We start from the raw sequence: 71,905 nt of genomic DNA, 5'->3' as shown, positions 1-71,905 counted from the left end.
TGAGTGTAGTAATATGTGGAAATGGATTGCAGGCTGTCATCAGGTGTTGTTTCCAAGCATGTAGGTATTCAAATATTTGAGAGTTTCCATCTGTCTAACATTGTTATTGGTTGTATGGAAATACTAGAAAGAAAAATGACCCCAAATTCCTGTACTTATTCAGTTGCCATTTGAGATAGAAGAGATTGATTAAGTATAGGGGAATGCTGAATTTACTTATATATTATGGAATGTTCAGCTCTGTACAGAATGAAAGAGGCAGGAATGGAGGGACTGGGTGCCCTAGCGGTTGAGGACAATGTTGTCCCACAGCGGTGCCAGGGTTGCTGCCCCTGGAGAGCACTGTGTGCAGTGTCCATACCAGGAGCGTCGTGGAGCACCTACTGTCCTTGGTCTTCTGCAGAGCTGTGACTGTCCTGGCTCAGGACCTCAGCTCTGCGTTACCCTGAGCCATCATCCTTTGCTAGCAGCTTCTCCTGTGCTTGTCCTCACGGTTCAGATGTGGCAGAGTAGTCAAGGCCAGGTGTAACTGGACACAAAATATTTCTGTAAATGTGTGTTGATTTCTGAAGTACTAGATGCCAAAAGAATAATGGGGTGTTTTGCTAACTGGTCAGTACTTGTTGGTTTAACAAAGATTTATTTATTTTTATTGGAAAGGCAGATTAGATTTATGGAGAGGATAGCCAGAGAAAAATCTTTCATCTGCTGATTTGCTCCCCAAGTGGCTGCAATGGCTGGAGCTGAGCCAATCCGAAGCCTGGAGCCTGGAGCCTGGAGCCTGGAGCTTCTTCCAGGTCTCCCACACGGGTTTAGGGTCCTAAGGTTTGGGCCATTGTCTCCTGCCTTCCCAGGCCACAGGCAGGGAGTTGGATGGGAAGTGGAACAGCTGGGACATGAACCAGCACCCCAATGGGATCCTGGTGCTTAGAAGGTGAGGATTTAGCCATTGAGCCATTGCACCAGCCCCTTTTTGAGTTTTTAATTTTGAATTAACGATTCTCAACTATTATAATGTAATATTTAAATTATGCACATGTGTTGAAGAAGCAGTGGGATTAATGTCACATTCAAATTGCCATTGGTAGTTTCTGTGACATACCAACTACTTTTTTTCTCTCAGCTTCCATGTTGTGGCCTCAAAGGGGAATCTCGAGTGCTTGAATGCCATCCTGATACATGGACTTAATATCACGACCAGTGACACTGCAGGTAGGTGTGGTCTCCACAGCCAGCCACCAAGGAGGATACCAACATTCTGAAGTCTCATTTTCTGAAGACCTGTTAGGGTTATTTAGTTTGAATTCACACCCCCTCACTTTGCAGTCATTCAGTTGTAGGTGTCTTGTTATAGAGAACTAATTGCCTCAAGCAGCAACCACAAGAGCAGACGGTGTTTGTGTGACACTTAGGTACCCACTCTGCTTGGCTTTGCATGTATTAACTCCTTTTCTTCACATCGGCATCATGAGGATGTGAGGAGCTGAACTGTTAGGAAACCTGCTCAAGGCACTGCAATGGGTAGGTAAGTTGAGCTCTGTGTTCTTGACCTTTTTGTTCCAACAAAGATCCTATTCTGTTTGGTCACTTTAAAAAATAGCTTTTTAGGGCCCTGCAGCATGGTCTAGCAGTTGAAGTCCTCGCCTTGAATGCGCCAGGATCCCATACGGGCACTGGTTCTAATCCCAGCAGCTTCACCTCCCATCCAGCTCTCTGCTTGTGGCCTGGGAAAGCAGTCGAGGATGGCCCAATGGTTTGAGACAATGCACCTGCGTGGGAGACCCGGAAGAAGTTCCTGGTTCCCGGCTCCAGATCGGCCATTGTGGCTCACTTGGGGAGTGAATCATCGGATGGAGGATCTTCCTCTCTGTCTCTCCTCCTCTCTGTATATCTGACCTTGTAATAAAAATAAATCTTTAAAAATAGCTTTTTAAAAGTTTTGTTGATTTTTATATGCAAGGCAGATGTTGCAGAGAAAGGAGAGATTGAGAAGGTCTTCCATCTGCCCATGCACTTCCCAAATGGCTGCCATGGCCAGAGCTTAGCTGATCAGCAGCTGAGAGCCAGACACCTCTTTGGGGTCTCCCGTGAAGTTGCAGGTCCCAAGGACTTGGGGCATCATCCACTTTAGCAGGCCATAAGCAGAGACTTGGATCAGAAGTGGAGCAGCTGGATCATAAACTGGTGCCCCTGTGGATGTCAGTGCCACAGGGTGGGGGCAGTGACCTTGCTGCAGTGTTGCTGCTCTAGCCCCAACAGTTTTATTTATTTGAAAGGCATTGTGATGGGGTGACTGGAGCATGTGAGAGAGAGAGACAACAAGAAAGCTCTTTTTCCTCCCTTGATTCATTCTTCAAATGATTGTAATGGCCGAAACCAGGAGCCATGATCTGTGTTCTCGTCTCCCACATTGGTGGTAGATGCCCAAATGCTGTGTTTCTAGGTACATCAGGAAATTTGGTTGGAATCAGAGTGGCTGGGACCAGAACAAGTACTTTGGCATCAGAGGAGGCTACCTAACCCACACTACCACAACACCAGCCCTGTTGGGCTAGCCATATCTCATCAGAACACTGAAGACCATTTATTTACTGTGATGATTTTGGGTCAAGGAGATTTCTCTTGTTGTTTTCTTGTCCTTTCTTGTTTTCTCGTCTGCGCTGGGCCTCTCTACCAGGTGACCATTGCAGTGACTGCTGCCCACCCCTTTAAAGGCAGGTGAAGCTCAGTGGCTCTTCCCCTAGGCTGTGTCCCAAGCACCCTGCTTACTGCTCCCCGTCCTTTGCTTATGCTGCAACTCAGCTACATTTTAATTTGGTTTGTTGTATAACGTTTGTCACTTAAGTTGTTCTTCCTTTTTCTTTTTCTTTTTTAAGATTTATCTGTTTTTATTACAAAGTCAGATATACAGAGAGGAGGAGAGACAGAGAGGAAGATCTTCCGTCCAATGGTTCACTCCCCAAGTGACCACAACGACCGGTGCTGTGCTGATCTGGAGCCAGGAGCCAGGAGCCGGGAACTTCCTCCAGATCTCCCACGCGGGTGCAGGGTCCCAATGCTCTGGGCCGTCCTCAACTGCTTCCCCAGGCCACAAGCAGGAAGCTGGATGGGAGGTGGAGGTGCTGGGATTAGAACCGGCGCCCATATGTGATCCCAGTGCATTCAAGGAGAGGGCCTTAGCTGCTAGGCCACGCCGCCGGGCCCGAGTTGTTCTTTCTTGAGGGCAGGAACTTTTTCTCAGTTTCTAACAGGGTTTAATGCAATTCATAACAACCATTTGCTACATTAAAAGATTTTATACTAAAAGATATTTTCTGAAAGTGTGTTTTAAGTGACTAGATTTAAAGTGTGTGTAGTTTAGAGGCATTTGTGGCCCAGATCTTATTGGGCATGCTCTTCTGCTGTGCTTCGTACTCATGGGTACCAAGATCTCAGATCTCCCCGCTGTTTTGCTGCCCATTTCGAGTGTCTGACTTGGGCCTTTTCTTAGCCCTGACCTGACAGTTTTGTGTAACCGAGCTCTGTACCATTTTGCTCACCACCAGAGGAGTCGCCACTGCCACCCCCCGCAGTGCCCACTCTGTACCATCTGTTACTTCACCGTGAATGGCACTGCTTTTGGTCACGTTCAAAGTGTAACATGTTTCTTAGGTATCTATCCTTGGTCAGTAGGACTTGGAAATCTGAAATGATCATGTCTGATTTTCTCATCACTGGAGGATGTTTAGTTGTAGTTTGAATGAGTTCTGTCTCCAGCTGGGTAGTGTTAGCGTAGAGGTGACCAGGCTTAGGAAAACTTACCCGTTTATGTGAGCTCATGTAAAACTGACAGGTGAAAGCCACTTTACTACTCTCTCTAGGATGAACAGAATGTACATTACTTCCCCTCTGGCAGAAAGATGTATTCATGAAACCGTTATGTTTTAAGAAATTTGTGAGGTTAGAGGAAAATGAAGATCATGGTAAACTGGAAGGCAACACAATCTGGTGGAACTCTCTCACCATTCAGAGAGTGATAGGTGTCCAAAACTAACAATGTATTCAGATGTGTCTGGATATAGAATTATTTCATAGGAGATTATTTGCCAGTGCTCAGAGTAAACATTTCAGACTATTTGCTAACCCCTGCTTTTTACCCAGTGCGGTATTTCTTTTAAGTCACATATTTTAGAACACATTGTTTTGAACAAATTATTTGACTTGCCAAGGCAGAATTTCATTGTGAACTTGAAGCTTTAACCGAAGCACAATTCTTGGAGAATGTTCTTTCTGTGACTTTACACTTTCATTTTTGTTTTTAAATCTCTGGTGTCCATGCTGCCTTCTTTCTTCTTCTTTTTTCCTTTTTGACGATGCTCTGTGTCATGGAGGTATTTCTTCCCTTTTCTTTCCTCATGCTCCTGTTCCTCCCGTCCCCCGCTGCCTGTTCCAGTGTTTACCTGCGTGTCCCTTACTCCACGGACACAGTGGTGGACCAGACAGGTTCCTGCTTTCTGTGGATTTGCATGATGAAGGTTCTGGTCATATTCATTGCATTGGTGTGCACAATATCTGACACGAAACTGTCAAAGCAGGTGAAGCCATCTTAGCAAACTGTAAGCCTGCTGACAAATTAAGTGTCCTGTGAACTAATTTTGAAAAAAAAAGAAAGTATATCTTCATGAGAAATCGTGTAATGCTAATAATGCTTCACAGATATCTTCCTTTACTTATTTTCTAGGGAGAAATGCTCTTCACCTGGCTGCTAAGTGTGGCCATGTGTTATGCCTGCAGAAGCTCCTCCAGGTAGTAGAAGTGGTTGATGCTGTTTCTTTGTTGACTAAATCATTGATGTATCTTTTTGTGATTTGAAATCAAAGAAAATGCTTGGCTAACTTTTTAAATTTTATTTCATGATGAATTTCTCACTACAAATATGCATTTTTATTTTAAAATTCTAACAGTACAGCAGTGTATTGAATTTTTGTTTTGTCTTTTAATTGTGCAAATTTTATTTTTGATAATTTTTACACAGGGTCAAGGCTAGAGGTAGCTCAGTTAGACCTTATTTTCACGTTCTATTTTTTCCTTCCTGTATCTGGGGGGAGGGGAGAAATAGGGGGAAAAACCATATCTACCCTCCCAACCATCCTAGGGTCCCTTATGTTGGGCATGCTCTGAGGGTCCTGTTCAAGTGTTTTTGATAGTTCAGCAGTTCTGAATTGGGGCCACTCACTCCTACCACTCCAATCACGATGAAATCTCTCCAGAATCCACTGGCTGACATAGTCCACCTTAGTATCTCTGTTTGCTCAGATTTTCACTGCCAATATGTGGCTGGGGCATATGATTGATTTGTTCTGTCCTCCTTCCTGTTGTGGTACAAGATGTCCTCTGCAGGTTCCTATGGTCTGCCATATCCATGTGCACCTGCTCTATCTAAGTCATTGAGGAGGCCCAGTTCTGACACATGCATGCCACAGTCAGACCATGGAACCTGCAATTTCCTCCATGACTGGAATTCTGAAACCAGCAGTTCAGTTGGAGGGATTGCCAAAGAAACTTCATCTGAAGTGATCCCAGACCTGATTCTTGTGTGTGCATGCATGTCAATACAGGGTCTGGTACAGTCTGTCGCCCAAATCGGCCTATGTGCACAATGTCAGTTGTAATTGCTGGGTCAGTTGTCTCCAGCCCTATCTTCTGTGCAAACTAATGGGTGTTGCAGTCCAGCCCAATCCTGCCCATCGCACACTTAACACCTAGGCAAACTAGTGGGAGTTGTAGCCTAGTGGTTCTGCACTTTAGCTTGATAGAGTTTTACACATCAGCCAGCATCTGCTAGCTGATGCTGCAGCAAAGCCCAGCCTACCCTCACCCACTCTGGCTTATACATGTACCAGTAGGTACAGTCCACCCAGCCTGCCTTGTCTCTGATCCAGCTTACATGCAAGCCAACAGGTGTTGTAGCCCTACCTGGTGTGCTCCCAATCCCAATTCTCACTCTCATCAGTGGGAATAGTGGCCCAGCTGGGGAGCTCCCTACAGCCCCCTAATGGGTTTGCCTGTTCTCCCCCGGGTCTCATGTGTGCTGGTGGGGTGCTGTGACCCAGTCTGGCATGGCCTGCCTCACCTTGGTATTTGCCAGTGGGTGCTATAGCCTGACCTGGCCCAACCCACTCCCAGTTCCAGCTCACGCTGGTGGGAACTACAGCCTAGCTAGCCCAGCCAGCCCCTAGCCCTAGCCCTAATGTGAACTTGCTGGTGTTGTGACCTGACCAGGCATGATGACCCATAACATTCTGGCTGTCAAATTTGCCAGCAGATGATATGAACTGGCCCAGCCTGGCTTGCCCTAGACCTGAGCCAGGGCAAGCCTGTGGGTTCTGTAACCTGACCTGGTCTAGGTTGCTCCCCTTCCTGGTTCTTGCACTTACCTGCAGGGACTGTATACTAACAGAAGAATTTGCCAAACTTCTCCACCAGCACTTTTCCCAATGATAGATCTCATGCCCACCTGTAGGTTCATGGGCTACCCCTACTTAATCTACCTCCTGTCCTAGCCAGAACAGTGGTCTTTCCTGACCAGCCATCATCCAGTCCAGTTTTTAACTGTTGGGTGCTAAAGCCCAGCCAAGCCTAATGCACACCCAGACACAGCTCACAAATGGCTCAGCAGGAACGGAGACCTAACCCAGCCCATTCTATACCCACCCTGGTTCTCACAAGCACCAGTGGATGCTGGAGTCTAGCCTAGTCTTGCATGTCCCAGACCCAGTCCACACCCATGCTGAGGGACACTGCAGCCATGTCCAGAACAGACCGCAAACCCCACTCCATCCCCTGCACTCCCCAGTGGGACCCATAACCCAGCCATGGCGTTCCCTTAGTTCCCCAACCAGGCCTGATCCCAGCCACAGATCTTGCATGTGTCAGTGGTGCTCTGACCTAGCTTAGCCTAGTTTCTCCCCTGTCTTGGCCTTTGCCTGCAGATGCTGTAGCCTGGCCTGGCCTGGCCCAGCCAACCCCCAGGCGTAACTGTCGTTGGCAGGTGCTACAACCTGGCCCTGCTCAGTCTGCTCTCATTCCTGGCTCATGCAGACCAGTAGCTATGGCAACCTAGCCCAGTATGACCTGCACTCCATCCTGTTTTCTGCAGTTGCCAGTAGACTATGGTTTGCTTGGCCCTGCCTGGCCACCACCTTCCAAAACTAACTCACACACTTGCTGACAGATGGAGCTACCCTGCCCAGCATCCAGGCCTGGCCCGTGTGCTCATCAGCAGGAGCTATGACTCATTAGGGGAGGTTCCCAGGTTCCCCTATTCATGCCACTCCCAGACCCAGATCTCACGCGTACCAGCAGGTGCTTGACCCTTACATGGCATGGCCTGCCCCATTTGTCCCAGCCTTTGTATGAGCTGGTGCGGCCTGGCTCACCCCACAGGGTGCTCATGTGGGTGCTGCTGCTAGGACCTGCCCTGCTTGTTCCCAGCCCCGGCATTGGTGAGCATCTGTGAGTTCCATGGTCACACCTAACTCAGCCCATCACCATCCTAACATCTCTAACTCAGAACTTGTAGTTGCATAGGGTTAGGCCCACATATCCCCCACAGAATCCACCCTTGGGCCTGGTTCTCTTGCGTGCTAGTTGGTGTCATGGCCTAGTCTAATGTGACCCATCCCCTGATCTGACACTTCATTGTCAGGCACTGGGATCTAGCCCTGCTAGACAGGCCCCCAGTCATAGCCTTCGTGTGCACTGGCAAGTGGTGGTCAGCCATGTTCCATGCTAACAAGCCCAACCCAGGACACCCATGTGGGCTGGTGCATCAGTCTGACCCATAAAGATCTTCAGGTCTCTCCCCTCCAAAGAACCAGGTCTCAGTCCTTTCTCTTATCTGCCAGTACAGTGGCCCTGTTGTTGAGTGTCCCTCAGCATTCATTCCTCACTTACACGTATAGTGGCCTTATCCATGGATGTCCCTAGGCAGTAATTCCATAGTCCCAATATCCCAGAGCTCGCTATTGGGTGGCCAGCTGACAAATCCCGGCACTAATTGGCGGTCTGGCAGCCCACGAGCCCTCCACCCACCCAGCAGCGGTGGACAGGGAGCCAAGATTGCCAGCAAGAAGCCTGGCCCGACACGGGTTCCCCCAGCCACAGCCACTACTCAGTTGTATGAACTCTGGCTGAAATAAGCTTTCACAGTCCAGTTATATATTTGTCATTAAGTTTCACAGCAGAAGCATGTGTTTTTCCAATTCAGTATTTTGTTTTGAATTTTTCTGAAAAAAAAAAAAAAGACTTGAAACAATAACATTTTATGTAGTTCATGCTATTATAATGTACCATATGTTTCCTGTTTGGTAAAAACACTGTTACATTTATAGTTATATAATGTGTTTTGTGTTTCTTGTCAAAATTGTTCCTGGATTGTCTAAAAACAATTAGTTGTTTTTTGAAGATGAATAGCTTGTCATTTGAGTGTGCCTTTTGAGGTTTAAATTTAAACTTCTCTGGATGAGCAATTTTGTGTTTTTCCACAGTGCAATTGTCCCACTGAACATGTTGACCTGCAGGGAAGAATGCACTTCATGATGCAGGTAAGATTATTATTACTATTGTTTTTTTAAAATATTTGTTTTTATTGGAAAGTCAGATTTTACAGAGAGAAAGATCTTCTGTGTGCTGGTTCACCCCCAAGTGGCCACAATGACCAAAACTGAGCTGATCAGGAGTCAGGAGCTGGAAGCTTCTTTCAGGTCTGCCATGCAGGTGCAGAGTCCCAAGCCTTTGGGTCGTTCTCTACTGCTTTCCCAGGCCACAAGCAGGGAGCTCGGTGGGAAGTGGAGTAGCAAGGACAAAAATTGGCACTCATACGGGATCCTGGTGCACGCAAGGCAAGGATTTAGCTGCTGGGCTACCATGTTGGGCCTCTATTGTTTCTTTTAAAGATTTTTTTTAAAAAGATTTATTCATTTTATTACAGTCAGATATACACAGAGGAGGAGAGACAGAGAGAAAGATCCTCCGTCCGATGATTCACTCCCCAAGTGAGCCGCAGTGGTTAGATGCGCGCCGAAGCCAGGAACCTGGAACCTCTTCCAGGTCTCCCACACTGGTACAGTGTCCCAATGCATTGGGCCGTCCTCGACTGCTTTCCCAGGCCACAAGCAGGGAGCTGGATGGGAAGTGGAGCTGCCGGGATTAGAATCGGCGCCCATATGTGATCCCAGGGCTTTCAAGGCGAGGACTTTAGCCGCCACGCCGCCGGGCCTGTCTTTTAAAGATTTCTTTATGCTCAATCAGTGCCCTGGATTTGGGGAACACAGCTCTCCTGAATAATTGCTTTGTCCTAGGCTCTGATTTTGTAGGCAGCACTGAGCTTGTCGCCCCCTGCTGGCCGATAAGTCTAAGTACCTCCTGGGGTTATTTTGGGTGGAGTTGGTGGTGTGCCTTTTACAGGTTGTTTTTTTCTGTGGAGCCTGTGCAGTGCTCTAAGATGGAGGTATTTTTGACCCCAGGGCAGTTCTTGGGCGACTCAGCTGACCTCCCTTCAGTGTAACAGTGTCTGGTACCGTGACTCTGTTACCTGAGAGTTGCTGAGTTAGCGCATGCGCGGTTTGCCACTTCTCTTTTTTTTTAATTTTATTTATTTATTTATTTATTTATTTTGCCACTTCTCCTCTTGCAGCTTATCAGTGTTGGGAGCATTTGCCTCAGTGTCCAAGATGGTGCCCGTAGGGGCACCAGCAAAGATCAGTGGGCTGTGGGCCGTCAGCTCCAGGGACCACACAGACCCCACAGGCTGCAAGGCTGTTGCTGTGGGCTCAGCTCAGCACAGTTAGCCAGCAACACGCCCACTCTGGATCTCCACTCGGGGTCCACACTTGCTGCCCTGCTACCCGAGATGGCACCAGGCGGAGAACTGCGGCTGCTGGCTTTCAGTTCCAGGGACCACACCGACCCTGCAGAGAGCAAAGCTGGTGCTCTCCTCTCCCCTTGGATCAGTTCCATGTGAAGTGCCAGAAAGGGGCCTGTGTGCCACCCTGTCAACTCTGCGTTCCGCCTCTCCACACAAGATGGAACCCTGAGTCCCGGACTCTCTCCTCCTGCAGCTGGTCCCAGTCACTCAGCTTGTCTGTCCACTCCCAGACCACACTCGCTTTCCTAGCTCCCCATGCGGGCCCAGGCTCTCACCTGGCGGTCATAACATCTGTGTGGAGGCCACTGCTGGGTGTCTGGTTGGCACTGGAAACAGATCGCTGGATCCTGGTTCACCGGACTCTTTTAAAGATTTATATTTTTATTTGAAAGAGTTAAGAGAGAAAGAGACAGAGGGAAACACTGCATTCTCTGGTTCACTCCCTAGATAGCTGGGGCTGGGACAGGCCAATGCCAGGAGTCTGCAGCTTCTGGGTCTGCCATGTGGTTGCAGGACCCCAGGCATCTGGGCTCTCTTCCTGGTCTTCCCAGGCCATTATCAGGAAGTTGGGTCGTAAGTGGAGCAGCCCAGACACAAACCAGTACCCACATGGGATGCTGGAATTGCAGACACAGCTTTTACCCGCTGTACCACAACGCTGGCAGAAAAGCTTTTGTTTGCCACCTGCTTGTCAAAATATCTAGGCATTGACTTAATACCTAAGTTCTAAATATGTTTATGTTCACGTAATTCATGAGGAACTAATGTTAAAAACTACTCGCATGTTCTGATTTGAAGTTTATTAGACTGTGTCTCCTTCAGTCAGCCAGTATTTACAGGCCATTTTGTTGAATCTTGAAAGCACACGGGCGAATAAACCGTAGTTTTGTTAACACAGAGCATCAGGTACTCCTGTGCCTCTGTATGTGTGTATGTTTGTGTGTGTGTTTATGTCTACCTGTGTATGGTCAGGAATTATAGGAGATATGAGAAAGAGGAAGACATGTCATAATATTTCTAATCATATTCCTAATCGCTCTGATTCTTATTCTCTCATTTAGAAAATGAAACTAATAACACTACTGGAGTAAGCACAAATTAAACCATCAATATTGGCTATCATTTATTAACTTCTTAAAAATTGTAGTGTTGTTTTTTGTATAGGGTTGTTAGTGTTGAATATTATATCCACTCTAATGTACTCTGTTTAAGAAAATATACCGATGGTTTCACAGATTTTATTAGATATTTATTTGAATTTTGTCTTCATTATTGTTTAGGTGTCTCTTACTTAAGAAGATACTTCAAATAAAAAAAAAAAACATTTAAGTGCTTCTGGAAGGTCCCATAGCATGATCTCTTACCTGACTCCTCAAGTATAAACTCCCACAGTTGACCAGAAAGCCTAGGAAGGAAACTGTTCATGTGTGGGTTAGCATGCTATGCATTGAACATGTCTTCTCCTTGCCTTGCTTCGCATTTTTTCCCCACATTTTTATACCTTAATCTTCTTGGAGCTTTTTTTTGGTATATTTTATGCTCTTATAATAGCTTAATGTATCAGCAAATTTTCTTCTCTTTTCCTGTTACATAGGATGGTGTCATGGGTCCCATATGACCTCCATCCTTCGCCCCCACTGCTCCTCTGTCCTCTGGGGTCTCTGTGCATGACTTGGTAGAAGCAGATTTGTGTGCTGTGCTCCAGCTGGCAGCTGGAGAGCAGGTGTCCAGGCTCTAAGACCCATGCATGGAGATGCTTACAAGTCTGTACTCATAGCCCATTGTTCAGAACCAGGCTGACTGATGGTGCCTATCTGTAACGAGGCTCAGAAACTAGGTGAGGAGGCATGGCCCAGCTACTACTCAGTAGAAGAAGGAACAGTTTGCTGAAAATTTGTGTTTTTTTTTCACTGCAATCTCTCCAACCCCTCTGGCCTTGCAGTTATTTCTGTAGCAGCCCCTGCTTCCTACACATAGAGCCCTCCTCCCCATTCCTAAGAGAAAAGATGCACAGATCAATCCCATTCCTGCATCTGGATCAAATTACTAATATTTCTGGGCGGGTGCAGTTCTCTGTTTTTGGCTGATGTAGCTCTCCATGGCACAGCAATCTGTAAATTCTGATGATGTCTGCTGCTCACAGTGTGTGGTGATGGAACAAGCCCAGGATAGGTGAGGTGGAAACACACAGCCCCACAAGTGAGTGTACCCTGTCAGCACCTGCTCTGCCTTGCACAGGGCTAGACTTCACGCTCGGGTCCTGGGGTTGGCACGTTCTGGATACCAGCACCTTCCTGCTCTTGTTTTGAATGGAGATCCTGTCTCTGCCATTTGTGACATCGCTGTCGCTTCACATGGCTATAAGTGAGTTGGGCATCCATGGAGGCAACTTAAGGACCAGAACAGTCCTGCGTTTCAGGGAACTGAGCATCTGTGAGTTTGCAGAGTTCTGGCCGCTCACGGCCTTGCTGGATTTCTGGTGTGTTTATTGGCAGTCTTCAATATGCCAGAAACCATTTTAAAGTTGTTTTGTAGATGTGTGGTTCTTCACCTTTCTTTATTTCTCCCTTATTTTCATGGCCAGTACTTCTAAGACTTTTGAGATACCAGGCTTCACCAGGAATTTAATGTCCTTGACTAATCTCTATTCCAGGACTGGTTCTTCCCTTTTTCCTAGTGGGAAGGTTTGACTGGATCTTGTTCCTTGTGGAAAATTTTTCCCCAAAGATTTTTTTTTTTAAGATTTTATTATTATTGGAAAGCTGGATATACAGAGAGGAGGAGAGACAGAGAGGAAGATCTTCCATCCGATGATTCACTCCCCAAGTGAGCTGCAACGGGCTGGTACGCGCCAATCCGATGCCGGGACCAGGAACCTCTTCTGGGTCCCCCACGCGGGTGCAGTGTCCCAAAGCTTTGGGCCATCCTCGACTGCTTTCCCAGGCCACAAGCAGGGAGCTGGATGGGAAGTGCAGCTGCCGGGACTAGAACCGGCGCCCAAATGGGATCCCAGGGCTTTCAAGGCGAGGACTTTAGCCGCTAGGCCACGCCGCCGGGCCCTTCCCCAAAGATTTGTTTATTTATTTGTTTGTTGGAAAGTCAGATATACAGAGAGGTAGAGACAGTGGAAGATTTTCCATCTGTTGATTCATTCCCCAAGTGGCTGCAATGGCTGGAGCTGAGCTGATCCAAAGCCAGGATCCTGGAGCTTCTTCTGCCAGGTCTCCCACATGGGTGCAGAGTCCCAAGACACTGGGCTGTCCTTGACTGCTTTCCCAGGCCACAAGTAGGGAACTGGAAGGGAAGTGTGGCTGCTGGGATTAGAGCCTGCGCTCATATGGGATGCATATGCAAGGTGCATGCAAGGCGAGGACTTTAGCCAGTAGGCCACCGTGCCAGGCCCCTTTTGGGGGAAGGTTTGTGAGACAAACTGTGAGCAAAAAGTTTCCCACATGTTGCAGGCAGCAGTTGGCCTCATCATACCTATAAGGACCCAGATTCCTGGCTTCTCCCTCCATCCCTCCATCTCTGTTCAGGGTTAGCTAACCCCAACCTGAGCTTATCCATCCTCTCCTTTACTGAATGCTAAGAACAGTTAACAGCTACTGATACGTGCTCATATGTGGGCTCTTTTCTATTGCTTGGCCAGAAAGACTTCAGACTCTCATGGTGTATCTGTCAGCTTAGCAGAGCTGATATCTCTTCCAACCATCTGGAGTAGCAGGATACTCTGCGTTTTTCTAGTCTCAACTAATTGGACTCACCATCTGCTTCCCAAGCATTGAAACGCTGCTGTGGACATTAGGTCCTGGTTGTGGTGGCGACACTGCCGACTGCAGGTTCTGTCTGAGTCAGAACTGAGACCAGCTCCGTGCCAGACAGACCCTGTGGTAGCACTGACCATGACAACAGTCCTGAGTGTGTGCTTTGATTTCACAGCCCTGATGGTCAGAAGTGCCAGTGCTCCACAGGGACTTTCAGGGACTCAGCTCTCCGCTGTTTGGCAGCGCTGCTGTGTCCTAGGTCCTTGCCTTCAGCACCAAGAGCAGGCTGATAGTAGGTTCCTCTGTGTTGCAGCTTGCAGGAAGGGGAAAGCTGGCAGCAGAAGGTACAAGCCTGCTTTGGAAGCCTGGAAGTGGCACATATCCGTCGGCTGAATTCCGCTGAGGGCTCTAGGTTGCCCAGTCAGGCCGAGCTACACAGGGCTCTTGGAGTTGTTTCCCTGCGCCAGCCAGTTTGGTGAGCAGCCAGAAGTCTGCACCACGCCCTGCAGAGCTGATTGTGTGTGTTCAGTATATGACAATTCTGGCATTTGTCATGCTTCGTGGTTTTTTTCATTCCTGCTTGTAATTGGACCTGGGTAGTGGTTAAGTTTAGAGTTTCTGAATTAATGTATTCAGGTTTAATTCATCTTTTATTGTTAAATTTGGAGTTACATAAAAATATTTACTGCAGAATGACAAGGAGAGAGTGACGAGGAGACAAGGAGATTGACAAGGAGGGAGGAAGAGACAGAAAAAAATTTGCCATCTTCTGGCTTGTTCCCCCAGTGGCTACAGTCGTCTGGGTGGGCTAGTCAGAAGCCAGGAGCCCAGAACTCTATCTGGGGATCCCCTGTGAGTGGCAGGGCCTAAGTACTTGGGCTGTCTTCTAGTTTTTTCCCAGGTGCGTCATCGGGGTTCTAGCCTGAAAGAACGGTCCCTCCATTACGGGGTGCTGGTATTGCAGGTGGCAAATTGACCTGCTTCTCCACAAACTGGTCACACAGTTTTTCCAATATAGGTATGAACCCTGGTGTTAACCGAAAAGAGTAGTATTCGTTTTTTTTGAACCTGGGTGTGGTATGCATTTAGTTTATGTTTTATATGGACTTTACCTAGCCTGAAGGTAATTTTATACTGGATAAAATATGAATAATATTATATCTTTAGGTATAACGTATGTGTAATGCTCATGAAACAGTCCCAAGTTATTAAAAGTCTTGCCTGTGACATGTTGGTATTAATAATGTTTCAGATTTTATAGCATTTTGGGTTTCAAATTAGAGGTGTTCAATCTGTGCCACACTTAGGGAAAGTAGAAAAGTGGTATTTGTATTTCCTGTGAACTTTTTTTTTAGTTTTAAAAAGTACATTGGTAGTGTTTTTATGTTCAACTTCTAAAAGGAATCTAATGCCACACTGAACTTTTTAAAGGATATTTACCCAATAAGTATGATTTCAATCCCTCAGATCTCCTCAGGCACCTGGAATCCTGGGATGGCGGGGGGTTCCAAGAACCGGGTTTCCATTTGCTTGTTTGTCCTTCAGTTTTGATGTGCCGGGGGGACTGTAACCTGGCTGAGGCTGCCTGCATTCTTCTTACTTTCTATACTTCTTCTATTTGAATTTGGCTTTCTTTCTTTCTTTTTTTTTTTGTTTTTGGAGGTCATGTTGTCCAAGCCTAACGTTAGGATAGGCATGGCCTAAGCGTCCACTTTCCCCACTGTTGTGCCAACTTGGTCGTCAGTGAACTCGGCTGCTCCAGTCACAGCGCTTGTTTCTGTCACGCCACCCAATGATGGTGTTAGTTACTGCCCTGCTGCAGTTTGGTGCCGTCTTTACGCTAAACCACAATGTCTGCTTTACTCTTCCTGGGATCTTTATCTTTGATTGTGATAGCTTGGACAACTTGGCTGTACTCGAAGAGTATCTGCTGTAAGTCATTGCTGAGACACGCACTGTGCTCTCAACTTGGGCCAGATCCCAACTCCTTCCTTCAGATGGGGTGGCTGTCTGTGAGCCCTTCACCTGCCTGGCTCAACCCTGGTTCCTCCAGCTGCCTCACTGCTGCCTGAGTATGGCTAGCCCTGGCAATAGCCTGCCTGATGTGATTTGATCACAAAGTTTTGCAAAATGACTCCGTTAGTATCATTAAAGTCAGAAACTGCCATCTCAGCTCTTGTGGGGATTATGAATCATATGAGTCATATTTTAAAAATTCACAGGAATGGGCCCAGTGTGGTACCCTAGTGGCTAAAGTCCTCGCCTTGAACGCGCCAGGATCCCATATGGGAGCCAGGTCTTTTGTTTGTTTCTTTTTTTCAGCAATAGTATGTGCATTTTAATTTTATTTATTTATTTATTTGTTTATTTATTGTTTTTAAATAATCTTACTTAGTTGATTAGGGTGCAAAGGGTCAGGGGCTACAGGAAAGTGGTTAATACCATTATTTCCACACTAATATCATCACTTTTTTTCCCTGTATCTGGGGTCAGGGAAGAAACAAAGGGAAAAGCCACACCTAGCCTGCCACCCATCCCAGGTCCCCAATGGGAGGCACACTCCGAGGGTCCTGCTCAAGCAGTTTCTGTAGCTCAGCAGTTCTGGGTTGCTGCCAATCTCACTGTTCCAATCACGATGACATCTATTCAGAGTCCACTGGCTGACATAGTCTCTTCATGATTGGGATTCTGAGATCAGCAGTTCAGTTGGAGGGATCTCCAAAGAAATTTCATCTGAGGTGATTCCAGACTCTTATGTGTGAATTTGCCAGTACAGGGTCCAGCACAGTCTATCACCCCAATCAGCTTATGCACATGGTGGTCATTGCAATTGCTGCATCAATTCTGTTTCCAGACCTGTCTTTCATGTGAACTGATGGGTGTTGTAGTTCCAGCCTGATCCTGCCCACTTCATACGGGCCCTCATGCAAACCAGTGGGAGCTGCAGCCTATTTGGGGCAACTCCCCATAACCCCCACCAGGCCTGACCCTATTCTGGTTCCCATGTTTGTCACTCTGTACCACAGACTTGTTCAGTCTGTTTCACATCCCACTTAGCTCTCCTACATATCAATGGGCATTGAATCCTAGCTCAAACCAACCAACCCTACTATCTGCCCACACACATGCTGGCAGGTGCCTTTCTGTCTAGCCACCCCGTCCCTGCCTGGTTTTCGTGCTCTCCAGTGGAAGTGGTAACCCAAGAGGGAGCTGCCCACTATCTCCTTACTAGGCCACTCCCACTTCTGGATTATGCCCTCTCCAAGTGGTTCTGGAGTTTAACTTGAGAGATTAAGGCCCCAGTGCCAGCCTCTGTCAGCTGATGCTGCGGCCAAGTCCAGCCAACCTTCACCCACTCTAATTGTGGATTGCACCAGTCAGAACAGTCAGCCCAACCTGGCCCTTCCCTGATTTGGTTCACATGAGGCCCACAGGTGTTGTAGCCCTGCTTGATCTGGTCTGCCCCCATCCCAACTCACGCTTTCTGGTGGGAGTGATTGTCCAGAAAGGGAGCCCACATTCCTCCTGCTGGCTCCACCCCCTCCCTCCCTGGTTCTCACGTGTGCTGTTTGGGTGCTGCGTTCACATCTGGTACGGCTCACCTCACCTTGGCATTCCTTAATGTGCACTGATTTGGTTCGCAACCTAACCTGGCCTGACCCACACTCTATTCTGGTGCTTGGGATTCACCAGAGGGTGATATGAATGGGTTCAGCCTGGTCTGACCTCCTACCTATGCCGTATGTATGCCGGCAGGTATCTTTTCTCTGGCCTGGTCTGGGTTGCTCTCTATCATCATTCTTGCGCTCACCTGTAGGGACTATGTCCTGACAGAGGAGTTTCCCAAGCTCCTCCATCAGAATCTCTCCCTGTGTCAGATCTTGTGCGTACTGGTAGGTCCATGGGCCAGCCCTCACTGCTGGCCTTCAGTCCATTCCACTTCTTACTGTTGGATGTTTCAGTCCAGCCAAGGCTAAAGTCCACACCTTGAACATGCCCAGATCCCATATGGGAGCTGGTTCTAATCCCGGTGGCTCCACTTCTCATCCAGCTGCTTGCTTGTAGCCTAGGAAAACAGTCAAGGATGGTCTAAGGACTTGGGACCCTGCATCCTTGTGGGAGACCTGTAAGAAGCCCCTGGCTTCGGATCGACTTAGCACTGTCCATTGCAGCCACTTGGGGAGTATGATCAGCGATGGAAGATCTCCTTTTCTGTCTCCCCTCTTTGTATATCTGACTTTCCAATAAAAATAAGAAAAATAAACCTGTAAAAAATTTCACTGTGAATCATTCACATGATTATACTGTGAATAATCATGTGAATGATTCTTCTAAAATCTGCAAAGATTTTAACTGCAAAGATCAAGACAGTAGTAGTCATAGTTAGAAATTTGTTGTAATAAGAAATTTTTATTTATATTATTCATGTTCTCTCTTACAATGGCAGTGTCTTCTTGTCTTCCGCACCATTTTCTTTGTCCCAATAAATTATAAAAATTCATAAACTGATTGAATATATTTTAAGATGGAAAGTTGATGTTATGAACAAATGCTGAACTGGTTGTGAAGGAGGTGGCTCGGCGTGTTAGAAATGGAATAGTTCATACCTTCTGTTGACCTAGTAAAGCACCCTGTGTTGTACCAACACATCAATCATTAGTCATTTTTGTTGTTTCTCAAAGCTATGGCCGACAGCTGCTTGGTGACCACGGGGCCTCTGTGAATGCCAAAGACATAGTGAGTCAAATTAAATTTATCCTGATTTCTTTGCATGCATTGTAAAACTATTTTGTTGCATTTGTTGCCTTGATGATGTTTTATTTCTCTTGTTCCTTAGGATGGGCGGACCCCGCTTGTCCTGGCTACTCAAATGTGTGGACCAGCTATATGTCAACTGCTAATCGATAGAGGAGCAAATGTTAACTCCAGAGACAAACAGAACAGGTGACTGCTTCCTTCCTGTCTGCTGCTGTGCCCTTCCTCCCCAGTCTTGGTTCTCCTTCCTGAATTTACTCCCCTTACCAATTAGGATCCATTTCTCATATTTTTCCATCTGTTAGAAAGCAGGGAGAGGAAAATAGGGGATGATGAGAGCAAATGCTGAATGAAAGCTGGTAATTAGTTTGTTTGACCATTTTGTCATCCAAATTTAAGAGGAATTGCATCAGTTATTTTTAAATTAGATTTATTTGTTTACTTAAAAGGCAAAGCTACTGAGTGATGAAGAGACAGAGGGATTTTTCTGTCCACTGCTTCACTTGCCAAATGGCTGCAATGCCAGAGCTGTTCTAGGCTGAAGGCAGGAGCTCCATCCGGGTCTCCAGCATGGGTGCACAGGCCGTCCTCTGCTCTTTTCCCAGACACGTTAGTAGGGAGCTGGATCACAAGGAGAGTAACAGTGGCTTGAACCAGTGCCCATGTGGGACTGGCATTGCGTGTTGTGTCTTAACCCTAGGGGCACAAAACTGGCTCCTATTTTAAGTTTTAAAGAAAATAGTTAATGAAATGAATATAAATAAGATTTAAAAATCATATCCAGGAGCTGAAACGGTGGCGCAGTGAGTGAAGCTGCTGCCTGCAGTGCTAGCATGTCATGTGGATGCCAGTTCCAGTCCCGACTATTCTTGGTTCTTCCAATCTTCCTGCTAACACACCTGGGAAAGCAGCAGAAGATGGCCTAAGTACCGGGACATCTGCCTCCCCTGTGGAACTCCTGGATGAAGCTCCTGGCTCCTGGCTCCTGGCTTCAGCCTGGCGCAGCCTTGCACTTGTGGCCGTTTGGGGAGTGGACCAAAAAATGAAAGATACCTGTTCCTGTTTCTCCTTCTCCCTCTGCCATCTGCCTGATAGATACATAGATAGATAGATAGATAGATAGATAGATAGATAGATAGATAAGCAATAAGACACTATTTTAAATCACATTTGTTTTCTGCTACTTCATTTGTGCATCTTTGAGATGAAAGTGATTTCTGGGTGTTTTGGAACCTCACTTGTCCATGTGATTCACTCTTTCTTTGTTTTTTGATTTTTTTTTTTTTTTTTTTTTACTGGAAAGACAGATTTACAGAGAGGAGACAAAGAGAAAGATCTGCTGTCTGCTGGTTCACTCCCCACGGCAGCTGGAGCTGAGCCGATCCAAAGCCAGGGGCCAGGTCTCCCATACCGATACAGGTTCCCAAGGCTTTGGGCCGTCCTCGACTGCTTTCCCAGGCCACAAGCAGGGAACTGGATGGGAAGTGGAGCTGCCGGGATTAGAACCAGCGCCCATATGGGATTCTGGTGAATGCAAGGCAAGGATTTAGCCCCTGAGCCATTGCACTGGGCCCTGTGTGACATATTCTTCAAGTGTTTCATTTCCTTATACTGCCCGGACTCAGTGCTGCCTCCTCTGAAACAAAGCCCATTCTATGTCCTGCATTCCCTCAATGTATTCTCACTCCTGAATCCAATGTTATTTCAGTCGATAGACTCTGGTGATTTGTATCTGCTTTCCTCTTGTTTTTCTTCAGAGCTAGTTTATCATGCTGTTTACTCCAGTATAGTTCTGATGTTTATGATCACATTTCTGACATCAAATATCTTAAGTTATTCCCCCACATTTAGATGAAGTATTGTGGAGGTTAAAATTGAAATTTCTGCGATTTTGTAGAAGATAACAGTAAAACTGATGCTTTCTTTCCTGAGAATGTGTCTTGTTTGTAGTTTGTTGGAAGTGGATAAGTAAACTTTAGATGTCAGATTATATAGTTCTCAGTATTTTTATTGCCTGGTCATCTCAAAAAAGGGAATTCTTGAACATCTCAAATATTGATGTGATTTTTTATCTTTATTTTTTTATAACTTTTATTTTTTATAATGATTACATGGTGGATCAGGGTGGGAAAGATTGAGTTTTAGGGAAAATGGGTGTACTCATTGCTTCCAAATTTGCTATTTCGGGCCCGGTGCCATGGCCTAGCAGCTAAAGTCCTTGCCTTGATGCCCCGGGATCCCATATGGGTGCCGGTTCTAATCCCGGCAGCTCCACTTCCCATCCAGCTCCCTGCTTGTGGCCTGGGAAAGCAGTCGAGGACGGCCCAAAGCCTTGGGACCCTACACCCATGTGGGAGACCCGGAAGAAGTTCCTGGTTCCCGGCTTCGGATCAACGCAGCACTGGGCGTTGCACTCACTAGAGGAGTGAATCATCGGACGGAGGATCTTCCTCTCTGTCTCTCCTCTGTGTATATCTGACTTTGTAATAAAAAAATAAATAAATCTTAAAAAAAATTTGCTATTTCTTCTTGTTCCTGGGGCAAGTGGGGAAACACAGGGGGAAACCACTCATGCCTTTCCACACGTCCTAGTACCCAGGGATGAGGAGCTGCCACCTCATGTCAACCCAGAGTCTCAGTGTGTACATATTCTGAGGGCTCTGTCCAAGTGGTTTGGATAATTTTGAAATGCTGCCGACACCACCGATCGAGGATAATGTCACTCTCCCAGTGTTCATTGGCTCCATTCACCAAGATTTTTTTTTGCATTTTTTTAAAGATTTATTTATTTTTATTGGAAAGTCAGATATACAGAGAGGAGGAGAAACAGAGAGGAAGATCTTCCATCCAATGATTCACTCCCCAAGTGATATGCAACGGCCGGTGCATGCTGATCCGAAGCCAAGAGCCAAGGACTTCTTCCAGGTCTCCCATGCGGGTGCAAAGTCCCAAGGCTTTTTGGGCCGTCCTCGACTGCTTTCCCAGGCCACAAAGAGGGAGCTGGATGGGAAGTGGAGCTACCGGGACTAGAACCAGCGCCTATATGGGATCCCAGCGCGTTGAAGGCGAGGACTTTAGCAGCTAGGCCACGCCACCGGGCCCTCACCAAGATTTTTTGCTGTCATCGTTTGGGGTTGTCATCCAGTTGGTTCTGTTCTTCTGCTACAGCACCAAATGAGTTGCCATATTCTCCTTTCACAACAGGGCCTGTGTCTACTGCTAATGTCATTACGAAATGTGTTTTTGTATTATTTTTTTGTTCGGAGATTAATATGGTTTGATCCAAGTATGATTAAGAAACCTTACTTTCAAAATCCCAGAGAGGGATGATTTGATTGAGTCACACAGATAGTTCCTTTTTTCCCCCTAGAGATCTGTTTTATTTATCTGAAAGGCAGAGTTACAGAGAGAGAGGAAGAGACACAGAGACCATCGATGCATTGGCTTACTCTCCAAATGACTATGGCAGTCCGAGCTGGGGTCTGCCTGAGCCAGGAGCCTGGGGACTCCTTCTGGGTTTCTCACATGCGTGGCAGTGGCCATCCTCAGCTGCTTTCTTAAGCTTATTAGCAGGGAACTCACTTAGACGTGGGTGGCTGGAAGTGGAGCTTGTGCTCTTGTGGGGTGCTGGCATTGCAGCTGGTGGATTGTCGCTCTGCACCGTAACACCAGCCCCTCTGTTCAAGGCAATTTCGTTCCTGTTGCTTCGAAATCCACCCCCAAAAGCTGTCAGATAGGGCAGGATGTGTTGCGTAGACTAGATATCTTAATTTTTGACACTGTTTCTTTAGGGTTCTTTTTTTTTTTTAAGTGAAAGATACTTTATCAAACGTGAGAAATTATTATCACAGTTAAGCAGATTAGTTTTAAGCTTGTACTCAAGGGACAAGAACAATATCAGGAGATTTTCTGTTGTAGAAAAAGCAAAGATCATAGTTTTAAGGATAGAGTAACTTTTTTATTGGTAATAAAATTGGGGTCAAATATTCACATGGATCTTAGACTTTGAGAAACCTAAATGCATCTCACTTGTATCCACATAGCTGTTTGTTCCATCAACTGTTGACTAAAATAGAGATCATGGATTATAATTGTGAAACTAGGACATTTTGATGCAATACAGAACTTACATGGGTAGGGTTCTTTGTCTTTAACATTTGTTTCACTTATGTTTTCATACATGTGATGAAGTTAGAATACAAGATAAAAATATGAAGTAAAATCTTCAACAAATATAACTTCCTAGAGTGGTATTGCTATTTAAGAATGAAGCCTTTGGTAAAAAAAAAAATTCTGAATTGTTTTCTTTTTTTTTTTTCATGATTTTGTGTTATTTTGTTTTCACTTTTAAGAACTGCTCTCATGCTAGGCTGTGAGTATGGTTGCAAAGATGCAGTGGACGTCTTGATTAAGAATGGAGCTGACATCAGCTTGCTGGATGCCCTGGGCCATGACAGTGCATACTATGCAAGAATTGGTGACAATCTGGACATTCTGACCTTATTGAAGACGGCATCAGAAAATACCCACAAAGGTACCAGCAGTGTCATGTGACAACAGTCCAGGGTAATAAAGACAGGTTTCTGAAGACTTAGATAGCAGAACTGGAGTCTGGGGAGCAAGGCATTCCTTCCCGATAAGCAGGATTAGCTGATCTGCCTTAGTGCTGTGGACTTGGCTCTGCTGTAGTCTGCAGGATTCCCAACAGTGTGCTGCATGGTAGGGTCCATCAGAAACTGCATGGAGAAGGAGAATTAAAAGATAATTGTAGTGTACATGATTTTTGAAATATGTTCATAACTTTTCCACAATATGCACATCTGGGAACTTTTTGAAGAGCCCTAGTTTATCTAGTGAGCCCTGACACTGCAGAGTGATTTAAACACTGAGGAGGATGAATCAATGGAAGGCTTTTTTTTTTTTTTTTTTTTTTTTTGGTAAAACTTTTGTTTGATAAGGAGTAGGGAAACTCGTAACTTATCAAACTTTAAAAAGCCTTATTGAGGTAGGCGTTGTGGTGTAGCATGTCACTGAGTTCTTGCTTGGTTCACTTGTGTTCCATGTCAGAATGCCATGGATCCGGCACAGCCTCCACTTGAGACCCAAATTCCTGGTGATACATCAGAGGTGCAACAGATGGTGGCTGGTTCCTGCCAGCCTTGTGGGAGACCAAAATTCAGTTCCAGGCTTCTGGTTTCCTCCTGGTCCAGCTCCAGCCATTGTGGGCTTTGGGGAATGAACCAGGAGATGGGATCTCTGTCTCTTTCTGTACCTCTCTGTCCCTCTCCTCCGCCATTTGTTCCTCTTTCTTTCTATGCATTTGAAATAAATACTTCCCACTTACATTTATCAAACACTCATAGCAAATGTTATTCTGTTTCTTAAAAACAAGTTATAGGGCCTGGTGTGGTAGCCTAGTATTTAAAGTCATAACCTTGCATGTGCCCCGGGATCCCATATGGGCACCGGTTCTGATCCCAGCAGCTCCGCTTCCCATCCAGCTCCCTGCTTGTGGCCTGGGAAAGCAGTCGAGGACGGCCCAAAAAGTCTTGGGACCCTGCACCCGCGTGAAAGACCCGGAAGAAGTCCCAGGCTCCTGGCTTCGGATCAGCTCAGCTCCAGCCATTATGGCCACTTGGGGAGTGAATTAAAGGACAGAAGATCTCCTTCTCTGTTTTTCCTCCTCTCTGTATATCTGACTTTTCAATAAAAATTAAATAACTTTTTTTAAAGCAAGTTGGAAAATTAAGTAGAGTGAGTAAGTTTAAATCATTATTCCTGCCACTAAGAGCTCCTGTGAACATTGTGAAGATTATCCATTCATTTTTCCATATATAATATTTATTTATTTATAAAGATTTATTTATTTTTATTACAAAGTCAGATACACAGAGAGGAGGAGAGACAGAGAGGAAGATCTTCCGTCCGATGATTCACTTCTCAAGTGACTGCAACAGCCGGTGCTGCAAGGATTCGAAGCCGGGAACCTGGAACTTCCTTCAGGTCTCCCACACGGGCACAGGATCCCAAAGCTTTGGGCCAACCTCGACTGCTTTCCCAGGCCACAAGCAGGGAGCTGGATGGGAAGTGGAGCTGCCGGGATTAGAACCAGCGCCCATATGGGATCCTTGAATTTATCTTAATTTTTGTTTTGAAGAGGCAGGAAAAGAGGCACACAAGAGACAGGAGAGAGAGAGAGAGAACAAATTCCCATTCACTGTTTCAGTTCCTGAATGCCCACAATGATTGTTCCATTGAGAGTTACAATCCAAGAATGCCATGTTAGAAAATCCCCAGTTATTTGAGACATCACTCCTGACTCTTGAGGGTTAAGTTAGTTTTTTAGTTAGATTGCGGGGCCAGAACCAGACATGAAACCTAGCTACTCTAATATGGAGGCAGTTGTCCAGCCTGTTAGGTTAAGAATAAGCTCCTTGAGATGTATTTCATATTAACTCAGTTGTGTACTTTAGGGGATGGGCAACTCAGAGTTAACTACTTTCTCATCATTTTTTCTGTTTTTTTTTTTTTTTTTTTTTTTTTTTTTTTCTTTTAAATCTTCAGGGAGAGAACATTGGAAGAAGGGACCACCTGTACAACAGGTAGATCTTAATTAAAAAATTATATGTGAGGTTTAAAGATTTATTTATTTTATTACAAAGCCAAATATACAGAGAGGAGGAGAGACAGAGAGGAAGGTCTTCCGTCCGATGATTCACTCCCCAAGTGACCGCAACGACCAGTGCTGCGCCGATCTGAAGCCAGGAATCAGGGACTTCTTCCGGGTCTCCCACATGGGTGCAGGGTCCCAAAGCATTGGGCTGTCCTTGACTGCTTTCCCAGGCCACAAGCAGGGAGCTGGATGGGAAGTGGAGCTGCCGGGATTAGAACCGGCGCCCATATGGGATCCCGGGGCGTCAAGGCGAGGACCTTAGCTGCTAGGCCACGCCGCCGGGCCCTATATGTGAGGTTTAATAATCGTCCCTAGGGGTGGCCAGCTAATGCTTATTTATAACTGTATTGAGTGCCAATACTCCAGTTATACCCTATGGAACCCTGGATATTACGATCATGAGATCCTATCAATTGAGACAATGATCTTAACTATAATGCAGTCTCCTAACTGGAGGCTTGAGTATCCAGCCCTTTCAAGTAGGAGATAGCACACCTCATTGAGATACTGAAATGATGAGTTGTAACGTGGATGATCATAGACACTTCCCCTTACAGTCTCTTATTAATTAACTGGAATGTTTACTTTTGTGGGAGAATGTTTCCAATGCAGTAAGAAATTAAGGAAATACAAGTCAAACCTGATTATACATCACCTTTTTTTTTTAATTTTAGCCTTTTTTCCCCCTGTTTTTATTTGGAGACCTTAAGAATTTAATACATACAATAATTCACAGCCTGTACTAACTTTATTAACAAATCACTGGATAACTCTGGTTTTGTGTGTCAGTTTGAATAACTGTCTGTGCTTTTCACTGTTCACTCTCAGTTAAAGTATGAGGGTTGGCTTTCAGCACTCCGGCTCCAATGCCAGTGCAGGTAGCATTCCTCCACTGCTGGCTGTTTCCTTCCAGGCTGTCAGCTTCTCTCTAGTGAGAGGAACCTGGGCACTTGCAAACCCCGAAGGAGAGTAAGCAGGTACCTTCTGATCATCATACTACATCTGATCACCTGTCACCTGATTCAAAAATTTCGTCAAAACTTGTTTTCCTTTTCAGTTGATAACAGTGAATGCATTCACACATGGGTCATGTCTGTTGATATTTTTTGTGTTCCATCCGGGACAGTTGTCCCACCTGGTCATTTTTCACATAGAATGGAGTGGAGTGAAGGCAGATGTGTGCTGTGATGTGTATGCCAGCCATTTCCCTTGAATTGCATAGAATCTGAGTGTTAACATGGGAACGATACTCTGCTCAGCGCTTTAGCATTTATCCAATAGCACAAGGAGTTAACGTTTTTCTGTGAGCTCCTGTGTTTCCAATATTTGTTGAATAAACATAGTGACTATCTGCTATAAATTGGATTTTTTCTTCATGGTGCTAAAAGATATGTAATCTCTGTTTTCAAGAAGCCTACTGTGTAATTTTTTTTAATTGCATTTCATTTTATGACATCATTTCATAGGCTCTGAGGTTCACCCAATCCCTCCCCATGCCCTTCCCACATGGTGGATTACTCTACCTTATTGCAATATTACAGTTCGAATCCAGTATTGTTTCTTTCATTGCAACCATGTACCATGCATAGAGTCCAGCATCTTATTGTCCAGATCAATTCAACAGTTTCTTGGCGAGACTGTCTCTGGTCTGAAGGCAGAGCTGGCAGAATATCATTCCGACCAATTAAAAGCCACAGCATAACATCAACAACAGTTTCCAACACTATGGGTTTAATTGACATGGTATTGAGAGACTGATATGTTAGAAAATGCAGGTTCTTAACCACATCCTGTGACTACTTCATTAACATTTCAACTTTAGTTTATATGCAACTGGCTTCTAGCCACCTTAAAATGGTTATAGGATACTATTCAGCTGTCTCGTGTCTGTTTTCATTTTTGTATTTAGCAGTTTATTGTGTTGAAGCAAAATTTTTACTGAACTTGGCAAGTTTAAAAGACCAGTTTGGTTGGTCATTCAGTAAATATTGAACATCTACAGCATTCTAACTGCTCCTTCTGAGTGCCAGATGTTGTAGTGGGAAATATCCCTGCCCTCGCAGAGCTCCCAGTAGATGAGAGAGAGGTCTGTATATCTGAAGACAAAATAGAATTAAGTGATGAGGCGGGCTAAAGACGGGGGTGCTCTGTGGGAGCAGACTCATACACTGAGGGAAGGTGGACGTGTGTTTAGCATCTCTGTGAGTCATCAAGGAGGACAGTGTGGCAGAAGTGTGTGCCTGGGGACAGAGAAGAAGCAAGGGCTATGGATATCTGTTCACCAGTGCCTAGAGGTAACAGGCACTATGATGTGTACCAATAACCATATAACTAACCATATAACCAAAAACCAATAACCATAGCAGGGACAGGGGCTGGGCCTCCAGCCAGCTGTGCATGGTTCCATGGAACCAGATCTGCAGGAGAGTTTATTTGTGGCTTGCACATCAGGAGGCAGATGGGAAAGGATGGGTTGATGTGGTCTGGGCTGGGTTGGCTGGAACATGAGGCAGTTGGTAAGCACTCTGAAGGGAAAGCTTGAGTGTATGAGTTAGGCTAGAAGACATCAGAGCCCACTGGAAAAGCAGAGTGACTACAGATGTTGTTGGGCACAATTATAGATAGAGAATACATTTTTAAAATTGGCCCGTCCTGATTGTAGCTCCTTTTTCATCAAAATGCCTTAATATAACGTGATAAAGTCAGAAAAAAATAATAAGAAGAAGGTTTCAATAAAATCAAGAAGTAGTACCGACTGCATACAAAATCGTCTTGGACCTAGGTTCCGTTTTGAGTTTGTAAGTGGAAATACTGCCACCTTGTGTTGTACACAGCTATTTTTAATATTGGATACGTTAAACTGCTGAGTGTATTGTTGCTGAGAAAACAGACTTACCTGCCAACTTACATTTCCCAAAGCGCAATTTGACACTTTTGCAAGGTGGAGTAAATGCAACATCAAATCAAAGGCAGCATTGAAACATTTAGGTAAAATGGAAAAAGGAACTTGAGAGTTCTTCCCCCTAGGCATGAATTCTGGTGGTATTGGTGGGATGGGGAGAAGTCAGGGAACAAGAAATGGAGAAAGGGTGACATGTGTTGGGGAAAGTAAGGTGTCTTATGATTTGTGAATCCTAGTGTTTTTTTAGCTTAGTCCCTTCTGAAGGAATTGAATTTTGTTACCAATGTTTGGGCCAGCTGTAGTTAAGTTATATGGCATTAGAGAGTATTCTAGAAAGTCTTGTTAACTATGTACAAGAGAAAGCAAATAATTTTATTTAAGCCTTTGTTGATTAAATTTATCTGTTTTATGATGCAAACCATGTTTGTATTCATATTGGGAAATTAAATGAAAATTAGGTAATGAAGGTCAAAGTGATGGTCATTAATATGGATAAAATAACATCTGAACTTTTCCTTAAAATCTTCCTAAATTTGATTAGGGAAAATGATTTGGCTAAATTAGACACACTTTTTTATTTCTTATTTTGATGAACATTTTGAAAATAATTATGCCGATTATGTCAGAAGAGAATCCATCCATACTTATTTTAGTTTGTGATTGCAACACAATGAAATTACAAATGGAATGGATATTTCTGTATAATGAAAGAATTTTACTTGTGCTTTTTCAGTTATTCTGTAGTGTTGACAAGATGAACTTTAGCTTTTTTTTTTTTAAAGAATTATTCATTTTATTACAGTCAGATATACACAGAGGAGGAGAGACAGAGAGAAAGATCTTCCGTCTGATGATTCACTCCCCAAGTGAGCTGCAACGGGCAGATGCGCGCAGACCCGAAGCCAGGAACCCGGAACCTCCTCCGCGTCTCCCACGCGGGTGCAGTGTCCCAATGCATTGGGCAGTCCTCAACTGCTTTCCCAGGCCACAAGCAGGGAGCTGGATGGGAAGTGGAGCTGCCGGGATTAGAACCGGCGCCCATATGGGATCCCGGGGCGATCAAGGCGGGGACTTTAGCCGTTAGGCCACAGTGCCGGGCCTGAACTTTAGCTTTTTTAAAAAAAGTTTATTTGAAAGACAGAAGCAGGGTTTCCATTCAGTTGGTTACTTTTTTTTTTTTTTTAATTTTTATTACAAAGTCAGATATACAGAGAGGAGAGACAGAGAGGAAGATCTTCCATCCGATGATTCACTCCCCAAGCGAGCGCACCGGCTGGTGCTGTGCCGATCCGAAGCCAGGAAGCAGGAACCTCTTCCAGGTCTCCCACACAGGTGCAGGGTCCCAAAGCTATGGGACATCCTCGACTGCTTTCCCAGGCCACAAGCAGGGAGCTGGATGTGAAGTTGAGCTTCCGGGATTAGAACCGGCGCCTATATGGGATCCCGGTTCATTCAAGGTGAGGACTTTAGCTGCTGGGCCACGCCGCCGGGCCCCAATTGGTTACTTTTTATATACCTCCATGTTGAAGACTAAAGCCAGAATTGGGGACCCAGTTTGGGTCTCCCACATGGGTGGTGCTTGGTCTGCCAACCCTTCCTCCCAGGGTTTGTTTTAGCAGGGAGCTGACTTAGGTTCAAAGCTGGACATTCAGTGCAGGCACCCTGAATGCAGGACCTATGGATTCATGTGGGACATGAATGTCTTCATTGCTAGGCCCACTGCCTGTCCCTAACTGTAACCTGAAAACAGCAGCCATTTCTGATGAACAAAACATCAGCATGGGTTCATAACCTTTGGGAGAGCTAGAATGGCAAGCTTTGTTTTCAGGTACTGATTTTTTTTTAATTTATTTGGAAACATGACAGTTGATCCCAGGTGTATACTTTTACTTATCAGATATCATCAGATAGTTATTTTCATGTTACTGACTTGTGAATGTTAAGTCATTCGAGTGTCAGTGAAATTATTGTATTTTTATACTTACATTTGTTTTTTGTGTCTATAAATAATAGTTTGCTGATTTTAAGAATTTCTTTCCTAAGTGTAAAGATTACCCTACAATATGTTATCTTTATTACTTAAGGACTTGGAGATTGAAAATGAAGATTTGAAAGAAAGGTTGAGAAAAATTCAGCAAGAGCAAAGAATCCTTGTAGACAAAGTCAATGGTCTGCAGTTACAAGTGAATGAGGTAAATAATTTGTACAACAAAAGGACTTTCAGCACAGGTGAGCCTCATCCCTGAGAAGTTGCTCAGAATCCCAGAAGCTGGGTGCTGAAGGAGGTAGGAGCAGATCACAGACCTCAGGGGGGAGTCATGTCTTCCTAGTGACCAAGGCTGTTCCAGGAACCTGCATTTTAAATATAAAGTCATGGAACAAACTAGCAGATCAGGGCAGAGGAATGGACATGCCGGGAGGAGCTCCATGAGGGCTATCCTCCTAAAGGCTTCTTCTTCCTGGAGCTAGAATGGACAGGAGCTAGAAGGTGTCAGGGGACATTTGAGAAAGCAGGGTTGGGGACAGAATCTACAGTAGTGGTGTGATCTGTAAGATATTCTGTGTTGAAAGAACTGAAAAGCTAGAAAAAGTGCATCAGTTATTGCTTTCAGAAGGAAAGGAGGCAATGCGTGACAGTGTAATGATTTCACTTTTTATTTATTTATTTATTTATTTTTAATTGGAAGTCAGATTTACAGAGAGGAGGAGAGACAGAAAGATCTTCCATCTGTTGGTTCACTTCCCAAGTGGCTGCAACAGCTGGAGCTGAGCCAATCCGAAGCCAGGAGCCAGGAACCTCCTTTAGGTCTTCTACTTGGGTGCAGGGTCCAAAGACTTTGGGCCATCCTCAACTGCTTTCCCAGACCACAAGCAGGGAGCTTGAAGGGAAGTGTGGAATAGCCGGGATACGAATTGGCGCCCATATTGGTTCCTGGTGCATGCAAAACAGTAGGATTTTAGCCACTAGGCTACTATGCTGGGCCCAATTGTATAACCTTTTTTTTTTAAGATTGATTTTGTTTTTGTTGGAAAGTTAGATATACATAGAGGAAGAAAGACAGAGAGGAAGATCTTCTGTCCATTGATTCACTCCCCAAATGGCTGCAGTGGCTAGAGCTGTGCTGATCTGAAGCCAGGAGCCTGAAGCCTCTTCCAGGTCTCCAAGCAGGTTCAGGGTCCCAAGGCTTCAGGGTCCTCGATCACTTTCCCAGGTCACACACAGGTTGCTGTATGGGAACCCGATCTGCCAGGGTTAGAATCGGTGCCCGTAATGAGATCCCAGTGCATGCAAGGCGAGGACTTTAGTCACTAGGCTACCATGCCAGACCCTTGTTTCACTTTTTAAATGTACATTTCATCATGCCCATGATTTGTCATAGGTAAATGTTTTGGGTAATACTTCCTTTTCAAGAGTACAAAGTGGGGCCCGGCGGTGTGGCCTAGCAGCTAAAGTCCTCGCCTTGAAAGCCCCAGGATCCCATTTGGGCGCCGGTTCTAATCCCGGCAGCTCCACTTCCCATCCAGCTCCCTGGGAAAGCAGTCGAGGATGGCCCAAAGCTTTGGGATCCTGTGCCCGTGTGGGAGACCTGAAGGAAATTCCAGGTTCCCGGCTTCGGATTGGCGCAGCACCGGCTGTTGCAGCTCACTTGGGGAGTGAATCATCAGATGGAAGATCTTCCTCTCTGTCTCTCCTCCTCTGTGTATATCTGGCTGTAATAAAATGAATAAATCTTTAAAAAAAAAAGAGTACAAAGCGTGCAATAGTGCAATTGTGACCTTATGATTCTATTTTTCTTTATTGCTTCACTCTCTGCTTGTTTTACATTTTCTTGAAGCTGAATCTATTCAAAAGCAAATTTGTGAATCTTTAAAAAAGATTTGTTTACTTTGTTTGAAGGGCAAGGTGATATCTAGAGAAGAGGAGAAACAGAAAGATGTTTCATCCACTGGTTAGTTACCCAAATGGCTCCACCAGCCAGTTCTGGACTAGGCCAGAGGCAGGAACCTGGAACTCCATCCAGCTCATCCGTGAGGGTGGCAGGGATCCAAGCATTTGGATAATATGACAAATTCATCCAATTGTGGCAAAGGAAGAAAAGGGCATAGAACATTTGCAAATCATATAGGAAGAAAATAGTTATTGATAATTTTTAAGAACGAGGAAGGTTTTGTTTTCAAACAACTGTACAGATTTGCATATACCTAGCGGATACAGGCAGGGCAAGATAGCTCATTGTGGAGCCCTGCCTCGTCAGTTTTGAAAGCAGGGTCTTTGTAGAAAGAACATGCTGACAGACAGCAGATTTTATCAGGCTTAAGGAGACAGCCACCAGTATCGTCAGAATGCAAATGAGCCTTCAACCTAGATTTTGAAGAATGAGGACAGAATAAAGACATTTTAAGACTTCCACCCTCTAAGAGGTTTCCCCTCTAGCCCCTTGGGAAAAAGAACTGCTTAAGAATACACTTCTGGCAAGACATGAAACAGCACAGGGGAAAGGTATGGGCTAATTCTTGGTCATGGGAAAGCATAGACATGGATGCAAGATGTGTGAATAAAAAGAAAAAAACCTGTTCGCTAAAAAATTAGGTACCGCTTTGGATGGGGTAATTCCTGGCTAAAATAAAAGTAAGTGGCTTAATAGAACTTGAAATCTCAGTGTGGGGCTAGCAGTGGAGAAAGTCAAGTGACATATAAAGCAGATCCTCTGAAAAGGCTTCTGAATTTGGGAGTGTTTAAAAATCTGTTTAAGAAATAATTCTTATACGCCCTGTATTCTGCCTTTTAGCCTCAATTGCTCCACTCTACTCTCCTCCTTTAAGGAAAATGAAGAAGTTTGATAGCTGAAGAGCTGTTTCTCTCTCTCTCTCTCTCTCTCTCTCTCTCTCTCTCTTTTTAAGATTTATTTATTTATTTTTTTACTACAAAGATATACAGAGAGGAGGAGAGACAGAGAGGAAGGTCTTCCATCCGATGATTCACTCCCCAAGTGACCGCAACGACCAGTGCTGCGCCGATCTGAAGCCAGGAATCAGGGACTTCTTCCGGGTCTCCCACATGGGTGCAGGGTCCCAAAGCATTGGGCTGTCCTTGACTGCTTTCCCAGGCCACAAGCAGGGAGCTGGATGGGAAGTGGAGCTGCCGGGATTAGAACCGGCGCCCAAATGGGATCCCGGGGCGTTCAAGATGAAGACTTTAGCTGTTAGGCCACGTCGCCGGGCCCTAAGCTGGCTCTCTCTTTTTTTTTTTTAATTATTTATTATTTTTACTTCATTAATTACATTGTATTATGTGACACAGTTACATAGGTACTTGGGTTCTCCCCACCCCTCCCCAAACCCTCCCACCATGGTGGATTCCTCCATCTTGTTGCATAACCACAGCTCAAGTTCAGTTGAGATTCCCCCATTGCAAGCATATACCAAACATAGAGTCCAGCATCTTATTGTCCAGTCAGGTTCAACGGCTTCTTAGGTATACCCTCTCTGGTCTGAAGACAGAGCCAGCAGAGTATCATCCCAGTCAATTGAAAGCTCCAACATACCATCAGCAAAAATTTACATCACTATGGAATTAATTGACATAGTAATGTGTAACCAACATGTTAAAAGTAAATGCGAGTTCCCAGCCACCTTCTGTGACCACCTCACCTACACTTCAATTTTAGTTTATACACAACATATAACATTCATAACATAACATGTTATACATAACATTATATCATCTTAAATTAAGGCAAACATAAGCTGTCTCTTTTTGAGTGAGGTCCCTGAGTGTAGTGAAATGAGTAGAACATTCAGGACACACAGGACTAAATAAACCACTGGTGCTGTGAGTGTTAGACCCTCCCAGTCTCTCCTTGCCTGGTTACTGAACACCCTGGGGAGCTCCTCCCCAGCCAGGCACGAGTTTGGAGGGCTTCTCAAAGGATTCTCAGAGCCTGTGAGGGAAATTCTTTAATGAATTGAGGTATTACCTTGCAGTTAAGTTCTTAAATGGAGGCAGACACTAGGATGCCAGGTAACTGAGTACCTCTGCTGGGCAAGATGGACACTCCGCACACGGGAGAAACTCGGAAGAAATGGATCATGCATTAAAAGGACTTGGTGGTGGGGGTGGGGCGTGTTTCCTAAGGATGACGCGTTGATCAGGGTCCTGTTTATGAGGCCATGTCACACACCAGTGTTCCTGGGTTCAGTACCCAACTTGAGCACCTGATCCTGGCATCCTATCAATGGTGAGCCAGGGAGGTAGCAGTGACGGCTGTAGTACTTAGGTTCCGACCTGTGTGAGAGACCTGGATGAGTTCCTGGTTACTGATTTTGGTTCCAGCCAATTATTTTGGGCACGAAGGGTGTTAACCAGGGGATGGAAGATTTCTGTCAGTTTGTTTCCACATCTCAAAAAACAAAACAGCAAAAATCAACCTAGACTTGCCTGATATTTTTTTAAGATTTATTTATTTTTATTGCAAAGTCAGATATACAGAGAGGAGGAGAGACAGAGAGAAAGATCTTCCGTCCTATGATTTACTCCCCAAGTGAGCCGCAATGGCCGGTGCTGTGCCGATCCAAATCCCGGAACCAGGAACCTCTTCCAGGTCTCCCATGCAGGTGCAGGGTCCCAAAGCTTTGGCCATCCTCGGCTGCTTTCCCAGGCCACAAGCAGGGAGCTGGATGGGAAGTGGAGCTGCCGGGATTAGAACCAGTGCCCAAATGGGATCCTGGTGCATTCAAGGTGAGGACTTTAGCTGCTAACCCACAGTGCCAGGCCCACCTGCTGTTTTTTAATGAGACAAGAGGATATCATTATCTATGAATTAAGAACAGGGTGTTTTAGAAAAGAAACATTCTTTATAGCAAAACTAAAGCTGATAAAGTGTCTTCTTGGTGTTGGGAAAGATAATGGCTTGAAAAATAGAAAACAGTAGGGATACTGGACAGCAGGAAGTCCAGTGTCTAAGTCATTGTTGCTGAGAGACCAGAGGGAAGAAAGTCATCCTTGGGGTAACTCAACATTTCCCTGAACTGAAAGATGTTTTCAGTTTCTGAGACCAACAGTGGGTGAAGTGAGGGTTGTTCTGAGGCATCATTGTGAAACTTCAAGGTACTGAGGCCAAAGAAGACCTTACAAAGCACCCCAAACACACACACACACACACACACACACACACACACACACACACACACACACACTTTCTCTCAAGTGCTGTGTTTGACATTCAGAAATCAGAATACTTTGAATCTCTGTCTGAAACCTTTGAATAAGAAGATGGTGCAGCAACACCTTCAGAATTTGGAAGAAAAAAATGGTCACTGGAATTTGATAGCCAGCCAAGTACCCTGTCGGATGAGGAAATAGATCATTTCAGATGTGCCGGGTGAATTCTAAGTCCTCTGTTGCTTTGAATTGAGTTGCCCTTAAACTTGGCAGCTTAAGCAGACGCCTGTTAGCTCGTACACGTTCCCTGAGATCAGGAGGCTGGAAGTGCATTAGTCCTGTGGTTCTGGCACAAGAGGCTGGCTTGGCTGTGGTCGAGCCCTGGGACTGTGCTGGCTGAGGGAAGAAGGGTTGCCTCCAGGTGCCTGATGCAACCTTTGTTCAAAGACTAATGCCAGTGCCACTGGGGGTTCTCTGGGGTTCTGAACAACAATAGCATTTTAGTGTAACATAAAAATGTTTTTCTTTTATATGTGCAGGAATAGTGACACAGATGAGCAGTCATTTATTTAAAATACTCCCGTTGCAAGCACTGGGATCCCATCTGGGCACTGGCTTGTCTCCTGGCTATTCCACTTCCTATCCAGCTCCCTTCTTGTGACTTGGGAGCGCAGAGAAAGATGGCCCAAAGCCTTGGGACCCTGCACTCATGTGGGAGACCTGAAAGAAGCTCCTCCTTTCTGGCTTCAGATGGGCTCAGCTTTACCTGTTGCTGCCACTTGAGGAGTGAACCAGTGGATGGAAGATCTTTGTCTGTCTCTCCTCTCTGTAAATCTACCTTCCATTAAGATAAATCTTTTAGTAAAATGCTAGGATAACTAGGACATTGTATATGCATTTGTATATATGTTTTACCAAAAAGAAGTTAAAACAGAAGAATGCAATTAGTAATCACTTGCCTGTATTATACTAAGAAAGGACAGAACTGTTTCCTGGCATTCTGGGAGAGAAGCAGCAGGGTTCTGAGTGAGGAATGGACAGGTGGCGGGCTAGGAGGAGCAGCTAGGAACGGAGGTCAGAAGTGCTTCTGAGCTGGGCAGCAGGAAGAGCAAGGAGCAGTTCGCACAGCAAGTTGGTGGAGCATAGGTACTTTAACACACTCCTGAGCTGCTGTTATGAGCAGGTGTTTGACAAGCTCATGTCTTTTCAAGTAAGGTTTCAGGGATTAAAATACCTTTCTTCTTTTTAAATTTAGGAAGTGATGGTTGCTGATGATCTGGAAAGAGAGGTAAAATGATGAATATTACTCTAAAGGGATAAGCGTGTTTTGTAAATCGAGAGTAATAATGTGGGTGAGGCATACACATAGATAGATGTAGTGAGCTGGAAATGATGTGACCCCTTGTGGTGATCCACTTCCTGCTTCACAATCAGAACTCCCCCTGCTTTGTCTGGGACCTAGGAAGAAGCTAGATGGCAGGATGAATACTGAGCGCCAGGTGGAGCTTATGTAGGTGGCGTCACATCCGCGGAGGCACTCTCTCTTTCTCCTCCCACAGACCACAGTGTGAAGGGACTGTTGGCCCCTCTCTGTCTTTTCTCCCCAATTTTGCCTGGTTTCCAATTTTGTGGTCACTGCCCACTCATGACAGGCATTTCTCTGTGCAGGGCAGTCCATGCTCCTTGTCTGTGTGTGATCACTTTCTTTATCAATGTTGTGTACCTTATTTGTATCAGCCCTGAGAAGGCTTAATTCTGTATGACAAGGGCCTGAAACAAAACCATCACACACATCCCTGTTGTCATTGAGGTGTCTTGAATGAGATGGAGGCCAGGATTCTCTCTGTGGTCATTGCTTGAAGGGAAAAAGCGAAGCCTACATGTGACAGTAGAGGAGATATGAGTGCAGTGGTTTTGTATTTATTGCCTCTGAATGTGCATTTCTGTGAAACATGTCACTGAAAAATGGAAAACTGACTGCAAAGAAAATGTCTGAGTATACTGACTTAACACAGACAGTAGAGGCTTGAATTTTCCAAGTGTTTCATTGCCTGTTTCATTACTCACAGTTAAACTCTGCGAGGCTGGAAGTCAGTAATTCTCACCTCCACAGTGCTTCCAGTTTACATTTTGTAACACATACTTTAACCCAGTTGCAAGCACTACGTGATTTTACTCTGTATTTGCTCCTTTCTATTTCAGAGAGAAAAGCTGAAGTCCCTCTCGGCAGCCAAAGAAAAGCAACATGAGGAAAGCTTAAGAACTATTGAGACTCGGAAAAATAGATTTAAATATTTTGAGGTATAGAAAAATTATTTCCTCTAATTCATCCTGAGTAGTGCTAAAGGGTTTGGCTTCAGACTTGAGCTGTTCTTTGTAGTGTGACTGGGGCAACTTCTGGAAGGTCCTGAGCTTGTTCTCCTCGGGCAGAATTGGGGGTGCTTGGGGTGGAGGGGATGCGATGACTGGGGATTGGCCCCTTTCTCCACTGAGTTGCGGAAGTCAAGTGAGATCCTTTCAGTTGGCCATATGTAATGGACATTTAGTTTTCTTCCTGGGTCTCTTCCCCTGAGTTCTTGGTTGTCCAAACTTACTTTTTCACAGTTTGTGTTTTTACATATAGATTGGCACTGGTGTTGGTAGGAAGGATGATAAAGTATCATAAATGAGCAATGGTCCATTGACATTCATTGCAGAAAGGACTGTGTATATATGGATAGTCAGGACACTGGTGAGAGAAGTGTATGTCAAGAGCATATACTCACTTTGGGTTGGGGCCATTACAGAGGATTTTTAAAATTTTTAACTCTTTGTTGAGCAGTAACATCCTTTAGGAGGGAACCATAGTCAAAGCAGGTGAGTTTCTAGAGCTGGGCGCATGCAGATCTAGAAACCAGGCATCACCAGCCCACGAAGTCCTCCTCACCTGCTGCTTGTCCCCTGTCCCTCCTTTACTGTTAGCTGCAGGACTGTACACTGTGTGTCACCACTGAGGATACCGAGGCATGTTCCTGATTCAGCATGGGTCTTTTTAGCCTGGTGGGAGAGAGTGTCTCAGAAGTATGTCAAACAGTAAGAGCCTTGGGGTGTTTGTACTGCCTTAACCAAGTGCCAGAGACAGGATAATTATAAACAACCAGCAATTTGTTTCTCAGGGTTTTGGCCATTGAACAGTCACAGGTGAAAGTGCTGGTGTTTGGGCCTTTTTGCTGTGTCCTCAAGAAGTGGAAGGGGGGGGGGTACAAACTGTTGGGGCTCATTACCTGCCCCTCTTTGCATGAATGTGGATGCAGTGGTGATTTGACAACAGGCCCCATGTCTTAACAATGGTACTTGAGTAAATTGCTTTGGGTGATATGAACATTTTGGTACTACTAATTCTTCTAGTCCGTGAATGTGGCAGATTGTTACATTTTTTGATAGGTTTCTGTTCCTTCCTTCCTTCTGTCTGTCCATCCATTTTTATTACAAAGTCAGATTTGCAGAGAGAAGGAGAGATAGAAAGATCTTCCATCTGCTGGTTCACACCCCAAGTGACCGCAACGGGCAGAACTGAGCCAACCTGAGACCAGGAGCCAGGAGCTTCTTCTGGGTCTCCCATACAGGTGCAGGGACCTTGACAATGTGCTGGCCTTGACAGCTTTCCCAGGCCACAAACCAGCATCCATATGGGAGCCTGGTGCACCAAGACGGCAGCTTCGTCTACTAGGCCACTGTGCAGGACCTGTTAATCTTCTATTTCATTTATCAGTGGTTTGTAATTTTCATTGTAGGGATCTTTCTCATCTCTTGCTGAGTTAATCCCAAGAACAGACGGGCTTGCTTGCTTGCTTGCTTCCTTCCTTCCTTTATTTATTTATTTTTGGTAGCTATTGTGTATGTGATTGCTTTTCTGAGTTCCTTCACAGCCAGACTATTACTGGTTTATAGGAACTTACATTGGTTTTGTATTCCACGATTTTGCAGAATTCCTTTTTCAGTTCTAGTAGTCTTTTGGTTTAGTCTCATAGTTTGCCTTCTATTAAGGGTCATGCCATCTGCAAATAGGGATAAATGACTTCTTCCTTTCCCATTTGTGTTCCTTTGAATTCTTTTTCTCGACTATTGGCCATGACAATACTTTCAGGGCTGTATTGAGAATAAGTGGTGACAGTGAACTTCCTTATCTGATTCCTGGTCTTTAGTGAAAAGGCTTCTAGAAACTGGCTATGGGCTTGACATAATATTGTGTTTATTATATTGTGGTAAGTTACTTATATATGACTTTTTTTTAACTTTAAAAATTATCAGTGGGATTCCTCAAGTACTTTCTCTGTTTCTGTTGTGTTGCTTCTATAACTTTTATCTTTTGTTTTGTACATACAATCCAGCTCCCGGCTTGTGGCCTGGGAAAGTAGTCAAGGACAGCCCAAAGCCTTGGGACCCTGCACCCGCGTGGGGGGGTCTTCATATAAACAGGGAAAAGCATTGTCTCTAAAATTAAGTGGATAAGTCAGATTTTCATGATCGAAGTAGGTCTTGCCTTCTTGTGTTTAATTATAAAAGGAAAAGGTGGTGTTTCTGGTTCCCTGTATAATATTTATGATGACAGTGTGTTAAGTCAGTGAGTAGAATTGCAGTGTTGTCTTTGCTAGTAAACCTCTGTTCTGCAGCAATGATCTTTTAACTCTTCATATTTGTCCATATAAACGGGCAGCCAGTTATAGATAATCAAAATGTTTTAACTTTGCAATCTATTTTCCTTGCAATTAAGTACATATTCTGTGTTTTAGAAATTCATATCAAAATGAAGAAAGCTTTCAAGGGAGAGTATGGTCCCATTTTCTTACTTTTTTTTTTATCTACTCCTTCCCCTTTCTTTCCAGTAGATTCAGAGTTTTATTTTTGACACCCTCTCTGTACTACATAACTGATAAATATTTTGTTTTTTTTTTTCATACCATACCTTCATTTGTAGGCAGGGTGAGAGACTTGGCCAGTATGATGTCTAAGATCTCTTTAAGATGGCAGATTCTTTATTTTTAATGGTTAATTTGTTTATATGGAAAGATTTACAGCAACAGGCGGGGAGGACAGAAAGAAAGCTCTACTGACCACTCCCTAGGTCTACTGACCACTCGCTAGGTGGCTGCAATGGCTAGGCCAAATCCAGGAGCCAAGAGCTTCATTTAGATCGGTCACTTTGATGACAGGAGCCCATGACTTAGGGGTGCTTCTGCTGCTTTTCCCAGGCCATTAACAGGGAGCTGGGTTGAGATGAAGCATCTGGGACGTGAATTGGTGCCAAAAGGGGATGCCAGTGTTGTAGGCAACAGCTTTGCCCGCTCACCACAACACTGGCCCCAAGATGGAGAATTCTAAGAAGCTAAATCAGCTGACAAGTATTCTAAAAGATTAGATAGATATTAGACCAGATTAGATAAATATTAGATAAGATATTATAACAAGTAAGGGACTGTGGTACTAGCATTCCATAAATGCCAGTTGGTCTACTCTGTTTCTGATCCAGTTCTTTGCTTACGACCTGGGAAAGCAGTGGAGGGTGGCCCAAGTCCTTGGGCCTCTGAACCCAGGTGGGAGGCTCGGAAAAGGCTCTTGGCTCCTGTTTTTGGATTGGCTCAGCTGTGGCCATTGTGACCATTTGGGGAGTAAACCAGTAGATGGAAGACTTGTCTGTCTCTTCTCTGTAAATCTGTATTTCAAATAAAAAACAAAGAAACCTTAAAAAAAAAAAAAATACGGGTTGTGAATCTGTGTAAGTAACTTTTTGGTAAAATATGGTAGTCTTACTCTAAAATTAATTGCTAAAGTGGAAGACAATTTAACAGGAAACCATACCTGGGAAATGATTTCTTGTCATTTTTAAAATATATATATCTTAAGTAAGGCAGCTAAGATTAAAGTAACACTGAAACCTATTAATAAAATGTATTTATAGTACATGATCTTTTGTCAAAAATCAGAGGCTGTTGGGGCTGACATTGTGGCATAATGGGGATATTGTTGTGCTGGCATCTTATTTGCTTGCTGGCTGAAGTCCAGCTGCTTCACTTCCAATCCTGTTCCCAGCTAATGTGCCTTGGAAAGCAGTGCGCTAAGGGTAACCCAACTCCCCAGGCCCTTGCACACACAGTGGAGACTTGGCAGAAGCTCCTGGCTCCTGGCTTGTATGTGTTTGGCCCAGCTCTGCCCCTTTATGGCCGTTTGGGTAGATGGAAGATTTCTCTGTCTCTTTTCTGTCTGTAATTCTGACTTTCAAATAAATAAAACCTTAAAAAAATCAGTATCTGTACAGGGTATATACGGAAAGTAAATATAAGTAAATTGAATCTTTGCTAATTCTATAATCTAGCACTTGAACTGTTATACCAAGAGGTTTAATGGTACTGTATTTTTCTTGGTCACTGTTTAGTAGAGGGGACAGTATGTCAGTCACATGTAATACTCAGGTGACATGTGACGTACTAGTGTATCTTGTTTCAGACAAGGAAACTTGTTTCTTGTTTGAGTTGTCCAGTGTTCTCTTTATAAGTTCTTACTAGCTCGATTTGTGTGATTTTTTTTTGAAAGATTTATTTATTTTCATTGGAAAGGCAGATTTATGGAGAAGAGAAACAGAAAGATCTTCCACCTACTAATTCACTCCCCTCATGGCTGCAATGGCTGGAGCTTAGCCGATTCGGGAGCCTCTTCTGGGCCTCCCATGTTGGCACAGGGTCCTAAGGCTTTGGGCCATCTTCCACTGCTTTCCTTTACCAAAAGCAGGGAGCTGGGTGGGAAGTGGAGTAGCTGTGACCTGAACTGGCACCCAAATGGGCCTAGCCAATTTTGCCATTGCCTTGGTATTATTGTAATTGGACAATCAGATTTAATGGTGAGGGCACTCAAAAGTCATATCTCGGGCCAGGCTTGGTAGCCTAGTGGCTAAAGTCCTTGCCTTGAACGTGCCAGGATCCCATATGGTCACTGGTGCTAATCCCGGTTATTCCACTTCCCATCCAGCTCCCTGATTGTGGACTAGGAAAGCAGTTGAGGATGGCCCAAAGCCTTGGGACCCTGCACCTGTGTGGGAGACCTGGAAGAAGTTCCAAGTTCCTGGCTCCTGGCTTTGGATCGGTGCAGCACCAGCTATTGATCTTCCTCTTTCTTCTCCTCTCTGTATATCTGACTTTGCAATTTAAAAAAGTCATATTTCTTATTGGAAGATAAATACTGTGTGATGTGATTTAAATATTTAAATTATTTGAATATTTAAAGTTGAAGTCCTTGTGTTTACTTCAGGGTTTCTGTGGATGTTCCTAGCACAGGGTGTGCCTGCCATAAGCAATAGGACGAGTGCATACTTATATTTTGTTTCGGTCTTTGCCCATCTGGTGTAGGTAGATGTATTGAACTGGATAGGAAAGAAAATAGAGTCCCGAGGCCACAGGTTTTTTTTTTTCTTTGATCTGACAGAAAGTGTTCTCAGCTTGTTAAGAAAATTATGGCAAGAACTGTTTTTTGTTGCCACAAAAATCAGTGTTTTTCCCCCATCTTGGCAGCCTGAAAATGCTCTGACTACTGGTGATGTTAAAAGTTGTTCTGAAAGTTTGGTAAGTGTGGAGGGCATCTCCTTCAGATTTTTGTAACTGGTATCTTTTTCCCCTTTCCAGTGTCCTCCCTCAGGCATGGCAGCCTACGTGCAAAGCAGATCCATGTTAAGACCTCGGGAGCTATCTTCCCCCAACCAAAGCTCATACTCGGAAAATGAAATTTTAAAGAAAGAATTGGAAGCAATGCGAACTTTTTGTGATTCAGCAAAGCAAGACCGACTCAAGCTGCGAAATGAGCTGGCTCACAAGGTGGCTGAATGCAAAGCTCCGGCACTGGAATGTGAGCGGGTCAAGGAGGACTCAGATGGGCAGATCAAGCAGCTGGAAGATGCATTAAAGGACGTGCAGAAGAGGATGTATGAGTCAGAAGGTAAAGTTAAACAAATGCAGACCCATTTTCTGGCCCTGAAAGAGCACTTAACAAATGAGGCAGCTCCTGGGAGCCTCAGGCTCACCGAGGAACTGAAGGAGCAGCTGAAAGACATGAAGGCCAAATACGGAGGTGCTGCAGCAGAAGTAGGGACGTTAAGAGATCAGATCCGACAAAACAAGATGCTGGTGGAAGAGCGGAAGAGGGGTGAGAGCAAGCTGATAGAAGAAAATAAACGATTGCAAAAGAACGTGAGTCTGTGTGAAATGGACCGAGAGAAGAAAGGGAGGAAGGTGTTAGAGATGGAGTGGCAATTAAAAGAATTATCAGCAGAGTTGGCCCTTTCTATTCCAAAAGAAAAATTTGAAAGCATGAAAAGCCTGTTATCCAGTGAAGTGAATGAGAAAGCCAAAAAGCTAGTGGAGACACAAAGAGAATATGAAAAGTCAGTCAGTGAAATCAAGCAGTTAAAGAGGGAACTCGAGGATGCGAAGGCCAAACTTGCTCTGCAGATCAGACCAATGCAGCACGAGCAGCTCAAGAGCAGCCTTGAGCAGAAGTCAGGAGAGCTTGGGAAGAAGCTCACCGAATCCACCGTGAAAAACGAGACTTTACAAAAGGAATTGGAAAAAGTCTGTGTGGATAATAAACTCCTCAACCAGCAAGTACACAATCTCAATATGGAAATCAAAACTCACTATGTCCCTTTAACAGTAAACCAAGAACTGATGTGGATATTGAGGATTTGAATAGAAAGCTTTTAGACATAACACAAAAATACAGAGAAGAAGTTGGTAGCAGAGAAATTGCAGCTGGAAAATGACAGTTTACGTGAGAATGTTAGCCATTTGGAAACCGAGTACGTGCCTCCTGAGCAACATGAGAAGGAGCTAATGGCTCTGAAATCCAGTATTGCTGAACTTCAAAAAGAGCTGTCTGAACTTCATAAAAAATGTGATGAAGGTCAAGAGAAAATACATGCGCTTCTGTCTGAAAACACTCACTTGAAAAAGACTCTGGGTACCCAGTATGTGCCAGCTAAGACCCATGAAGAGATGAAAATGGCATTGAATAACACTTTAGATAAAACTAAGAGAGAATTATTGGATGTGAAGAAAAAATTGGAACAGTCAAATCAAGAATTTTTAAAAATGAGAGGCGAGAATGAAGTATTAAAGAGAAACCTGGAGAACACCCAGAACCGCATTAAGGCTGAGTGCATCCGCCTAGAAGAGCACGAGGCGCAGGTGAGCGCTCTGCATGAGAGCGTGCAGAAGGCACAGGCTGACAGGGCAGAAATGATGGCTGATTATGGAAAAGGTCAGGAGGAGATCGCCACGCTGCATGCTGAAATTCAAGCCCAGAAAAAGGAGCTGGACACGATACAGGAGTGCATTCAGCTCAAATACGCTCCCATCATCAGCTTTGAAGAGTGTGAGCGCAAATTCAAAGCCACTGAGAAAGAGCTGAAAGAACAGTTATCAGAGCAGACACGGAAGTCTAGAATCAAAGAGGAAGAGACTAGGAAAACCAAAGAGGAGAATGACAAGTTGAAGAAGGATATCTTGGCTCTTCAGAAAGATTTACAGAATAAGCGTATTTTGATTGAGAATTCTCAAGAAAAGGAAAGAGCTTTCAGCAAAAAAGCTGACGAGCTCAGCAAGCAGGTCAATGACCTGTCACAGAAATACGCAGAGGTCAAGAAGGAGAATGAGCAGCTGGTAGAAACCAGTGCCAAACAGACCTCTGAGATGCTTGCAGTGCACAGTCTTCTGCAGAAACAGCACATCCCTGTGGAACAGGTGGAGGCTCTGAAGAGCAGCCTGAACAGCACAATAGAACATCGAGAGCAGGAACTGAAGAAGAAGAAGAAATGCCTCGAGGAAGAGCAGCAGACAGTGGCCACACTGCACCAACTACTGGAGAACCAAAAGAACTCTTCTGTGGCCCTGGCAGAGAGCACTTGCAGGTGAAGGGAACGTTGGAGGAGGAGGTTGGGCTCATTCGGGCTCGTCTGAGAGCAAAGGAAGAGGAGAGCCAAAGCAGAACTGAAGAAGTCTCCAAACTCCAGACTGAGGTTCAGAGGGCTCAACAGGTGATCAGACAGCTGGAAGCCAGAGAGGTAGTTGATTTGTCCAAGTATAACACAATGAAAAGAGACTTGGAGGAAGTCTATGAGGAGAGGTTGCGTGGGAAGAAGAAGGAGCTTTCCCCAAAAGAGCAGAAGGAATTTGTGCATTTCAACATTGAGCAGGAACTCCAGGATCAGAAGGAGCGATGCCATGGGTCCCTAACAACGGTCACTGAGCTACAGAGAAGAATACAAGACTCTGCTAAACAGCTTGAAGCCAAAGATGACAAGGTAAGCATAAAACAAGTCCATGGCCGCTTAGCAGAGATGCCAGTCCGGGCCTGCCAGGGTAGGGGAATGGGACTCCCTCATCACATCCCATAGATAGGTTCACTGTACTACCAAAACAGGCCACCTGTCCAGTTGACCACTGTTATGCAAAGAATTCTGAATTTTTTAAGGGAATTCACAATGTTAAAAGCAGTTTTGTTTCTGCTGCTGCAGTTAGAGCCGCTAAGAACTGCAGGCAGATGGGGAGACAAGGGTTTAGTTGCTTCATTGGGGATCCAGTGATTTATGGCTTGTAAGGAATGGGGTTGGAGGAGAGGAGCTAAAACCTGTTTCTTTGTTGCAAGGAACCCTCACCCCAGGGAGCGTGCATCCTAGACTTGGTCTTGGCTCATTTGTCTCCACAGACTGAGCCGAGGTCCATCATTCTGCAGACCAGTCTCCTGGACCATGGCTGTCCTGTCCTGTCTTTTCACTAGGTTGAATCCTCACACACTTTATTCTCTCACCTGCTGCCTTCTTGGAGCAATCCAACCTGAGTGCACGGTTCTTGCAAAGTTCCTGGTTTCCCTCCCTCCCTCCTTTCCTCTTCATTTCCTCCTGCTTTCCTCCCTCCCTGCTTTACCATCCATTGGAAATGTTTATCCCAGTGTTCACATTATGTGGTTAATCTTCAGCCATCTTTTTAGAGCAGGGTGTGCAACTTCTTCCTTCCTGTCTTCCATACTCATGGGGCAATTTGCAGAAAAAGTACTCAGGAGGCTTGAAACTGGTATTTGCAGCAAATTGGTCAAATGTAGATGTGGGGTGACTGTTGTTGTGTGTCAGTTTGAGAAGCAGTTATTAATGCTTCCTGCCAGGTAGCTGGGTGAGTGAGAACACCCGCAGCCCTACTCAGTGAAAGTCCCCAACTCTGGCACATCAAGAGTTCCAGTGTTGAAAAACTTGTTGGGAAGGTAGTTATGAGTATACTAATACCTACTTTACAGTAGTTGATTATTGGCCTTGCAGCTGCCTATTCATTGAGCCCATGCTAGGTACTAGGTGTAAATTTATCACTGAGTTTGATTTTTCTTAATTCTGAAAAATTTTTCAGCCTTCACTAATGAAAATGTTGTGATTCGGGCCCGGCGGCGTGGCCTAGCAGCTAAAGTCCTCACCTTAAACGCACCGGGATCCCATATGGACGCCGGTTCTAATCCCGGCAGCTCCACTTCCCATCCAGCTCCCTGCTTGTGGCCTGGGAAAGCAGTTGAGGACGGCCCAAAAAGCGTTGGGACCCTGCACCCGCGTGGGAGACCTGGAAGAGGTTTCTGGTTCCCAGCATTGATTGGATCGGCTCACACCGGCTCGTTGCGGCTCACTTGGGGAGTGAATCATCGGATGGAAGATCTTCCTCTCTGTCTCTCCTCCTCTTTGTATATCCGGCTTTCCAATAATAATAAATCTTTAAAAAAAAGTTGTGATTCAGAAAAGTCAAAGGGAATTAGCCAGGCTCGCACAAGCCAGCTCTCTCTGACATCAAAGCCAGTGCTGCTTCTACTAATCTCAGCCTCCCGATCAGTTTCTCTTTACCACACAAAGTAGTGTTTCCCATGAATACAACAGGGCATGTAGGGGATGCAGGGGATCCCATATCTTATGGCCTGATAATTCTCTGAAAGACTGCATTTACTTCTTCCTAGGTGTTTCTTTCTTTTTTTTTGGCAATCTTTTTTTTTTTTTTTTAAAGATTTATTTATTTTATTGGAAAGTCAGATATACAGAGAGGAGGAGAGACAGGAAGATCTTCCGTCTGATGATTCACTCCCCAAGTGAGTGCAATAGCCGGTGCTGCTCCGATCCAAAGCCAGGAACCAGGAACTTCTTCCAGGTCTCCCACGCAGGTGCAGGGTCCCAAAGCATTGGGCCATCCTCAACTGCTTTCCCAGGCCACAAGCAGGGAGCTGGATGGGAAGTGGAGCTGCCGGGATTAGCACCAGTGCCCATATGGGATCCCGGGGCATTCAAGGCAAGGACTTTAGCTGCTAGGCCACGCCGCCAGGCCCTTTTTTGACAATCTTGACATAATTAGTGTAAAAAGGTTCAAGCGCTACAGGAAGATGGGCAAGACAATTAGTTCCGTATTTTTTGCTTAATATATCTGAGGTAAAAGGGGATTTTAAGGGAGAAGCTCCACCAGTCTCCCACCCACCCAGGTCCTGGATGTGGGGTATGCTCCGAGGGTCTTGATCAAGTGGTTTTGATAGTTCAACAGTTCTGAATTGCTGCCAGTCTCATCACTTCAAGCACGATGAGGTCGTTAAAGAATCCACTGATTGACATAGTCCATCATGGAGTCTCCATTTGCCCAGTTTTTCACTGCCAACATATAGCTGAGGTGGTTGATTGACTTGTTTTGTCCTCTGTGTTTTGATGGTTAGGGTTCTGAGTCCGGAAGCTCAATTGGGGAGATCCCCAAAGAAGCTTTGTCTGAGGTGTTCCCAGACCAGATTCTTGTATGTAGTAGCAAGTACAGGGCCCCGCACAGTCCATTGACCCGATCAGCTGGTGGTTGCAATTGCTGGGTTGGTTCTGTTTCCATCCCTGTCTTCCACTGGAATCAATGGGTGCCGCAGTCCAGCTTGGTTCTGCCCAGCACACACTGGGCCCTCACATAAACCAGTGGGAGCTGCAGCTTAGTTGGAGCAACCCACAATAACCCCCACCAGGCCTGCCCCCTGCCCTGGTTTGCCAGTATGTGTAGCAGACTAGTCCAGTCTGTTCCACATCCCCTTCTGCTCTCATACATGTCAGTGGGTATTAAAACCTTGTTCCATCTAACCAGCTCCACTATCCAGCCTTCGCGGATGTTGTTGGGTGTCTCTCAAGCCACCCCAGCCCCTGTCCTAGTTTTCTTGCCCTTCTGTGGGGGGTGGTAACCCAAGAGGGAGGAGCCCACTATTTTCCTCCCAGGACATTCCCACTTCCGGATTATGCACTCTCCAGGTGTTTCCGTGGTTTAACTTGACAGAACTAGTCCCCAGTGCCAGCTTCTGCCAGCTGGTGCGGTGGCTAAGCCCCAACAACCCTCACCCACTCTAATTGTGGATTGCACCAGTAGTTAGGAATAGTTCTCTGGAAGACTGCATTTACTTCTTTCTAGGTGTTCCTTTGCAGTTGCGTAAAACATCATGATGTTGAAACCATTGAACTTGCATGTGGTGGTCTCATCCATGTTACTGTGACACTGATGTTCACAGGCGAAACAATGGGCTAATGACACATTTCTGGGAGTGCCGTCCTTTGTTAAGTGATATATGGTTGCATTTCATAAGAGTGAATTGGGGTAGTGCTTCAGCTGCTTACATTCTGCATGGTGGTACCTGGGCTTCGTTCCTGGCAGTGTTCCCAGTTCCAGCTTTTGACTAATGTACATCCTCAGTAGGCAGCAAGTGTTGACTTGAGGACTTCGGCCCAGGTCCATGGATTGAGTTCTGGGCATTTCTGGAATGAACTGGTTAGATGAGGCCTGTATGCAAGTCTGTCTCTAAATAAGTGAATGTTAAAGTCTTTTTTTTTTTTTTAAAGAAAACTAATTTCACACTGATACTTTAGGATTTGTATATTTTTAAAATTTTAAAAATTAATTTATTAATTAATTATGATACAGTTCCATAGGTTCCTGGTATTTCCCTTATCCCAGCCCCAATTCCCTCCCCCCACCTAGTTCCTCTATATCATTACTAATGTGTAGTTCTTTATACACAGTCATATGGCCATCATTGTGGGCATGGACAATGGCAGAGTCCAGCATCTTATTGTCAAGATATAGTAAACAGTTTCATTATAAGTCCATCTTTGTCTGGAAGTAGAGATGCATATTACATTGTATCCTCACTTCTGGATAAATTAGTCTCTATTTCATAGCTGCTATACATCCCTAATACAAAATCAACAATAGAAAGAAAAATAGACATTTACAATGCCATGATGTTAAATAACATGTTACTAGATATGATAGTCTCCATTACACAGCTATTATATATCCCCTTAAATGAAAAGCCAAAAAACAAAATCAACATCAGGAAGAAAAATGAAATTAACAGCACCAAGAAGTTAAATAACATACTACTAAATGATTAACGTGTAGCTAAAGAAATGAAAAGAACCTTCTTGAAGAAAATGATGCTACTGTATCATCTATGAGTCACTGAATGATTTAATCAGAAGAAAGTGTTTTGAAGAGATGAAACTAACAGAAAACATCAAAACCCATGCAATATGGTTTCCACCGATTTTTGTTGGTGAGATGTGTCTCTTCTAGACAACAAATAGATGGGTTTTGTTTTTTAATCCAGTCTACTAATCTGTGACGTTTGATTGAGCTTAAGCCATTTATATTCAGGGTTAATATGAATGGGTGGTACTTTGGTCCTGTCATTTTAGGAATGGGTTGTTCATTGGTTTAGTCTTCTGTTGTCTTTTTACTGGGATGTTCTTCCCCTTTGCCTTTGGTTTTGCTGGGTCCTATTCCTCTTCTCTGTCAAGAGAACATTTTAAGTATCATTTGTAGGGCAGGTTTGAAAGAGGCAAATTCTTGTAACTTCTTCACTGTGGAAGAATTTTATTTCATTTTCAAAGACAAAGGAAAGCTTTGCTGGATAAGTTATCCTAGGCCGACAATTTTTTTCTTTTAGAATCTGGAATATATCACTCCATTCTCTTCTTGCCTGTAGAGTTTCCTGTGAGTTTAATTGGCATTGCTTTATATGTCAATTGATTTTTTTCACGTGCACATTTAAGGATCTTTTCCTTATGTTCAGTTGAAGAGAGCTTGATGATCATGTATCTTGGTGAAGATCGCTTTTGATCAAGCCTGTTGGGAGTTCTGTGCCCCTCCTGGATCTTGTTTCCCAATTCTCTCTCTAGATTAGGGAAATTTTCGTGTATTATTTCATTAAATATATTTGTAATACCAGTTTGTCTTTCTGCACCTTCTGGGACTCCCGTAACTCTTATAATGGGCCTCTTAATAGCATCTTTCAATTCTTGAATACTTTTTTTGTCCTGGTCCAGGTCTGCTTCCAGCTTTTTGTTTGCTTTCCCCTGATGACAGGAAAAATCTTCCTTCTGAGATTCTTTCTTCTGCTTGCTTCATTCTATTTTGGAGACTCTCCATTGTACTTTTAATTTGCTCTACTATGTTCTTTATTTTTGATATATCAGCCTTGATTTTCTTTATTGCTGCTGTTGCTTGTGTAAAATATTCCTTCAATCTTTGAACTCTTGTATGAGCTTCTCATTGTTGATCAGAAGCTTTAAAATGAGTTTTCTGAATTCTGTGTGCCCCCATTTTCTCGATGTCTTCCTCAGTTAACTCTGAGGTTGGCATAGGGTTTTGCTCCTTTGCAGGGGAGTTTTCAGTAATATTCATTGTGCCTTTGTCTCTTCTTTTACTCTTGGTCATTGTAATTCTGGTTATCAGAGTCTTCTTCTTGGGACAGATTTCTAAGCTGTGTCACCCACAGGTCTACAATGCAATTTTACTTATTGCAGTTGGTACACAACTTTTTGCTTGCAGCCAATTGTGCCACTCCCTCCAGCAAGTTCCAGGTTTGGGTTCTTATGTTAGATTTCCACAAAGAACTTTGTAGCCCCAACTCTTGGCTTACCAGTCTCTACCTCCTGTAATAACGTGCTGAGGCTGCACTGTTGTCTATACAACCTTTCTCCCGCTTCCAGTTGCAGCAGGTCCCAGGATTAGGGAGACACCAGGTGTCCTATATAACTAGGTTGGTGGTGGCACTGATGTTGCGAGAACCTATGGGATGTTAGGTCTGGGTGCCATATGGACCTATTTTGACCTGTACGGTGCCACAGTTGGTATTATTTTCCTATGGGACCAGTGCTTTATCCATGGATCTCAATGAATTCTTGTGAGCTCAGCACATACATAGTTCACTGTTATTCCCTGCAGTCCTAAAGCTTTTGCCACAGTGTACAAAATGGTGCCTGACATACCACTACTAGAGTTCTTGATCTGCTGGCCGTCAGGTCTGAGGGCTACCCACACCTGTCTTGGGTGGAACCTGTAGAATGCTGTGTTGCTGCAGTTAACAGTCAAAAACGAATTCACTCCCCGCTCAGCGTATGCTCAGTCCTTTCTCTTGCCTTTGCCTTGTTAGGCAAAATGGCGCCCAATTTGGCTCTAGGGGGCTGAATGGGCTGAAATCCCTGTTCTAACACTGCCCTTTTGGGATCTGCTGCTCTGTCTCTGCTCCTGGTCAAATCAAATGGAACAGCAGGACGGACAGTTCTTCATCTGGGTTCACCTCCCAAGCTCCCAGTGAAAGTCCCTTCCCACCTTGTTGCTGGTGGAGTTCTGGCTGCTGGTGGAGTTCAGATTGCTGTGCTGGAGTATCAGTCACTGCAACACCACACTGCTGTGCCTGCTGCTTTCCTGTGTCTGTCAGTCTCCAGGTACCCCTCTGCTGTTGTTCTGTCCTTTCCTATTTCCTAGAATGTGTCCTCTCTGTTTCATCCTGATTAAATGTTTCTGCGTCCGTTTAAACGTGTCCTTATGCTATTCCGCCATCTTGATTCTCTATTTATTAATTCTTGATATTTCTTTTGCAAGGTGTATACTGAGATGAGTTTAGAAGTAGAATTATATTGTATATACTGAACATCTTGGCAGTATTTATACCTCACTTTTTAATTATAAAGATGAAGTTTCTGCTTCAGAAAAGAAATTATTTCTGTGCAAAGATGTTCATCATGATTGGATAAGTTGATTTGTATTTCTCTCACTATCTTTTCCTCTTTTAAAAAGATAACTGAACTGCTGACTGATGTAGAAACGCTGAAACAGGCACTCAACAGCCTTTCCCAACTCACCTACGTGAGCGACAGTGCCACCAAGAGGCAGAGCCAGCTCATCGACAGTCTGTAGTACCAAATGAAGTCGCTGAGGTAGCAGTTGGCCATGAGTACCCAGAGGCGTCTCCTGGTGGCTCCTGGGGGCAAGTGTGTGTCAGGCTGCTTGAACGATCCAGATCTACACACGGAGTCATTTTTGCTAAAAGTTGCTGATAAACTGCTTTTTTGATCAGATTTATTTGGTGCACACTGTATGCCAGAAACTACATTCCTGACTCTGACTGCTGGTGAATGCCTGGCAGGTAACAATGAGGACTCACACAGCTGGTCTCCTGCCATCTCCGTGGGGGACCATGCTCCCAGCCTGAACTGCCCTGGTACCTTGCTGCTATCAGGCATCTGCAGAATGAGCTAGCCAATGCAAGCGTTTAACTGTCTTTCTGTGTCCCGTTGCCTGTCGAATGGAAAAAGCAAATTTTATATTTAAAAAATGAAATTATTATAGTGGGTTCTAAGTGATAAAGGTTTTTTCTTAGTTCATTTTTATTGTTACAATACCACCATCTAGGAGGTTTAGAGTGAACTGAAATATTCGATGTATGTTTCTGGAGGCTGGAGAGCCACGATCAAGGGGCCACATCCTTCAAGAGGGGCTTCCTGCTGATGATCATATGGCAGGAGGAAGTGAGACAGAGCCAAAGCCATCCTCCGCTGGGACCCCAAGTCTGAGCTGGGGCAGAGCCAGCTGTGCTCCACTGGGACACCATTCCTGACCCGGGGCAGAGCCAAAGCGGTCCTCCGCTGGGACCTCAGTCCAGAGCCGTGGCAGAGCCAAAGCCATCCTCCACTAGGACCCCGTGCCTGAGCCATGAGGATTAAACCTCTCCACACTGGGAACTAAGACTCCAACACATGGACTCAAGGGACGCAGTCCTACCTGAACAGGTTCAGGAAAGAGAACTGGGATTGTAGGATTTGTTTTTGAAGGGGAGAGGAGTGCTGGTGTGAATTTGTAAAATAAGTGGTGTTTTCCTAAGTAAAGGGAGGGTCTTCCTGGATAAAGCAAAAAGCAAATGGAAGCCCAGGGTAAACTTTCTGGCTTGCCTGTGAATAGGAACTGGTGTGTGCACATGCGTTTCAAAATGCTTTTGCCCCAGAATAAATATGTTTCAATACCATAGTCCCTGAGGTTTTTTGAGGTATGCTTATATCTGAGGCCATACTGAGGATGCCATTGATTGCTCTGATTCTCCCCTGAGGTTTTTAAGCCCAAAGTGATGTGAGGAAGGAGCTCCCTCAGCCTCAGAAGCTTGAGCTAAGCACGGTGTAGCTGTGGGCTAAGGAGCTGGGGAGCTGTGTCCCTGACCCACAGCCGAGGAAATGTGTGTCTACTCAGGCATTGCCTTGCATGTGAGAAGGCAAGAGTATCCAGTCACCTAGGGTGAGTGGCATTGCCTTTACTCAGTGTGTCCCCACACGCTCACTGGTAAAGGGCATGCTGTTGTTATGTGGGGCCCCTGCATCTGGCAGATTCTGGGTGGATTGTTACCAAAAAGCAGCAGATGCACTTTCCTAGTAATACTGCCCTGTGATGTCAGGCCTAAGGGCAGCACCGTCATTGGCTGTCTTTGGGAACATGAATGCTGATACTCTCTTCTGTCCACATTTCTAGGATGCCGACAGACAGCACCAAGAAGTCATTGCAATTTGCCGGACACACCTTCTTAGTGCTGCGCAGGTGAGAAACTGCTTCTTCTTTAGAAATGGTACCATAGATGATAATTTAAAATAACTACCCCATATGGTTATTTAAAACCATATTGAAGAGCAGTTGTGTTTCTTTTCATCATGGTTGCTTATATCCCAGAAAAATGTACAAATCTGTAGGTGGTCCAGCATAAGTTCATAGTTGTCTTACCAGCCTTCACTGAGTACAGACAGTTTGTCAACACATAGTGGCAGCACATGCTGCGGTGTCCTTGCTGGCAGTAATGCCTGAGCTATCCGCATGATGGTCCTGGTAGTCACCCCTTCACCTCCACCTCCATGCTCCGGACCTTGTGGAACATCATTGCAGTGATCATCACAAGGCTGTCAGCCAAGAGAAGAGCATGGAGAGAAGTTTCTCGGTAGTTTAGGACTAATCTAAACGCAGAAAGGACTAGAGAAGTATACAAATGACATGCATATAGTTGTGATCTTTAAAGAAAAGTGTTTCTTTTAGGAGATACTAATGTCTAAGTCAGCCTTGGGTCAGTAAAGCACAGATTATGCCCTTCTTGCAGGTATCCTGAGAAGGCTGTTTGAAAAACATCACACTAAGAAGATGTTTAATGTGGGACCTTGGGGAAGGGCACGGACAACCCAGAACCTATGGAACTAAATCATAAAATACGTTAAGATAAAAATTAATGTGAAGCATCGTTGTTCTTAATGATTTATGAAAACCAGGTGAGAAGTGTCTCCAGAGTTCTCAGAGTATTTCTGTAAGGAAGATGAGCAAATCCATGTGTGCTGATGGTAAACCACAGCGCGGTAAGAAGAACCGTTTGGCTTGGGTGACACAGTTTAAATAAAAACACGAAAGAGAGATGGAAGGCAAGGAAAAAAATATAAAGAAATTTTCAAAGATAGCTTTTAACAGAGAACTCAATACAACATAATAAACAGAAATCTGAAAGTTAATAGGCTGGCATTTTCTATAAGCAATGGAGATAAAACCAGTCAGCATGAATGAATTAGAAGATGATAAGGTTCAGTAGCTACGAAGTAGGCTGGAAGTTTAGTTTATTGCAGTCCTGAGAGAGGCCTACTGGTTAACTGTGGAACAGGATGATTGGGAAGGAAAAAGGAAAGTGCAGATAACTGTAGTAGGACAGATGAGGAGGTCATCGTGTGGGCCACCGAAAGAGGCAACCACCCGACAAGCCTTTCTACTTGCACAGTAAGCACTGCTGAAATTCGAAATGATTTTCAAGTGAATCATAATGAATCGTAACAAAAGCAATTGGCCTTGGAAATAATCTTGTCTCCTGGCATCATAAAGTTACCTAAGACAATCAGATAGGCCAGCTGTGGTGAATGCTGGAAATTTAAACACGCTAATGTTAAAGCAACAAATTTGGAAGCCAAAGTTCCATAAACAGGAAATGTTGTGCTGAACCCTATTCTTGTACTCCAGTAAAAACAAAACACAAATGAAGCGGGTTTGGAAGCCTATCATATTAAGTTCCCTTTAATCATTCTCTTACTGTTTTTTTTTTTTTTTTAAATTTAGGGTTTTTTTTTTGAAATCTGTGTGGCGGGAGCAGGTATTTACCGTAAATTTGAAATGCCTGTATCCTGTGTTATGGTGGGTGGATTCTATTCCTGACTCGAGCTTTTTGTCACTGTTGACCTGAGGAGGCAGCAGGTAATTGCCCCAATAATTGTTTCCTGCCAATCCTATGGGAGACCTAGAATTCAGTTCCTGTCTCCTGGCTTCCACTCCAACCCAGCTTTGATCACAGCAGGCACTTGGGAATGAACCAGGTGATGGACGTTCACAACTATTCTGTCTTCTCTGCCTGTCAGATTAAAACATGTATATATTAAAATGTGTTATATATTTAAAAATATATATATATGCACGTGGTTAATATTCATGTCAGAAGACAACTGTGTGCATGTAGAGTGTAAGATGTATTGCAATAGAAGGAAATTCCATAGGATTTTGTGCAATTAAAAATTGAACCTGGCTTTTGACCCAGCAAGGTTTTTCTTGGGATTCTGTCCAACAAGTTGGGACTATCTCAAATGCTCTTCATTAGGGCAAGAAGACGCACATTTTAAACATCCCTAGAATATGATACTAATAATTAAGTGCCTGTGGGAAGTGTTTTGTAAAAGCACATTGCAAAGTGATAATGACATGTGGTTCTGTTTATGTAAACTATGTGGCTATGGGGATTTGTTTTTCTTCAGTCACTCTTTTGAATGAAAACCAAAGCTTGAGCAGCAACAGAAAAAGTCCTTGTTTACTTGCTAATCACTTAGGCTGCTGGGACCATTACTAAAACGAAAGGGGGCAGAGTGTCCATCTATTTCCTGTTAACTGAAATTAAGAGCAGTCGTGGCGTGCATGATTTATGAATTGACTTTCTTAGTCACTGTGACAGATATAGTCATGCTGTGTGACAAAGCCTTGTCTGTAACGTTCTCACTCTCTCCCCTTTCTCATGTCTCTCCAGGGTCACATGGATGAGGATGTTCAGGCGGCCTTACTTCAGATCAGACAGATGCGGCAGGGGCTCGTGTGCTAGCAGCCGGCTATGAGCAGCCAACATCTGCCTTTCCCTTTGGTGCTGAATGTTCTGGGTGCAGCTCCGCGGCCTGGGCTGGAGTAGTTAAAATAAAAAGTATTTGTTCCATTTGTTGGTCCTTTTCATGAAATACATATGTTACTGAGGTTTTCATCCATTAAAATCTTACATTTGAGTCGGTCCTGTATAAAAACTAAAACTGAAATGTCAATGAGCTAATCATAGGTTGTGGTTAGGACTTTTTTTTTTCTTTGTTTTTGTTTTTTTGTAACATACTGGTTACTCACAACCATGTCAACTCCAAAATGTTGCAAACTGCTATTGATGTTATATTGAGACTCTTAATTGAATGGGATGATATTCTACCAGCTCTAACCTTGGACCAGAAATGGTCTCCCCAAGAAACTGTTCAACTCATCTGGACAACAAGTAGCTGGACTCTATACTTGGTGTATGTTTGCAAGGAAAGAATCTTGATTGAATTTGAACTGTAATACTGCATCAAGGTGGGGGAATCCACCAGGGGGGAGGGAGGGGGAGGAATGGGGGGATTCCCAGAGCCTATGAAACTGTCACATAATGCAAAATAATCAATAAAATATATATATAAACCTTACATTTGTGTATACTAATAGTAGAGTGAAGCCAGTAGTTTATCAGGTTGGTTCTCAAGAATGCATGATTACATTTGTTTAAGTCTTTGAGCTTCCTTGTTATCCCTGAGCCATCAGAGTGGGTCCATATGAAGAGGGATTTGGCTCAAGTCATTTTAAAGATTTCTTTCAGAAGAGTTGGTTCAGTGGGTGCCACTTTTAAGGGGATCAAAAAGCCTTTCAGATCCGCAGTGGAGCCATGAGACCTGCTGGAGTTTCAAGGACGGCCTTGTGACCTGGCTGGACAGGTTCCATCTTTGTGGCCAATTAGTGAGTGCCTTTGAGTTCTTATGCTCTTGACTTTGATACCTTTTTAAATACGTTTTTTTCATAAGTGATTCTCAGTGCTAAATTATATTTGAGTTTAAAAACAACCAAGAGTGGGCCCGGCAGCGTGGCCTAGTGGCTAAAGTCCTCGCCTTGAAAGCCCCGGGATCCCATATGGGCGCCGGTTCTAATCCTGGCAGCTCCACTTCCCATCCAGCTCCCTACTTGTGGCCTGGGAAAGCAGTCGAGGACGGCCCAATGCATTGGGACCCTGCACCTACACGGGAGACCCGGAAGAGGTTCCAGGTTCCCAGCTTCGGATCGGCGCACACCAGCCCGTTGCGGCTCACTTGGGGAGTGAGTCATCAGACAGAAGATCTTCCTCTCTGTCTCTCCTCCTCTCTGTATATCTGACTTTGTAATAAAAAATAAATAAATCTTTTAAAAACAAACAACCAAGGGTGTAATGTATCAGGAATTTATAATAAAATGGCTTTAAAATCTGTAAAAGGATTTAAAATTTTACTTGGGGAGCTTCTGGAAGGCAAAGGAAACAGTTAATAAAGTAAGGCAGGAACCAACAGAATGGGAGAAAATCTTTGCACACAGCAGATAGGGAACTGAGATCAAATATCTATGAAGAGCTACAGAAACTCAGCAATGACACACATACCACACACACACACACACACCAACCCTCTTAAGAGATGGACAAAGGACATGAAGAGATAGTTCTCAAAAAATGAAATTCAAAAGGTTAATAGACACATGAAAAAAAAATGTTCAGGTTCCCTAGCGATTAGGGAAACATAAATAAAAAGTACATTGAGGTTCTACCAGAGAGGATGGCCTACATACAGAAATCAGCCAGCATGTTGGCAAGGATGTGGTAGAAAAGGCTACCTAACTTGCTGTTAAAGGCAATGTAAACCAGTATAGCCACTCTGAACGTCAGTATAGAGAGATCTTAGACAACAGAGAATTGATCTACCATTTGACCAAGCCATCCCACTCCTGGGGATGTATCTAGAGGAAGTGAAATCTGCCTTTGAGAAACTTACTTGTAATCCTATTTTTATAGCAACACAAGTCACAGTAGTAAAGACATGGAATCAACCCAGGGGCCTACAATGCAGGATTGGATAAGAAATGGTGGGTACATCTATTCAATGGAACAATACTCAGCCAGAAAGAGGAATGAGATCTTGTTGTTTGCAACAAAATGGTCCCAATTGGAAAGAATTATGCTTAGTGAATTAAACCGATCCCAAAGTATAAATATCATGTTCTCTCTAATGTAGGACAGCCAATATGAAAAGTATGTGTGTGTGTATATATATATATATGTATACACACATATACATTATACATACACACATATATGTGTTACACACACACATATACTTCTTCACTACACACACGCATCCATGTACATTCAAGGGAAACTAGCATACTCAAAAGGAAAGGTACTATGCTGTGTATGTCACTACTTCTGAATCAATGCAAGGCTCCCAATGAGACTTATAAATATACCTCTACATAATCAACCTAGGTTTTCTACCTTTGCCTGTACTTATCATGTCGTTTAAATACCAGAAAGTTAAAACTTGCAACTTGCACTGAGGAACTCTATTACTGTGGTCATATGGGGGAAATGGCAGGAGGGGAGAACGGGAAAGCAGACAAGGAAGGGAAGGGTTGAATCTTTATACTTACAAAACTATCGTGGAAAACAATATATATACAGTTTAAAAAACATAAATCTTAAATAAAATCAACCCAAGCACAGCAGCAGAAAATCTCCCTCTCCCCCAGAGGCACCAGAGGACAAACCAGCACACTGAAGTGGTAAGATGCCTGCCTGCCTCCTCAGGAGGCTCAGGGTGGGGGGAGCGACGCGGAGCCGCTGTGAGGCTTCCCGGAGTGGGGGCTACTCTGCCAAGTCAGAGGTCCTGGGTTTCCTCCACTTTCCCTCCTCTCCCCTCCTCTCTCCTCTCCCCTCCCCTTCTCTTCTCCTCTCCCTCTCCTCTTCCTCCTTCCTTCTTTTAAATTTTCACGAACTACCCACATTTTCAAAAAGATAATTTACTTCACTCTGCAGAAAAGTTGCAGAAAAGTTTTTGAATGAGTAGGAAAAAGCAAGTGACCACCAGCATGACTTTCTTCAGTTGTGATGGTACTCAGCGGTGACTGCGGGTGAGGACTGAACCAGGTGGTGCCTTGGTGTTGGCAGGGCACCTCCCTCATCTTTGCCCCCCGCCTCAGGCACAGCCAACAGAAGATCTCTCACCCCTCCTCTCTCTGTTTTTCAAATCCATAAATAAATCTTTAAGAAGAAAAGAAAACAAAACAAAACCTATAAGAAGACTTTACAAACCTGCATTAGAAAGTAAGAACCCATGTGCATTAGTAACTCCATGAGTTGATGTTTTTTGGAAAAACTTGTCAATTGGTTAATTAAAACAATATAAGGGTCCGGCGGCGTGGCCTAGCAGCTAAAGTCCTCGCCTTGAAAGCCCCGGGATCCCATATGGACGCCGGTTCTAATCCCGGCAGCTCCACTTCCCATCCAGCTCCCTGCTTGTGGCCTGGGAAAGCAGTCGAGGACGGCCCAAAGCCTTGGGACCCTGCACCCGCGTGGGAGACCCGGAAGAGGTTCCAGGTTCCCGGCATCGGATCAGCGCATACCGGCCCATTGCGGCTCACTTGGGGAGTGAATCATCGGATGGAAGATCTTCCTCTCTGTCTCTCCTCCTCTCTGTATATCCGGCTTTCCAAAAATAATAAAATCTTTAAAAAAAAAAACAATTTAAAAAGGCATGCTATTTTAAGTTGTTGTATGTATAAATAAGTAATGCTTTATTGAAAGTAGGCAAATATGTTGTGTGTGATTTTACAAAGGTTCATTCATTTTAGCCAAAGAAACACAGCCCAGTCAAGGTGTTACTAGTGTAATGTGGGCAGATGTTTGGTTTAAAGGCTGAGGCTACACGGGGCACCCCCCACCCTACAAGAGCCCCAGGGTTTCAGTCTGGCTCCACTCCCAGTCCCAGCTCCCTGCTAATGCACAACCTGTGAGGAGCAGGGAATGGCCCAGGGAGCAGCGTCCCTGCCACCCACGTGGCAGACCTGCACTGATTTCCCAGTTTCCAGTTTGGGGCTGACTTCGCATGGATATTGCAGGCATTTACAGATGGGAGATCTCTGACTCTCAAATAAGTAAAATAAACTTAAAAATTACGGTCCCAGCGGCGTGGCGTAGTGGCTAAAGTCTTTGCCTTGAATGCACTGGGATCCCATGTGGGCACAGGTTCTAATCCCGGCAGCTCCACTTCCCATCCAGCTCCCTGCTTGTGACCTGGAAAAACAGTCGAGGATGGCTCAAAGTTTTGGGACCCTGCACCTGCATGGGAGACCTGGAGGAGGTTCCAGATTCCCTGCTTTGGATCGGCACAGTACCGGCCGTTGCTGTCACTTGGGGAGTGAATCATTGGACGGAAGATCTTCCTCTCTGTCTCTCCTTCTCTCTGTATATATGACTTTATAATAAAATAAATAAATCTTAAAAAAATAAAAAAATTAAAAAACCAAATGTCAGTAGTTTCCATTTAGAATTCTACGTTTCTGAAAAGTCACTGCTAAGTACACAAAAATATTTTCTTTGTATCTTAACAGGGAAATATATAAACATGCAAATTTCCTTCTCATATTCACACAGAATTTAGGCAGACAGAAGCATGACATCTTTTCCCCAAGCGACCTCTCAGCTGGGTAACATCACTGCTTCCTAATGCATATTATGGCATGAACTGGAGTGTTTCCATTCTTCTGTTTCAGATCTTTTCTATGCCACAAACATGTGTAAGCATTTGTGATTTATAATTATGCATGGAAAGTTAGAAATATGATTAGCTAGAACATGAGCCCAGTGTGCTTGCAAAATTAATTGAAAGAGGATGCCCCAAAAGAATTCTTTTTTTTTTTCTTTCATTCTGTAAAGAGAGGACCGAACTTTCTGAATCTGGAACAGGCATTTACAACTGAAAAACAGAAAGTGCAGGAATGGTGGGCAAAAGATTGAAGTGACAAAAGCCAGGGCTCCAAGTTCCAGACCAAGTACATGGACAGATTGCCTTACAGACCAGTGTGACCCTCTCCCACCAGACACAGGGATGCAAAGACCAGTGTGATGCTCTCCCACCAGACACAGGGGTGCGGCATGTGGCATGGAGGGACTGTCTTAAAGACCAGTATGATGCTGTCCTATGAAACACGGGGTGCTGCTCTCCTGCACACTAAACTGACACTTCAACCAGCTACTGAGTCACGTTAGTGCAGGGCTAAACGCATACAGGTCTAGGAGAAACACAACTATGCCTGTTGTGAAACAATTGTAGTGGAATTAATGGAAGGTAGTGTGTATATGTATATATATTTAAAGATCTGTTTGCTTGTGTAATTGAAAGGTGCAAAAAAAAAGAGTGAATCTTCTATCTGCTGGTTCAGTCTCCAGATGACTGTAATGGTTGGAAAGTGGTCCAGGAAAAAATCAGGAGCCAGTTACTGTAGCCAGTTACCTGGGCTTTCATTTGCTGCTTTCCCAGGTGCATCGGCAGGGAGTTGGCGCAGAAGCTGAGCAGCTGGGACTCAAATCAGCAGTCCGCTGTAGAATGCTGGCATTGTATGTGGCAGCTTACCGCGCCAAACCACAGTGCCAGCCCTGAAATGTGGCATGTGTGTTTCTAAATGACATTCATGATGTGTACAAAGAACCAGCTTCCGGCAACTTTCATTTTTACGCATCTGGTACAAGAGGCAGGTGTGGCTTTCATTCAGAGTGATGAGGGTCAGATTTCATTTCACTACTTAAATAAGGATGGTGGGGCCTTGCCGAGGAGAGGATGATCACAAAGACACCCCACACAAGGACAGCTGCAGGCAGCTGGAGAGCCCGTTCAGGTTTATCACACTACAAATGCAGGCAGCAGCTGCAACGCATTAGTGATAAAAGCTGTTCTTATTTGGATGTATAGCCAATGCCACGCTGCCCACGGGAGAGGTTTCTGTGGCAGAGACCCTGCAGCTGATCTTAGTACTTTTGGTGCAAACATGCAAATGATGTGGACAGTTCCTGCCACGGAAGTGGCTTTTCCCTGCGTCCACCTCCAACTGTACCTGTTCTGCTTAACATGAAAATGCTTCCGCATTTCCCTGCAGACCTTTTAAATGGCATTGGCCAGACTAGTTACTTTCACTACTCAGAGGAAAAGCTGTCAGAAGTCCTGGTGTCTGCAATGCACATACAAACGGTCTCTTTTACCTGAAAAAAAAAAAAAAACCAACAACCAACCAACCAACCAACAAAAAATCCCTCATTCATTTGATTTCCTGCAAACAATGAATCCAGGGAGCTCTCTGCATATGCCTGGGATCAGACATCCATTGTAAAAAGTCTGCTGATCATATTGAAGAGCTATTTTGTGACCCTAGGGGGTACACACTCACACAAATGTGAGCCAGTTGGACCCACAATTGTATTAGGAGATGGCTGGGGCTTTAGGTTTGAGAATGATAAATACGTTTATAAAACTAACTATGACATTCTCTTGCAACCAAGCTATACAAAACGTATAGTAACTCATTGATTCATAGCTGGTCCTAGCAGAAGCTTAACTGTTCTTTGTTGTGTCTCTTTTTGGTGATTTATTCCATTTTATTTGAACAGTAGAGTAACAGAGATAGAGACAAAGAGATTTTCCATCTGCTGGTTCACTCTCCGAGTGTCCACAGTGGCCTGGGTGGAGCCAGGTGGAAGCCAGCAGCCTGGAGCTCCACATGGTTTCCTCTGGGGGTGACGAGCACCTGAGCATGTGGGCCTCATCTCTTGCCTTCCAGGAATGGTAGCGGGGAGCCAGACCACAGTTAGAGCAGTCAGGACTGAAACCAGTGCTCCAATGTGGGACTCCAGTGTGGTAGGGAGCAGGTTCCACTTCCTGTGCCAACGCTGGCCCTGGCTGCTCTCATGATAAGAGAAGCATCAGTTATGCTAAGGTGGAAAGAAGGAAACAAAAAGAAAAACCAAAATGGAGTGGGAGGCTTACTGAAAGCAGGATTTTTCCCCCCCCATGGCCGTTATTACACTCTTTGGTTACATGCCCATCTCACCTCTGTCTCACAGCTACAAGCAGAGTGTGTAATCAGATTGGAAGGGGAATCTGCCCTGGAGTCCAGCTCTCCTTGGCTAAGGAGCACAGGGCCTCGGCAGCATCCTTTTGGCAGACCTGGCTTAGAACGCAGCCCTTCAAAAAAGCCACCACCATGCCTGGCCTCCACATCTACAGTGATTTCACCCGAAACCATTGGCTCTCTTGAGCCCACTCTACTCTTCCTCTTCTCCAGGTCCTGTCCCCTTTGGCCAGTTTATGCCTATGGTTGCATCATCTGTGCTCACCTCTATGGGTCTGCCTTCTCCCAGGCGACCAAGAACAGCATTAGCAAGCATGTGCTCCGACAGCACCCAACAGCTAAAGGAGCAGAACCAGATTTGTGCTCAGAAATCAGGTCCAGTGTAAACACTGGAGAGTGATCTGGGGCACAAAAAGCCCACTGCACTTCTCCCTCTTCTCTACCTGGAAAGACTCCATGCACTCACATACCTGTGATGATGACTTGCAGGGGAGACCGACTCCCACAAACCAACAGTTGAAGTTTTATGTCAGCCCATAAAATGTAAAAGTATCACTAAACATCCACATTTATGGCTAACACTGTCACATGGCAGGTCAAACCACCACCTGCAACGTCACATCCCACTTTTCTGGTTCTACTCCAGCTCCCTGCTAATGCACCTGGAAAGGGACATGGCAGACCCAAATGAACTTTCTGGCTCCTGGCTTCAGCTTGCCTAGTCTTGGCCATAAATTCATTTATGGTGTGAATGACAAAAGAGTTCTTTCTTTCTGTAACTCTGCCTTTCAAATGAATTCACAATATTAAAATAAACTAAAAAAGGATGCACATTTGGTTCTTAGTGTCTGCCTTCCTCCCTGCTTTCCGGGGCCCTCTGTGATATGCTGCAGCTTCCTGGAAGAATGAGGAGAGTCTAATGAATGCCTATTCATCCCAAGTACATCTACAATAGTCTTTGGGCAGCAGGGAAGATTCAGCTCGAGGAATAGCACACCACCACCTACTGCCTGTGCTTGAGATGTGTAATAGCCAGAAAGATTTATTAGTGGCTTCCTCTTAGGCCTCATAACTAGACAGAATGAGTCACCAATTGTCTGAAGAGCCACGAGATGAATTCCTGCTCTCTCAGAAGAAATGTTTTTGGAGCTTTTGAACACCAAAGATTTCTCCCTACTACTCCCCTTTCCCAACTCCAAACATTATGTCACGCTAAAGATAAAATCTGCCATGTAGCAAAAGGTACTGAGTGCCTGGTGTTTGGTTTTAACATACATTTTAGAAAACGCTTTAAAATGTAGAAGAGAAATGAGTGGAAACTTCCACGGAGCTGTTTCAGTGGCTAAAATGTGGCTTGGGAAGAATACAGATAAAAGATAAGAGGAGATGGACAATTTCTGGTCATTTCATGTGTATGTGAAGAGTATTTTTCGACGAATATGGACACATGACTTCTTTTTGTTAAAAATTTTATTTTTTTATTCATTGATTACATTGTATTATGTGATACAGTTTTGTTGGAACTGGGAATCACCCCACCTCGCCCTCCCCCCCATGTGGAATATTCCACCTTGTTGCATATCCACTGATCAAGTACAGTTGAGATTCCCTCTTTGCAAGCATAAACCAAACACAGAGTCCAACATCTTATAGTCCAATCTAGTTCCTCAGGGAAGCATGGCTTCTTACAACATCTGATGAAGCGTCAGCAGTTGGCCTAGGCCTCTGTGAAGGCTTTTTTTTTTTTTTTTTTTTGCTTCTCCCTCAAGACTCCTTGGTGAGTGGATGTTCTCAGGGTCTACTGCCTGCAGGTGAGGGGGGAGTAGAAGGAGCAGGAGGAGCAGCAGGAGGAGCAGGAGGAGCAGTAGGAGGAACAGGAGGAGGAGGAGGAGCAGGAGGAGCAGGAGAAGCAGGAGCAGGAGGAGCAGGAGGAGCATGAAGAGCAAGAGGAAGAGGAGGAGGAACAGGGGCAGCAAGAGGAGGAGCAGGAGGAGCAGATGCAGGAACAACAGCTTGGGGAGCCTGAGAGTGCCCCAAGAGTCATAGGACTCCTAGGGCTGACAGCAGGACTCAGCACCATCCAGCCTGCCCCAGGGGCCGGGACTTAATTCCTGCTTCGTCTTGCTCACTCCAGAGAGACAAGACAAACACAGGAAAGCAGGCTATGATGAACCCTGTTGAAGGACAGTTTTGAAAAGAGCCCAACATCCTTGCAGTCACCAGCTCCCACTGCCAACAGCCACCTGTGCAGAAAGCCCACACATGCCAGACTGCTCTAGAATTCTGGCTGACCGTGGAGCATTGTGGGGCATGAGTTGATCTGCAAAGGTAACCAGGATGATGCCCGACAGTCCTGTGTGTCCCTATGACCTTTTGAGACTCTGTCATGATGCCATGCTGTATCTGAGAGAGAGAGGATTTAGCTGTGCTGAGATCCAGTTCCACCCAGCAACACACCATAGAGCAATAGTCGGCACTCTGGAAAGCAAGTGCAGCAGCCAGAGCACAGCCGGGAGCTCCAAGAGGGGACCCAGGGCAATGCAGTTTCCCATGTGGCTTACACCCTCATTCTGGTATTCTCCCCAGGGGTGGGGCTCATGCCAAGGCTGCACAGGGCAGCAGTGGTCAGAACAGCTCAATCTCCATGAAGGCCTGGGGTTCAGCTCTAAGCAGGGGTGTGTGAGTGCGAAGAGCTCACAGCAGCACTGGAAGGTCTGTGAACTGTGATTTAAATGTTGGCATCAGGTGTTGGCACTGTAAAATAGTAGGCAAGGCCGTGTTTATGGTGCTGACATCCTATAAAGGTGTGGGTTTAAGTCTCAGCTGTGCCACTTCCACCCCAGCTCCCTGCTAATGTACCTGGGAAAGCAGAGGAAGATGGCCAAAGTGATTCTTGGGCCTCTGCACCCACGTGGGAGACCCAGACGAAGCTCCCTGCTTCAGGCTGGTTCAGTTCCAGCCATTCAGACCATTTGTGCAGTGAAGCAGAGGGTGGAACACGCTCTCTCCCAAACTCTGGCTTCCAAATAAGAAAAAAACATTGGGCCCGGCGGCGTGGCCTAGCGGCTAAAGTCCTTGCCTTGAAAGCCCCGGGATCCCATATGGGTGCCGGTTCTAATCCCGGCAGCTCCACTTCCCATCCAGCTCTCTGCTTGTGGCCTGGGAAAGCAGTCGAGGACGGCCCAATGCCTTGGGACCCTGCACCCGCGTGGGAGACCAGGAGGAGGTTCCTGGTCCCAGCATCGGATCGGCGCGTACCGGCCCATTGCGGCTCACTTGGGGAGTGAAACATCAGATGGAAGATCTTCCTCTCTGTGTCTCCTCCTCTCTTTATATCCGGCTTTCCAATAATAATAAAATCTTTAAGAAAAAAAGAAAAGAATATTTAAGACATGACAAAACAAAGTACTGCATCAGTCCCTGATTCACCCAGCTCTTACATTGTTGGAAAATATGGGGAAGGCAGACCAGCAATGGAAACCAAACTGGGGTGCACAGCTTCCGTGCCCCCAGATCTAGATCTACCTGGCAGGTTAGATTATTTTTCCCAGGATACCATAATGACTCCCTGAAACTGTATAACAGAATGCTCAGGGTATTCAGGACAGGCAGCAAATGTAGGCGGCCTATAAACAGCAAGACAGAAGTGATGGGGTCATCAGGAGAAACACAATCAAAAGACACCTGTCAGCACCAAGATACATGTGGTGGACAAATCCCAAACACAGAGCCTCTCCCACAGCTGGCTGCTTCAACAGCGGGCCTCCACAAGAAACACCTGTGGAAACTCAGAAACATAACCCTCCTGACTGATTAACAGAAATCATGATAAAAAGAATGAGGGGATATCTTCATAATCAACAACAAAAAATATAAAGGGAAAAAAATTAACTCAGGGATTAGCTAAACAGCCTAACAATAAAAGAGCAGTTGGGGATCTTGAAACTAAATCAATAGACATGATCAAATTTGAAAAACAGGGAAAACTTGGGGCTGTTGTGGCAGTACAACAAACTAATCCTTCATGCTGTGGCACCAGCATCCCCAAAGGGGGTTGGTTTCTGTCCTGGCTGCTCCACTTACACTAAGCTCTCTGCTTAAAGCCTGGGAAAGCAGTAGAGGACGGTCCAAGCCCTTGGGTCTCGGCATTCATGTGAGAGACCTGATGAAGCTCCTGGATCCTGGCTTCACATCAGCTCAGCTTTGGGCATGGAAGCCATTTAGGGAGTGAACTGTTGATGGAAGATCTTTCTTACTCTCCTGCTCTCTGTCAAAAATGTCATTCTAATAAAAACATTTTTTTTTTAAATGAGGAAAATGGGGCCTGGCGTGATAGCCTGATAGCTAAGGTCCTCGAATTACATGTGCCAGGATCCCACATGGGCACTGATTCTAATCCCGGCAGCTCCACTTCCCACCCAACCCCCTGCTTGTGGCCTGGGAAAGCAGTCAAGGATGGCCCAAAACCTTGGGCCGCTGCACCTGTGTAAGAGACCCGAAGAGGCTCCTCGTTCCTGGCTTCGGATTGGCTCAGCTGTGGCCATTGCAGCCACTTGGGGAATGAATCAGCAGATGAAAAATGTTTCTGTCTCTCCATCTCTCTGTAAATATGACTTTCCAATAAAAAGAAATCTTTAAAAACGGGGAAAATGCTGCTAAAAAAGAAAATCAGAGCCTCAGGGGCTTCCCAAATGCTTTCAAAGCCTAAGACATTTGCTAATTACTAGTGCCAGAGGATGTATGCGGTCCTGGAAAACACACAGAGGACCCAGCCCATTTTGGGATGGGAATCTCAGGCCCTATCTCACACAGAGTCCTCCTCTCAGGGACCAGCTCTCCACGACAGCCTGGGGTACTGCCCTCTTCTACCTGGGCATCCTTGTCCTCCCTCCCAGGTACCTTAAGGGAATTGCAGGGAGAGCCAATAGGCACCTGTAGATGGCACCCTAACTCCAAGATGAGACACCATTCTCATTAGCTAGGCAGTGACACAGACACCGGAGGGCAGCCAGGGCTGAGTGGAAGCTGAAGTCTACAGCCAGAGGGTGGCAGGGAGCCAATGGCCTGAGCCGTCGTCCGCTGCCTCTAGGCTGGGAATGAGAAGGAGGCTGGAGTCCCGAGTCAGAGCTGGATCTTAAACCTGGGCACAGTGTCTTAGCAGTCAGGCCCATCCACAGCTCCAGGGTCATGCTCAAGATGCACGAGGCAGCACCAACATGGACATACTTTTCTGGAGAACGTTTTTCTGTTTTTTGTTTTTGTATTTTTTAAAAAGTTATTTATTTGAAAGGCAGAGTGACAGAGGTGACAGAGAAGGAGAGAAACCTAGACATTAGTTTATTCCATTTGCAGCAGCTGGGGCTGCCAGGAGTTCTCTCAAGGTCTCCCATGTGACTGGCAGCAGCATAACACTTTGTCCAAGTGTCCCAGATGCACAAGAGCAGGAAGCTGTGTCGGAGGCAGAGGTGGGACCTGACCCCAGGCACTCCCATGCAAGATGAGGGCATCCCGGGCTGCGCCACAATGCCCATCCCGGGAACTATCTGTCATTGCTTCTTTCACTCCTTCCCTCAGTCACTGCTCAGACATGGTCAGCCTCATCCTTAGGAAAGGAAAGAAGAAACCAAAGACTGTCCCTCCATCCCCTTCCTTAGATACACTGCTAACAGCCCAGTGATAGTCATGATTCCACCAGCTTGGTGGAAGGGAGAACAGCCAGGTACACTGCCTCTACTACTTTAGCTCAGTCTCTCCCACCACGGGTGAGAAGACACAACAGGCAAGAGGAGATGCAGCCAAGATGGGCACTGGTGACAGATGAGGCATGGATTTGGGGGGCCTTTTACAGCCCTCAGGCTGGACCTTCCTTACCCTGTCAAAGCAAGAGTGGGACCAGAGACACCATGGGCCTTCATGTCCAAGCACTAGCCTTGATCCTGGGAATTCCAATCTTCCCATACCTTTATAGGAGCACCAGGGGTAGGATGGAGTCACAAGGAAGCCTGTCTTGCCCACCTGTGTAAAGGCGGGACCAGGCAGAAGCTGCTGGGACGTTAACACATGTTCAATCAACTGCCACCCTCTATATGTTTATCTGAGAGACAGAGAGAAGAAGCAGTCTGGCTTCCCTCTCTGCTGCAGCACTCCACAAACACCTGCAGCCACTCCCGTCCTGAGCAGAAGCCAGGTCTCCCATGCAGACAGATGGCAGAAACCCAATTGCCTGAGCTGTCAATCACCATGGCCTCCTGAGGTTTGCATGGGCAGGAAGCTGGAGCCAAGCTCAGGCTGCTAATGGGGACACACTGTGCTACCCAGTTGGATAGTGCCTAGCCTTACTTACATCTGCTTCCATAAAGTGACTCCCTAGCCTCCAATAACTTAGACTTCAACCCTGACAGTTCACTGTGCTGATGGCCTGGATGCTACCGGGCGCTGGGATAGGTGCAGTCTCTCTTGTCTAGGATGCTTAGGGCCAGAGACACTTAGGAGTTCGGTTTCCTTAATGATTTGTATGTATATAATCAGATGTCTTGAGGAGGAGATCACATCCCAGCAAGGACTCCATTTATTTTCCCCATATGCATTTATACACAGCCTGGAGGGAACATAAAACAGCATTTCCAAGGAGGTTTTGCTGAATGTACCCTGTCACAGGGGTCGGGTAGAATTTCCCATCTGTGTCCCAGCAGAGTCCTAGAGTTCTAGATTTTGGATGTTTTGGGTTTCTGGCTTAGGTCGGTTCACCCTGCCCATGCCGCTTGCCTGGAAGCGAGTGCACAGGACCATGTTCAGGAAAGCTCATCTATAATGTACTTCACTGATGGGCATGAGAACCACAGATCTGGCCGTCCCCTCTCCACACAGCTTCCAAGAACACACCACCAGCATCTGTGCCTCCTGGGTGGCTTGGAAGGCTCTGCATGACAGGCACACAGCAGAGCAGAAGATGGCATCATACACAAGGCGGAGAGCGGCCTTCCAGATGTGGGCCCTCTGGCTCACCAGCTCCAAGCACATTGTACCTGGAAGCCACTGCTGACTCCTTCCCTGGTTTCCTCAGAAGGACTCGCAAGAGCCAACACTCACCAACCAAGACGACCAGCCTGTACTTTTCGTGTGTCTGTCGCCGATATGGCATCACCTCCTCGTAGGTGGGTACGTCAGCTGTATCATACTGGTCACTCTTCTTGCATTCATACATGGATTTATTTGTTTTCTTATCTTTTCTACTTAGCCGGAAACTTCTTCTAAAGCCAGCTGCGGATACAGCAAATACATTCTTTTGAGTTATAACCACCCCACCCCCCAAAACTCCAAAAAACAAAAATAAAGACCGTCTGAGTTGGACTGGGATTTTATTCACCATAACACTGAAACAACTGCATCGAGCACGAGAAAAAAAAAAGTACACATTTGTAAGCACCTAACGCTCAATTTCTGTAGCTGGAATACTAGACATATTTACTGCATTCTAAATCAAGAGTTCTTTTTGAAAATTATAAAGGAACTTAAAGCAGAATCGTAAGTCATGAATGTAATTCACTATGAACAAATGAACATACTTGCTTTAAAAAAAAGAGTAAAAATACCCATTCATAAATATTCTAAGCGCCATCCCAGTGGCACAGGCACCAACTATTGTTAATGAAAAGAAAAGTAAATGAGGGACACTGGAGTTAAGTATGCCCACGCACAGCCCAGGTCGAGTGAGCCAAGTTCATTGAGTAACCCTGACATCATTCAACTCAAATTCTGTTTTCATTGTGGAAGCATTTGCAAATGAAAAACTCAGCTTCACAGTCTCCTCTGGGTGCTCCTCTGATTATATTACACTTTACAAAAGCAATGGCTAAAGCCTTAAATTCATTTTCTGTCTGTGCGAAGAATCTACCCACTCTACTGCTCTGCTAACTGATGTCTTGTTCTGGTTTCATTTCCTTTCTAGAAGAGTGGAGATCACCACACCTGCCAACCAAGAATTCAGGAAGACACCCAATCAGTTCTCCACCTAACCCTCAGACTCTCATAAATCCAGCCTTTGAAAGCTGTCTGTTTACTGAAACACAATATATAATAGCCTAAGCACACGTTACAGAAGTATACATTCTCATTGAAGAGTGTAGACATTTGATAGGTATGATCTTTTTCTC

The 71,905-nt window shown here is 45.0% G+C and overlaps 1 protein-coding gene and 1 long non-coding RNA gene across 2 annotated transcripts in view; both read left to right on the top strand.

Moving 5' to 3' along the window:
- Window positions 1-1,216, top strand: part of LOC131483111 (uncharacterized) — a 6,744-nt gene extending 5,528 nt beyond the window's left edge. The window contains exon 3 of the long non-coding RNA XR_009247525.1: window positions 1,124-1,216. This is a non-coding gene — a long non-coding RNA (uncharacterized LOC131483111). The remainder of the gene's footprint in view (window positions 1-1,123) is intronic.
- A 14,250-nt stretch (window positions 1,217-15,466) lies between these two features.
- Window positions 15,467-52,418, top strand: LOC131483072 (uveal autoantigen with coiled-coil domains and ankyrin repeats-like). Its single transcript, XM_058679985.1, is given in 14 exon segments — window positions 15,467-15,603; window positions 18,354-18,408; window positions 18,509-18,615; window positions 22,779-22,960; window positions 24,991-25,028; window positions 28,019-28,087; window positions 30,086-30,193; window positions 36,419-36,451; window positions 37,366-37,464; window positions 42,816-43,848; window positions 43,851-43,902; window positions 43,904-45,080; window positions 45,083-45,487; window positions 52,299-52,418. Coding segments are annotated over 14 exon segments (3,615 nt in total).
- Window positions 52,419-71,905: the final 19,487 nt, after the last annotated feature.

The sequence above is a fragment of the Ochotona princeps genome, chromosome 23, assembly GCF_030435755.1.
Source record: "Ochotona princeps isolate mOchPri1 chromosome 23, mOchPri1.hap1, whole genome shotgun sequence".
Taxonomy (NCBI): Eukaryota; Metazoa; Chordata; class Mammalia; order Lagomorpha; family Ochotonidae; genus Ochotona; species Ochotona princeps.
Note: the sequence above shows the minus strand (reverse complement) of the source record. Positions and strands in the feature narration are given on the sequence as shown.